Source organism: Papilio machaon, chromosome 25 (genome assembly GCF_912999745.1).
Source record: "Papilio machaon chromosome 25, ilPapMach1.1, whole genome shotgun sequence".
Taxonomy (NCBI): Eukaryota; Metazoa; Arthropoda; class Insecta; order Lepidoptera; family Papilionidae; genus Papilio; species Papilio machaon.
In genome coordinates this window covers 5,320,920-5,390,789 of record NC_060010.1, presented here as the reverse complement: position 1 = coordinate 5,390,789, position 69,870 = coordinate 5,320,920, and the positions used below count along the sequence as shown (strand labels likewise).

Here is a 69,870-nt window from a genome sequence, read left to right as displayed (position 1 = left end):
ACTTCGTCAGCTATTTTTATTCTGATTTGTTTAGGTGTTTTAGAGTTATAAGCTAACAAACATCCATCTAATCTTTTGCATTAACAATGTTAGTATGATCATAGAAAATACATTATGTGAAAATACTTTGTAAAAACAATTACAGAATCTATTATTGGTTTCAGAAAGTTAAATAGCTTTCTATTGTTACTTTATTCTCGGAAACTACGTGACCTTTTGTGTAATATTAAAGTTGGTGACCTTTAGAACAGATTTTTCATCAACAAAAATAACTTACTGCTTTCGTTATTCGATGTTTTATAAACATTAGTTGTTCGTTATAACAATTGAATACTACAAAAGAATAAAAATGTAAAATCAATCAGAATGAAACTGATCATATCTTATATCTTATAAATGCAAAGGTTTAGATGGATGGAGGAATGCATGTTTGTTTGAAGGTATCTCTGGAACGGCTCAACGGATCTTGATGAAATTTGGCACGATTGTAGAACATAGTCTAGATGAACACATAGGCTCCTTGTAAAGTTTTTTTTAATGCCGCGCGGACAGAATCGCGGGCGATAGCTAGTATTTTATAATTTTAGTTCTATTTTCAATGAGGTCTTTTACTTTATTCGTTTACTTATTATTCAAGTCTTGTATTAGAAATAATAAATTCCATTATGTACGTTGTATATCAACAGATTAATTAATAACAGAGGGAACACAGATCTCTGTTCCGGTAGGATCACGTTTGAAACTATTGTCTTATAAATTTCTAATCGGTTGGTATACACTCGTATTACTGACATCTGATTGGATACTAATGTTTTAATTTTATAGTTAAAAACAAATTTAAAAGAAATACAGAAAAGGCACGAGAGCCCGGTGAAAAGGAAAACTTTATTTAGACTATAAGGGTTAGATTTTGCATGACGAATTTGTTCTTACATGCATCACTTACATGAAAACCATTACAATTTTATTGTAAAACTGCACAGTTCTATACTATGAAACGATATGCAGGCAGCAGATGAACATGCCAATGTGTGTAGTCTCCATTACATAAAATGTGAGTTAACGCCTGCCTCAAAAACATAGCAATTTCTAATAACGATATTGTTGCAATTCATTAATAATAGGAATAATGAAATGAGAAAATAAGTGAAATTTTATACAGTAAAGGTGTTTTTCCGCACTTAAAATTCAGATTTTTGAAGAAAGCTTTTTGGATCTGTATAGTGATATTTAGCGCATAGATTACGCTACCCTTACTACGAATAACATTCATACAGGACACGAGCAGGCTATTAGTCACACAAACGGGAATCTCAGCAATATATTAATTTAAACCGTACTCATAGTACATGAGACGTTCATTAAATTTACATTATTGTTCACATAATTACGCACAAATATATGAAGTAAATGATAATTTACAAAATTAAGAAATAAAATAAAAAAAAAAAACGCCTTTTATAGTAAAGGGAATTATTCCCTTTCTGTACGTCTTCTTTTCTGTCTCTCAGGTAGGAAGTATCAACAAGCTTGCAACTTGTTGCGGATGTCTAAATGCAGCGCAGACTTTGCTGTGTTCTAGATATCAGGTGATAATTTACTCATTTATCATCTTGTATTGTAAGGCTCTTCTGCTAATGCAACGAAAATCTTCAAAACCCAACAATAATCGCTCAGTGACTTCCTTACTACAACCTCATAGGAGTTTGTTCACAGACATGCGATGCTGACATTTTGTTCTTTAGGCGAAAACCAGTTGTCCGCAACACGTTTGTCAAGGACGTCTTGACAAAAGTCATTTCAATTTTCAAGATGGCGGAGCAAATTTATGCAGTTGACATTTTCTAAATTCGCATTAGAATTAGTTGCCTTGGAGATCAAAAAAACAAGATTTCAATGCATTCAAGTCTTAAATCCTTTAAAACAAAGCTGTAACGTAAAAACTTTAATATTTTTTTTACAAAACCATGTTGGTTTCAGGTATGTAAATAAAAAAATGTCGAGCTTAAAGCTCGTTCATCGTCGCGTTAGATTGTAAACGCGGCGGAACTTAAGATCAGGAAGGCTTATCTCGACCGAGATTATCCTTTAAGTTACTTAGTACATAATATGTTAGTCAAAATATTACATAATTATTATGTACTATTGGGATAAGATTATTTAACTTTTTAGATTCAGTGGTCAATAACGTAAGGAGAAAAACATTTAAACGCCTAAATTTAGTCCTTTTTCCCTTCCCACTCTTTTCTTATCAGGAAAGATTGGGAAGAGGAAGTGGATTCGTCGGGTAGGCGCTGCATAGGAATGGGATATATTCTTCTTTTTTACATCTCTGCCTCTGTCTATTAGAGGTAACGCATCTGCAATTACGGATGTCTATGGGCGGCGGTCGCCTCGCTATTTCGGCGATATCAGGTGGCCGCTCGCTCGTTTGCCAACTTATGATATAAAAAAAAAACAAAGCGAAAATGGAAAGCACTGATTCTAGGTTAGATTGTGTTTTGTGTCGTAATCTTGGTTACTAAAAGATTTGAAACAAAGTAAATATGTACAAAGTTCATATCAAAATTGGATTCGCTTCACTTTTGAAAATCGGTTAAGAACCTTAAGTTATTAAGCTTAGCAGATAAATTAAATTACTAAAACATAATTACTAAATATATTAAAAATAAGGGTGTTTATTATTCACTTGATATTCAGGCGCAAAAGTAACCCTTGTTAACGTCAACCCTTAAATTGGTATTAAACTTATATAGACAAGCGTTAAGGCGGTTAGAGAGTCTTTCACCTAGACGTAATCCTTTATAAAGCTATTTTCTTTTATATTAAGCTTTAAAGGCTTAATATAACTTTATATATAAATTATTAATATCTTTATATTAAATTTATTTTGAAAATAACTGTAAAAAACTTACACAGTGTTTCGATTACGGTTTAGTTTTAACAAATGTCAACCTTTTTATCGCACGCTGATTTGATATATTAACAGAAATCATGATTATTAAATATAGGCTGAATAGGCTTACAAAATGTGATCTTGATAAATAAATAACATACTCTTTTATAACCACGTTGACGTCCATAATATCAATATGGCGGTTAATGTGTTAAAACACGTGTTTAACTAAACATTGTCTAACAGTATTTTTTTTTTGTTTAATATAGAATTATCACTAGCTTAAAACAATAAACATCATCTTTCAACCGTTCTCAATGTTGTAGTTAATATTTTTGGTAACAATATATTATCGTCTCTTAGTTTTTCCATCGAAAAATTGAGAAAACAATATGTTTCTGTTGGTTGTTTCGGTAACGGAAAGTTCCAGTAATAAACGCAGTTGGACGTCACCCATCCCATACGAAATTACGTTCTTGTTTCAATGTATTTTTCTACTCTATCTCGACATTGATTTATGTATTTGTAAGGAAGATCCTATTTTGTGCTCTTTGGGGATTATTTAAGCCCCAATAAATTAATTCCAACAGAATACAAACGAGTAAATTCGATGGATTTCCCTTGGGTTAAGGAGTCTGGGTTTTATTTTGTTTAACAATTATACAAGCTTAAAAAAAAATAATAAAACAACAGAGTGTGGAGGGGAAGGGAACTCAAATTAGACCCCCTGTAGTGTGGTATTCATCAGAGAAAACATTAAAATACTTCCACTATGAATCTTTTGTGTGGCACCGGTCGAACGGGATATTCAAGCAACTGAGATGTAGCGGGCTCTACCACTATATGTGACATGGCTTCCAAGAATAGGCGAATATCATTCGAAAATCTACTTTAATATAGTGAAGTAGTTACAAATATAATACTCACAGATTTAAAACTACTTCTAATTATTTCGGTGACCCAATTTAAAATTTAAAAACAACTCTAGTCTTCTCATTTACATTTCTCGTACATTTCTCTTAAAGAGGGGCATCATAAAAACCTTGTATTTGATAAGATCTGTTTAAAACATCCACATATCAACACGACAGGGCTCGTCGCAGTCGGAAGTCGAGTAACAGGAAGCTTGCTTATCTCGCTCCCGCTTGTCCCTGTAGTCACAGCCTGGAGTGAGACATAAGCGGTAGCGGGAACTACTTCAGACTACTTGAAACTTATTCAAACATACTGCTATTGTACTTATGATAGACTAGCTGTCGCCCGCGACTCTGTCCGAGTTAAAATGAAAAAGTGGACTGTGGCCTGTGGAATGGAAAGATTCTAAAATGATTCTTAAATCCATATATTTTATTAAATCAGTATTAATTACTGTTTAACGCTGGATTATTTTAAATAAATAAAGTTCAGAATGCATACATCATTTTTGATACCCAAAATTTCACAAAGGATATGATTTTTTTGTCAAATTGTACTTTCATAAAAGCGATTTTCGATACCCTCGCAACTTTGTTGTTTTATTGTTTAATTAAATTATCTTACTTATATTATGAATGCGAATGTTTAGATGGATGGATGGATCAACGGATCTTGATGAAATTTGGCACAGATGTAGAACAGTTCTGTTCAGTTCTGGAAGAACACATAGGATACTTATTACTTTTTTTTTACCCCGCGCGGACAGAATCGCGGGCGACAGCTAGTGAATTATAATGTTAAAAAATAAAAATATAAGTCAAAAGTTCATGACTTGTACCAAACGAAGAAACATTGTTGTGGCGACATGTGCTTATTACCAACTTCAGCGGCAATTTTGTAACGAAATTATTAAGTTGCCAAGTAAACTGACTTAATTTTGAAGTTAAAATGATGAAGCGTAGAATTATGTTAATTTACTCTAAATGTACATCTATATTTTAGAATTCAATTAAATTTTATTTGTAATGATAAATTAATTTAACTCCTGTGACAAATAATTAGCAAATGTTTAAATAAAATGTAAAATAAAATAAATAATGAAAAATTTACCAGGAGCGCGGGGTGTCCTCCTTCCAGGTGGACCGACGACATAATTCGCGCGGCGGGAAGTTGTTGGATGCGGAAGGCGGAGGACCGCGTACTGTGGAAGGCATTTGGAAAGGCCTATGCCCAAAAGTGGGCAGATAAAGGCTGTTGATAATGATGATGAAGATTTGAATAAAACTTCAAACCTTTTCTAAAATTAATGAAAATAAGTAAAAGATCTTCCACATATTGTAGTCACAAATACCTAGCTATAGGAATTTAATAAAAATGTAAGGGCTACCATACACGGACTGCCCAAAGAACTGTACTGATAGCTTCAAACGGACGGCGTTATCATCAGTTAATGTTTGCCAACCATGAACCGCAGATTGCAGTCCCAACAAATGCAACCGACCGTTCCCCGACCAAGAAACAGACCAGTATATGCTGCATCGTACCATAACGTAAAAAATATTATTATACATTTTTTAGGGTAATTGTAATCCATGTTCACAAATGCAATACTTCTAGTTATAACTAACTAACTAACTAAGGTGACGCAGTGACCCAAAGTGGGCCTTGGCCTCCGACAACAAAAGTCTCCACTTTCTCCGATCCCGCGCCGTCCCGACCCAGTCTTGGACCTGTAGGTCCCGAAGATCCCTATCCATCTCATCCATCCAGCGATATCTGGGACGGCCAACTGGACGCCAACCACTCGGTCATCCCATATATGCGCGTTTGACACCACGAACATCATCCATTTTTTCTAAGTGGCCGAGCCAGCGGAGTCGTTGCGCTTTTATCTCACCAAGGATGTTGGGCTCGGCAACCAGTTTCTCGATCTCAGTTTTTTCCTCATGCGCCACGTTCCATCCTCTTTTTGCACTGGCCCTAAAAAGGTCTTTAGGGCCAATACTTCTAGTTATAGACGTAAGAAATATTAGATATCAAGATATCTTTCAGAAGTCCTCAATATATTAGAAATTCAAATGGCCGTCGAGGAAAATACTCCAGTATTATTATGCAAGTCTGTTCCACGAGCAATTTCAATATCATTATTATTCTTAAAATAAACAAAAAAAAACAATCGCAAACAAAATGCACTCAAAAGTTACCTAAAAAAACCAATTTCAAACAAAATGCACTCAAAAGTAACCTAAAAAAACCAATTTCAAACAAAATGCACTCAAAAGTAACATAAAAAAAAATTCAAACAAAATGCACTAAAAAGAAACAAAATAATGTCATGAAAACTCTCTAAACTCTAGTAGTTAGTAGTAGGGGCTCAGTTTTCCGCAACTCCACGACAAGCGCGTATTTTGGGTGTCTCTAAACTCTAAAGAAAGTTCTCTTCTTTCTTGTAACATGTCTATATTGTATAATTATTGTTATTTCGCAGTCGGTGTCGGCCGAAGTAAATATATGAAATTTTATATTTGAGATGTATTAGACATACTTACGTTTATGTCCCTACTTAGGCCGAAACCGACTCCAAAATAACAATAATTATACAATATAGACATGTTACAAGAAAGAAGAGAACTTTCTTTAGAGTTTAGAGACACCCAAAATACGCGCTTGTCGTGGAGTTGCGGAAAACTGAGCCCCTACTACTAACTACTAGAGTTTAGAGAGTTTTCATGACATTATTTTGTTTCTTTTTAGTGCATTTTGTTTGAATTTTTTTTTATGTTACTTTTGAGTGCATTTTGTTTGAAATTGGTTTTTTTAGGTTACTTTTGAGTGCATTTTGTTTGAAATTGGTTTTTTTAGGTAACTTTTGAGTGCATTTTGTTTGCGATTGTTTTTTTTTGAAGTCGGCTATTTTTTTTTCTTAAAATTTTTGTTTTATTTCACAATTTTTAGTGAATTTGAAGTTCAATTACAAATTTCCTTAATACATATAAAGACATAAATAAGACAAATAAAGAAAAGGACTTTCCTATTTGATATGTGTGTACTTCAATTCAAAAACTAATTTAGAATGCAGCAGATAACCACTTATCCTTTAAACAATGAAATAATTATCAAAATCGGTATACAAATTGAAAATTACCGAACTAATACATCGTAGCCTGCCTTTAATTTGGTCCAGCCGCGCGCCGCACTAGCATTTTTCGAATGCGCGTAGTTTTTAATTATTTAATATCTCCCAAACTATTGATCAGAATTACATAGTTTAAAGGCTAACGTAATCTGCATTTAATACTCTAGCCATCAAACATATTTATTTGGATAAGGATTCATATCGAATATAATATAATAGCGCCGTAAGCTTACGACGCTGTTTTTCGTGTGCATTTTAATCGAAGTTTGTTCACAATAACATGGTTTTTGTGAGACATCCATAGATGATAGATATATGCCACCGAAGACGTTTATTTAGCAAATTTAAGGATGTATAATTACTCCATACATCATTTTTATGTAAGTCATATAGTTTGACCTACGTAAGCCCAGAAAGCAAAATTGTGCTTTTCGTGTAGCATTTTTCGTTTCCGCGTAATTTTATTCTTACGATATCTCCTAAACTATTAGACAGAATGATATAGTTTCAATTGCAAATATAATCTACATTAAATTCTCTTGATAATGAACATGTTTATTTACATAAGGGTTAATACTGAACTCGAATAATAGCGTCGGAAATAGGGCATGAATTTAATTGATGTTTCTGAAGATAAAAATGGTTATTGTGAGAAAACTATAAAAGATAGATATATGCTATCGCGGACTTTTATTTAGCACATTTAAAGAGCTACAATTCGCCATACATCATTTTTATGTAGGTCCTATAGTTTAGCCTACGTAAGCGCTGAAAGCAAAAATGTCCCTAATGTTCGCAACAAATTTTGAAGCTATATTCAAAATCTACTAGTCTTCTAGTTATTTAAAAAAAAAAACAAAAAAATGGGACCCACCTGCAAGCACTTCCTTTCGATTAAAATATTTTTCATCAAAATCGGACCACCAGGGGCGGAGTTTCGCGGTAACACACATAAAAAAAAAAAAAAAAAAAAAAAATACAGTCGAATTGATAACCTCCTTCTTTTTGAAGTCGGCTAAAAAAAGAAATTTACTTTCTAACTATGCGGAATACCTGCTTTTTTAGATAAAAAAGGTAAAGCAAATTCAGATGATCAAATACAAATTTATCTTCATGAAATTTTAGTTGCGTTAAAATTAGTTTTTAAAAAATACCTCGTTCATTTGGAAATATGAAATTGTTAAATTTGTTTTATTTAATTTTCAAAATACAGACGATTTTATGAAATAAAATCTAACTGAAAATTACCAGAATCTTTTTGACAAATATCTTCTAAACGGTTTTTTTTTGTTCATTTTGTCGCTTTTTTAATTTTATTCTAGTTAAAGATATATTTCCTGCAATTTTTTTTTAATAATCACAAAATATGATTTTACATCGATTCAGTTGCTCGAAGTCCAGGAACCCAGGACTGGAAAGAGGAAGACCCACTTTGGGTAGCTGCCTCACATAAGTTAGTTATTAAGTTACTTAGATAACTATTGGGTTGTTCGGAAAGTCAGTTTTTATTTCTATTTTCTATGTTTGTTTCTATGTTTAATAATGCCTTTATCAGCTCAAACCGATCTTCCAGGACGTGGTGCATCTTCGTCGAAAATACACGAATCCTAAGTCGAGAAAAAACGATATGACTTTCCGAACGACGTAATATTTAACGGAGCCCCTTAGTTTAGATTTATTAAGAGAAATGTACATAGAACAGTTAAAATATTTTTAATGCGGCTAATATCTTAATTCTAACACCGAAATGTTATAAGCAGAAGAATGTCAAACTCCATACATTGAATACATGAGAAAATGTGTTTTACCCGAATTATTTTATTGGATGAAGTTAAAAAATACGAAATTTGTCTGTTGTGAAAATTCTTCGTGTTTTTATTGGACAATAGTATTTGTGAGCTTTGAAGTGTCAAGTCTTTTGTATGAACCAAAAATATTTATTAAAAAAAAACTGAAATAACCTTAATACTTTGTATTTGTAGGATAGTTCTCTAAAGCTTTCAATCTCTCGAGGATTACAACAATAGACGGGGATAAAGCGGGATAAAGAGGGTTTCGTGCAAAGAAGGTCGACTCTAGACGCCTTGAAGACTGCCTACACGCATTGCTGAGGCATTTCTCAAAGGATACATTTAAATTAGCTGGATTTCACCGCTCAAACAAAACACAATCTACTGCGTTTGTTGCTAAAAAGACTGTACTATATTTACCTTAGATCCTATGTAGTATGGAATTGTAAAATAAATCTGTATTGGAATGAAGTTCCTTGTCGCGCGTTGTGAAAGGGGGCTAGACGGAAAAAATTCTTACGAAAAGTTGTCACGACACTTTTTGCTATAGTAAGTATGTTAACGACGAATGAGCGCTACTTCACCATGGCAACGACGTGACAATATATAACGAAAATTCATAGAAATAAAATGTACTTCTTGTGAAGACTTAAGTTTTTTATTCATAGAATAAACATTGGTTTCTGCACTAATTAATCGAAAGAAACTTCGTTCCATCCGGGTGTCCCTTGACACCTCTCAATTTTTTATTTTATAAGAAGTAGCTTTATGTGCTTCTGGTCATATATGGTTTTGCATATAATTTAAAACTTTATATTATTAAAGTTTTACGTATCAATTTTAACTTCAGATACCATGGTCCAATATATTTTACAATTTTAAAAATAAGTAAAGAATTTAACAGTGCCAATTCGGTTACAAAAAATTGCAGTCAAGGGAAATCTAATCCCGATTGAAATCTCTAAGGATCCGTATCTCAGTAACGCCGAGTGAAACGATTGTGATTGGCCAATTTTACACTATGAATTCAATATTAATAAGTCAATTAAGGTTTGATAGATTAAGGAAGTATGGCAGGTTTAGTCTTCTATTAAAATTAAAATAAATATTTGTATGCTTGGCGCAAGAATTGGAAGAATTTTACTGATATTCCGGGCGAGAGAGTTATTAAAAACCTATACATCTTACTTATTATAAATGCGAATGTTTAGATGGATAGATGTTTGTTTGAAGGTATCTTCGGGACGGCTCAACGGATCTGGATGAAATTTGGATATGTACGTAGTTTGGAAGAACACATAGGCTACTAATTAAGTTTTGTTTTTATTCCGTGTCGACGGAGTCGCGGGTTAGTATAAAAATAAAATGTTATCATTTTTAATTAATATTTTTTTATACATTAAAAAACATTATTTTATTTTTTGAATACTACTAAAATGTGTTAAGTTTAAAATGTTTAAACTTTTTTTATTTTGTTTATTCGTTCATTTTTTTGCTACGAATTACACACGAAATAACAAAAGTTAAGTTATATATCAATGTGAATTACCTCGTCTTAGTAAAGAAGTTTTTGAAAAGTTCCCGCAAGATGTGGACGATAAGGAACGTCGAGCGGCCAGAGTTTACCATCGCTCCTTTCTTTTCAAGCTTTTAGGTTTTTTATAGCAGCAGTAAAGTTTTACTTAAACTAAAGTTTTACTTTTTATCAGACTAACCGTAGCTTTCTGAGATCATTATCTTTGACAAAACTGAGATAACAATATGTCATATGTCAAGAAACTTTTTGGTCTCAGAATCTTGAAGGACAATATGTTTACTTTATTTCTTTTAATTTAACTATTGTATGCCATGCCCCAACCCAAGGGGATGCCCAAGAGTCCCTACCATGGGGAGATTTGGGCACAATTGACATGTTTCAGAAATCTTATAATATAGAAACTAGTTATAATTTGTACACCATTCTTTATAAAACATCTAGACTAATGTATGGAGCATGTTACCTGGGTAATAAATTTTAGTTATATCAATAATTGGATTTTAATAATTTACTGTGTGAAAAAGTGCCCATCTATCCCAAATCTCCCCTAAATCTATTTAAAAAGGGTCCATCTATCCCAAATCTCCTCTACATGTATTTAAATAGTGTCCATCTATCCCCTATCTCACCTACATGTATTTGAAAAAGTGCTTATCTATCCCCTATCTCCCCCACATGTATTTGAAAAAGTGTTTATCTATCCCCTATCTCCCCCACATGTATTTGAAAAAGTGCTTATCTATCCCCTATCTCCCCCACATGTATTTGAAAAAGTGCTTATCTATCCCCTACATGTGTCAAATTTTCGGATATTGAAACAAAACTGATATAAAATAAAGATAGAGACATTAAATCAAACTTCATCACAATTCTCTACGTATTCAAACGTAACTACATTCCACTGCTCTATCACTATTTCTGTTTTTTCCAATAATGATGGAAGTGATGACAATATGTTATTACACAAATTTTTAGACAGTGTAAACCAATGTGAATAAAAGTAATTATCTCAAACTTCCAATATGTTAATACATCTGACAAAGGTTTTGGGATTTTTGTTAAAAGTAGGTATCGCTCTTATATTTACAAACAGAACACATGTTTATATAAACAACCCTTATTAATTTACTGTCCCTTGATTTCCGTTGGATAAATACAAATTTATTACACACTTCTTGTAAAAATAAATGTTTTTTTTCTTTTTTAAACCTTTGAATGTATTGTATTAAAGCTTCAGTACGATATTTTGAAAGCCAGAGAGTAGTTTGTGTCCTAAACAATATAGAAAAAAATGTGTTCCAGTTTCAATGATTTTTTTTTATATCATTAGGTGGCAAACGAGCAAACGGCCACCTGGATTCGCCGCAATAGCCAGGCGACTGTTGCCCATAGACATCCGCAAATGCAGATGCGTTGGCTGCCTTTAATCAACGGAGAAGGGGACGCAAAGAAAGAGGATATTTCTTCTTCCTATGCGTCCCCTCTTCCGCCAAATCCACTTCCCCTTCCCATCCTTTCCTAGTAAGAAAAGAGTGGGAAGGGAAAGAGGACTAAAATTAGGCCTCCAGTACCACACTCATCAGACGAAACGCGGAATTGCTTCCACTTCACGCCTGTTTTCTGTGCGGTTGTGGTATTGCACCGGTCGACCCGGCCAATTCGTGCACCCAACAAATATTGTTGTTGCGGGATCTACCACTGTAAAAAGTTTTTGTTTGTTCTCTTCGAGTATATCACAAATATATAAAATAACATTAAACATTATCTGTAAGGGATAAGAAAAATTTGAAAATCTATATATATATAAAAGAAAGTCGTGTTAGTTACACTATTTATAACTCAAGAACGGCTGAATCCATTTGACTGAAAATTGGTGGGCAGGTAGCTTAAAACCAGGAAACGGACATAGGATAATTTTTACCCCGTTTTCTATTTTTTTATTCCGCGCGGACGGAGTCGCGGGTAAAAGCTAGTTATTAATATGGTAACTTTTTATAGATTTTGTCCCGGATGTATTAAAAACCTTTAAGCTGGAAATTTAAGTGAAAATGTTACCGCAACGTTAAATATAACCATTGTAAGTAGTCGTTCAATCTTCATGGGCTTACAAAGATGGCGTGGATTACGCAAGATGAAAAGGGATCTGCTTGGAAATTAAATTCTCTTAAGTTGAAAGTTAACATGAAAATAGCTTGGTAAAAAACGATGTTATCTTCAAATAAAAGAAAATGGCTATAAAGGTAGAGGAAGACCAAAGAAAGTATGGATAGATTGTGTGAAAGACGATATGCGTAAGAAGGGGGTTTTTTTAATTCATATATGACTGCTGATAGAGATGTATGGAGGAGTAGTACATACTGTGCCGACCCTCTATACGGATAAGGGTATTACCTTCACTTGATGTGTGTTACGAGGATGTAGATGTTTGTTACGAGGTATCTCCAAAACGGCTCAACGGATTCCGCGCGAACGGAGTCGCGGCAACAGTTAGTAAGCTATGTTTCTTACTAGATTTTTTTTTAATTCTCCGCAGTCGAAGGCGCAACTGCTAGTTGATTTGTAAGACGTTATCATATGAACAATCTTTCATGGACAATCCGTTTACCCGACAGGATACAGAGTTAACTATGTTATTATGTTTCTGATTCAGTTGTTAGTAAGCCTATATATGAATGGTCATGTCTACACAGCGTTATTCTCTAACGATGATTTTTCAATACGAAAGAACACTATGTTCTTGAAAATATAGTGACAGTGAAACTAGGACAGCATACTGGTGTAGTGCTGGCTATGTAAATTATATTTTAGCATATTTATAGAAACTAAGATTATAGTATTAAAGTTAATTCTATTTTTTTTTTCAATTTTAAAACAAAAGGGAATTTGATTCGATATTTATCAGATCAATGGGTTGGAAAAATAATTAAATGTATTGAAGCTTTAATTAAAATGTTTTCTAAAGTTTACAGCTTAAAATGAAGGATTGGAGAAATTAGCTTTTTCGACTACATTTATTAAGGAGATTTAAATTCTAATATTAAAAGTCTGTATCTAAAATATATTTACAACCATAGTATTATCTGGAAATCTCAAATATAAATTATTCTATAATCTAAAACCTTAAAACATTTAATTTAAAAATTAAAATATACAATTTAGTCCCTTATTGAGTTATTTTTTTTTCTTAAAAAGGTTATTTTCAACGGTTTAATACTAGTATTTTAAAATAAATATGTTCTAGGTATTTTTTTAGTCCCAAAACTATTATAGTAACTATGTTTTGGCAGACATACATAGATGCTCCAATTTCATTAATTGTACATACATACATATATATAAAATAACTGTATCAAATGTTAGTGTGACTTTGGAGGAATATTTGATTACAACAGAAAATACGTAATGTAATGAAAGATTTCTTGGATTTCAGCAGAATTCAAGGTTGTTCCTTTTCAGTTTCAGACGCCTTTGGGAAATTCAGCCCTTTTTACAACTAACTCTCTAGAGGTTTTGCTTTTCCAGACATCTATCGATATAACCTTTAAAATGTTATTTTAATTGAAAGAAATCTTACGACGTGAAAACCAAACAGATTTAATTAAAGGATAAGCTTTTTGAAAGTATTTTTGTATCAAAACACATGTAAAAAGACGTATTGCTCAACTTGAACAATCCAACCGTGCGGTATTCGCGTAGTTTTCTACCGCGTACCGCCTAGTTGTGGAATGGTCTGTCCTCGGCGGTATTTCCAAACCGCTACGACCTAGGGTCCTTCAAGAAGCCAGCGTATCACCATCTCAAAGGCCGGCAACGCATCTGCGATTCCTCTGGTATTGCAGATGTCCATGGGCGTCGATGAACACCTTGGTGTTCGCGATGCTCGTTTTCCCCCTTCTCTTTTAAGAAACAACATTTTTGAAGAGGTATTTTGACAGTGGAAATAACGGTTAAACACAGTCTCTGTACAAGCTGTTAAAATAGTATTCACGTATTGATATTCAACAAAAATTTAAGAAATAAATTGCACGTACAATGTTGTTGTACTATTTGGTATGCATCACAAAGGAAAAGAGCGGAAATATTTTTTCCCTTATCGGAAAGAGATATTTCATAATATAGTAAACTTATTACTGCTACGTTAAAAACAAATGTAGAATAAAGAAAAAAATGGTTATTGTGAGAAAACTATAAAAGATATATGCTATCCCGGACTTTTATTTAGCACATTTTAAGAGCTACAATTCTTCCATACATCATTTTTATTTAGGTCCTATAGTTAAGCCTACGTAAGCGGTGAAAGCAAAAAAGTCCTAAATTTTCGCAACGCATTTTGGAGTTACCAACCCGCACTTGGCCAGCGTGGTTGACTATGGCCTAGTCACCACTAACTTGGGGTAGGCTCCGAGCCCTTCAGTGGGGACGTATAGTGAGCTGATGATGAATGAAAGAATGAATGAATTTTGGAGTTAAACTCAAAATCTACAAGTTTTTTATTATTTTAAAAAAATAATAAAAAATAGCACTCACCTGCAAGCACTACATTTGGATCTATTTTTTTTTAATCGGAGCACCAGGGCCGGAGTTACGCGTTAACACACATAAAAAAATATACAGCCGAATTGATAACGACCTTATTTTTGAAGTCGGCTAAAAAGTAATAAGTGAAAGAATATCCTCAAATAATTAGTGTATACAAAGTGGACTAGATGGCGCTTCTGGCGTATTAGAACGCAATATAGACATCTTATGTGTTACATTAAGTTCTTTAAATGATTAAAGATTCTGGTATAAGTGCTCTTCATTGTGAGATCTTTATTCACATCGTAAACGTAGCTGCTTCCACCTGGTGAGATCTAACTGCTTACAATTCGTAGATTGACTGACTGTACAACCAACAGTGTAATTTTATACTTAGGTACGTTTTCATTTTTTTTTATTACAAGGTGGCAAACGAGAAAACAGCCACCTGGATTCGCCGCAATAGCGAGGCGACCGTAGCCCATAGACATCCGCAAATGCAGATGCGTTGCCTGCCTTTAGTCAACGGAGAAGGGGACGCACGGAAAGAGGTTATTTCTCCTTCATATGCCTCCCCTCTTCCGCCAAATCCAGTTCCCCTTCCCATCCTTTCCTTATAAGAAAATGGGTGGGAAAGGAAAGAAGACTAAAATTAGGCCTCCGACACCACACTCGTCAGACGAAACGCGGAATGACTTCCACTTCACGCCAGTCTTTTGTGTGGGCGTGGTATTCCGGGTGAGCCGGCCAATTTGTGCAAATGACGTCGTTGTTGCTGGCGTCTACCACTGTAAAATATATAATGTATAAAATATTAATTTAGGTATAGTATAAAATTATATTAAACATCAGCCGAAACAAATCATATCTTTCCCTTTTGGCTCCTAAAGGGTCACGTATTTAATCCCATTTGAGTGTATTGGTTTGTCCTTATCCGCAAACTGTATCCCAAAATATTATATTTATCTGTTATTGCTCAAAGGGATAATAGAAAATGATATCCAAATAATGGATAATCTTTGAATCACGATATCAATATGATATTAAAAAAAGGAAAAGATCATTTTGTATGTTTGTATTTGTACTTCCAAATATTCTTAAGTTAACGTTCCATGAAAAGTCAAAATAAAAACGTTGAATAATGTCTCAGTGCAAGACAAAGTTATGTTAAAAGACAAAAAAAACGTTTCAAGATAGATTAATTCGGAAGATAAAAACCTATTCTTACATATAAAGTAGGAATAGGGCAGGACGCTGTTGAAATTGTAATTGTAACATCAAGAACACGTGAACCAATATCTTTAGGTATCTTTACGTACTTTTATCAATATTACCAGTGCATTTTCAAACTCATTTCGTATGCATTACATAACCAAAGCGTAGGAACGTAGGAGAATGTATAAATATAGTGCTATTCTCGGAATACAAACTTCGACCTCTCAATTTAGACCTAAGAATTTCTAAAAATCCTTTCTTATTTGTTCATGTGCGTAAATTTGTGCAAAATATCAAGTGTCTAGAGATCAGAAAATCCGAAACTTTTGGAACGAAGTTCCTTATCGCGCGTAGTGAAAGGGGGCTAGACGGAAAAAATTCTTACGAAAAGTTATCACGACACTTTTTGCTATAGTAAGTATGTTAACGACGAATGAGCGCTACTTCACCATGGCAACGACGTGACAATATATAACGAAAATTCATAGAAATAAAATGTACTTCTTGTGAAGACTTAAGTTTTTTATTCATAGAATAAACATTGGTTCCTTCACTAATTAATCGAAAGGAACTTCGTTCCATCCGGGTGTCCCTTGACACCTCTCAATTTTTTATTTTATAAGAAGTAGCTTTATGTGCTTCTGGTCATATATGGTTTTGCATATAATTTAAAACTTTATATTATTAAAGTTTTACTTATCAATTTTAACTTCAGATACCATGGTCAATATATTTTACAATTTTAAAAATAAGTAAGGAATGTAACAGTGCCAATTCGGTTACAAAAAATTGCAGTCAAGGGAAATCTAATCCCGATTGAAATCTCTAAGGATCCGTATCTCAGTAACGCCGAGTGAAACTATTGTGATTGGCCAATTTTACACAATGAATTCAATATTAATAAGTCAATTAAGTTTAGATAGATTAAGGACGTATGGCAGGTTAAGATAGTCTTCTGTTTAAATAAAAATAAATATTTGTATGCTTGGCGCAAGAATTGGAAAGATTTTAATGATATGGTAGTTGTTCAGGGCGAGAGAGTAATTAAAAACCTGTTTAGATGGATGGATGTTTGTTTTAAAATATCTCCGGAACGGCTAAAAGGATCTGGATGAAATTTGGCATGGTTATAAAACGTAGTCTGGAAGAACACATAGGCTATTAATTAAGTTTTTTTTTTCATTCCGTGTCACGGGAGTCGCGGGCAACAGTTAGTATAAAAATAAAATGTTATCAGTTTTAATTAATCGTTTTCTTCCTAATACATCAAAAGACATTATTTTATTTTTTGTATACTAAGTAAATAAAACTTTCAATAATCGACTAAAATGTGTTAAGTTTAAAATTTTTAAACTTTTTTTTTTCGTTTATTCGCTCATTTTTTTTTGGCTACGAATTACACGCGAAATAACAAAAGTTAAGTTATATATCAATGTGAATTACCTCGTCTTAGTAAAGAAGTTTTTGAAAAGTTCCCGCAAGATGTGAACGATAAGGAACGTCGAGCGGCCAGAGTTTACCATCGCTCCTTTCTTTTCAAGCTTTTAGGTTTTTTATAGCAGCAGTAAAGTTAACTAAAGTTTTACTTTTTATCAGACTAACCGTAGGTTTCTGAGATGATTATCTTTGACGAAACTGAGATATAAATATGTCATATGTCAAGAAACTTTTTGGTGTCAGAAACCTACAATTAGACTTATCTTTTATACACATCTTGGAAGACAATTTGTTTACTTTTTTTTTAATTTAACTATTTTATGCCATGCCCCAACCCAAGGGGATGCCCAAGAGTCCCTACCATGGGGAGATTTGGGCACAATTGACATGTTTCAGAAATCTTATAATATAGAAACTAGTTATAATTTGTACACCATTCATTATAAAACATCTAGACTAATGTATGGAGCATGTTACCTGGACAATACATTTTAGTTATATCGATAATTGGATTTTAATAATTTACTATGTGAAAAAGTGCCCATCTATCCCAAATCTCCCCTAAATCTATTTAAAAAGGGTCCATCTATCCCCTATCTCACCACATATATTTAAATAGTGTCCATCTATCCCCTATCTCACCTACATGTATTTGAATAAGTGCTCATCTATCCCCTATCTCACCTAGATGTATCTAATTCGGATATTGAAACAAAACTGATATAAAATAAAGCTAGAGACATTAAATCAAACTTCATCACAATTCTCTACGTGTTCAAACGTAACTACATTCCACTGCTCTATCACTATCTCTGTTTTTTCCAATAATGATGAAAGTGATGACAATATGTTATTACACAAGTTTTTAGACAGTGTAAACCAATGTAAATTAAAATAATTATCTCAAAGTTCAATATGTTAGTACATCTGACAAAGGCTTTGGGATTTTTATTAAAAGTAGGTATTACCCTTATATTTACATACAGAACACATGTTTATATAAACAACCCTTATTAATTAACTGTCCCTTGATTTCCGTTAGATAAATACAAATTTATTACACACTTCTTGTAAAAATAAATGTTTCCTTTCTTTTCTAAACCTTTGGATGGATTGTATTAAATCTTCAGAACGATATTCTGAACGCCAGAGAGTAGTTTGTGTCCTAAATAATCTAAAAAATAAAGGAAAAAATGTATTCCAGTTTCAAAGAAAAGTTTTTGTTTGTTCTCTTCGAGTATATCACAAATAGATAAAATAACATTAAACATTATCTGTAAGGGATAAGAAAAATTTGAAAGTTATTAATATAGTAACTTTTTATAGATTTTGTCCCGGATGTATTAAAAACTTTTAAGCTGGAAATTTAATTGAAAATGTTATCGCAACGTTAAATATAACCATTGTAAGTAGTCGTTCAATCTTCATGGGCTTACAAAGATGGCGTGGATTACGCAAGATGAAAAGGGATCTGCTTGGAAATTAAATTCTCTTAAGTTGAAAGTTAACATGAAAATAGTATGGTAAAAAACGATGTTATCTTCAAATAAAAGAAAATGGCTATAAAGGTAGAGGAAGACCAAAGAAAGTGTGGATAGATTGTGTGAAAGAGGATATGCGTAAGAAAGGGGTTTTTTCAATTCATATATGACTGCTGATAGAGATTTATGGAGGAGTAGTACATACTGTGCCGACCCTCTATAGGGATAAGGGTATTACCTTCACTTGATGTGTGTTACGAGGATGTAGATGTTTGTTACGAGGTATCTTCAGAACGGCTCAACGGATTCCGAGCGAACGGAGTCGCGGCGACAGTTAGTAAGCTATGTTTCATACTAGATTTTTTTTTATTTCTGCGCGGTCGAAGGCGCAACTGCTAGTTGATTTGTAAGACATCATAACAACAATCTTTCATAGACAAGCCGTTCACCGGACAGGATACAGAGTTAATGTTATTACGATTCTGATTCAGTTGTTAGTAAGCCTATATGTGAATGGTCATGTTAACACAGCGTTATTCTCTATGATGTTTCTAAGTGAAAGAAAACTACGTTCTTGTAAATGCAATGACAGTGAAAACAGGACAGTATACTGGTGTAGTGCTGGCTATGTAAATTATATTTTAGCATATTTATAGAAACTAAGAATATAGTATTAATGTTAATTCTATTTATTTTCAATTTTAAAACAAAAGGAATTTGATTCGATATTTATCGGATCAATGGATTGGAAAAATAATTAAATGTATTGAAGCTTTAATTAAATGTTTTCTAAAGTTTACAGCTTAAAATGAATGATTGGAGAAATTAGTTTTTTCGAGTACATTTATTAAAGGGTTAAACGACATTTAATTTCTAATATTAAAAGTCTAAAACTAAAAACCTTAAAAAATATAATACAAAAACTAAAATATACTATTGAAATGAGTCGCTTATTTAAGTTATTTTTATTTTCTAAAAAAGGTTATGTTAAACGGTTTAATACTAATATTTTAAAATAAATATGTTCTAGATATTTTTATTAGTGATTTCCAAAATAATTTTGGTACTTATGTTTTGTTAGACATAGATGCTTCAATTTCATTAATTGTACATACATACATATATATAAAATAACTGTATCAAATGTTAGTGTGACTTTGGAGGAATATTTTATTACAACAGAAAATACGTAATGTAATGAAGGATTTCTTGGATTTCAGCAGAATTCGGGGTCTTTCCTTTTCAGTTTCAGACGCCTTTGGGAAATTCAGCCCTTTTTACAACTAAGTCTCTAGAGGTTTTGCTTTCCCAGACATCTATCGATATAACCTTCAAAATGTTATTTTTAATTGAAAGAAATCTTACGACGTGAAAACCAAACCGATTTAATTAAAGGGTAACCTTTTTTAAAGTATTTTTGTATCAAAACACATGTACAAAGAAGTATTGCTCAACTTGAACAATCCAACCGTGCGGTATTCGCGTAGTTTTCTACCGCGTACCGCCTAGTTGTGGAATGGTCTGTCCTCGGCGGTATTTCCAAACCGCTACGACCTAGGGTCCTTCAAGAAGCGAGCGTATCACCATCTCAAAGGCCGGCAACGCATTTGCGATTCCTCTGGTATTGCAGATGTCCATGGGCGTCGATGAACACCTTGGTGTTCGCGATGCTCGTTTTCCCCCTTCTCTTTTAAGAAACAACATTTTTGAAGAGGTATTTTGACAGTGGAAATAACGGTTAAACACAGTCTCTGTACAAGCTGTTAAAATAGTATTCACGTATTGATATTCAACAAAAATTTAAGAAATAAATTGCACGTACAATGTTGTTGTACTATTTGGTATGCATCACAAAGGAAAAGAGCGGAAATATTTTTTCCCTTATCGGAAAGAGATATTTCATAATATAACTTATTACTGCTACGTTAAAAACAAATGTAGAATAAAGAAAAAATGGTTATTGTGAGAAAACTATAAAAGATAGATATATGCTATTACGGACTTTTATTTAGCACATTTAAAGAGCTACAATTCTTAAATACATCATTTTTATGTAGGTCCTATAGTTTAGCCTACGTAAGCGGTGAAAGCAAAAAAGTTCTTAATTTTTGAAACGCATTTTGAAGTTAAACTCAAAATCTACAAGTCTTTTATAAAATATTTTTTTTTTTTAAATAATAAAAAATAGCACTCACCTGCAAGTACTACATTAGGATCTATTTTTTTTAAATCGGAGCACCAGGGCCGGAGTTACGCGTTAACACACATAAAAAAATATACAGTCGAATTGATAACCACCTTATTTTTGAAGTCGGCTAAAAAGTAATAAGTGAAAGAATATCCTCAAATCATTAGTGTATACAAAGTGGACTAAATGGCGCTTCTGGCGTATTAGAACGCAATATAGACATCTTATGTGTTATATTAAGTTCTTTAAATGATTAAAGATTCTGTTATTAGTGCTCTTCATTGTGTGATCTTTATTCACATCGTAAACGTAGCTGCTTCCACCTGGTGAGATCTAAGTGCTTACAATTCGTAGATTGACTTACTGTACAACCAACAGTGTAACTTTATATTTAGGTACGTTTTCATCTAATGTATAAAATTCTCGTGTCACAGTTTTCGTCACCGTACTCCTCCGAAACGGCTTGACCGATTCTCATGAAATTTTGTGAGCATATTCAGTAGGTCTGAGAATCGGCCAACATCTATTTTTCATTTTTTTTAACTGCGCGCGGACGGAGTCGCGGGCGACAGCTAGTTTTTTATATTACAAGGTGACAAACGAGTAAGCGGCCACATGGAGTCGCCGATATGGCGAAGCGACCGCTGCCCATAGACATTCGCGATTGCAGATGAGTTGCCTACCCTCAATCGACGAAGGAGGAGACGCACAAAAAGAGAATATTTAACCTTCCTATGCATCTCCTTCTCCATCAAATCCACCTCCCCTTCCTATCCTATCCTTATTAGAAAAGGGGTGGGAAGGGAAAGAGGACTAAAGTTAGGCCTCCGGTACCATACTCATCAGACGAAACGCGGAATGACTTTCACTTCACGTGTGGTCGTGGTATTTCACCGGGCGAGATTAATTTGTGCAAATGATGTCGTTGTTGCTGGCGTCTACTACTGTAAAATATATAATGTATAAAATATTAATTTAGGTATAATATAAAATTATATTAAATATAAGCTGATACAAATCATATCTTTCCCTTTTGGCTCCTAAAGGGTCACGTATTTAATCCCATTTGAGTGTATTGGTTTGTCCTTATCCGCAAACTGTATCCCAAAATATTATATTTATCTGTTATTGCTCAAAGGGATAATAGAAAATGATATCCAAATAATGGATAATCTTTGAATCACGATATCAATATGATATTAAAAAAAGGAAAAGATCATTTTGTATGTTTGTATTTGTACTTCCAAATATTCTTAAGTTAACGTTCCATGAAAAGTCAAAATAAAAACGTTGAATAATGTCTCAGTGCAAGACAAAGTTATGTTAAAAGATAAAAAAAAAAATGTGATCCGTCACGGGACGCCTGGCAGATGTGAAACATCGTGTGTGTACAATATGCATAAAGGTAATATTATTAAAATAATATATATATATATATATATATATATATTATTTTATTTATATTATATTATATATATATATATATATATATATATATATATATATATATATATTATTATATTTATTAAAATAATATATATATATATATATATATATATATATTATTTTAATAATATTTTTATTTATTCTATGAATAAAAACTTAAATCTTCACAAGAAGTACATTTATTTTCTACAAATTTTCGTTATCTCTTGTCACGTCGTTGCTATGGTGAAGTCGCGCTCAACAACAAACAATATTAACAATATTCTAAAACACGATATTGAAGTTTTTCTAGTAGCTTAATATATATGCAAAGCAACGGTTTAAAATGTTCGAGGTTCCGATCAGTTCAATTATCGGGGTTCCTTCATCCTGTGGAAAGTCCCCGAAGACAAGGACGGGAAGCATCATATTATGGTGGATTCAGGCCGGGTTCGGTATATATGATGTATACCTTAGTATATAGCTTGGCGACCGTCGCCACGGCAAGCGTCGCCAACTCAACGATTCGGTTTACAAGTGATCCTATAGATGTTTCACATCAAAAACGTTTGAACATAGATTATTTTGGAAGATAATAACCTATGCTTACATATAAAGTAGGAATAGGGCAGGTCTTTGTTGAAATTGTAATTGTAACATCAAGAACACGTGAACAAATATCTTTAGGTATCTTTACGTACTTTTATCAATATTACCAGTGCATTTTCAAACTCATTTCGTATGCATTACATAACCAAAGGAACCTACAAAGTTCTGTAAGAGAATGTATAAACATAGTGCTATTCTCGGAATACAAACTTCGACCTCTCAATTTAGAACTAAGAATTACGAAAAATCCTTTCTTATTTGTTTATGTGCGTAAATAAATCTCTGTGCAAAATATCAAGTGTCTACAGATCAGAAAATCCGAAACATTTTTCTAATACCTACAACTGGTTTCGTTGAAATCATCACCTTATAGTTCAACTTGCACTGAGGTCAATTAAAACCCAGGGGGTTCATGTGAACCATTTCGTATATCAATGCTAAAGACATAAGTAGTTTGATTATACAGTTTTAATAAATTTAAAGTATTGAAAAAGTATCGTTAAAACTGGCCATTTCATTTTGACTACAAAGTTTCAACTGGAAAAGTTTTTATGTGGAAATATTCATAAAAGATAAGGAGGTAGGCTTTGTTAAGCTCCATTTCTACCCTACAGTAACGTATATCGTTTGCGACAAAATGAGAAAGTTTCCCCTTATCAGATAATTTTCTCGTAACCCTTACAGAGATTCTAAGAACTAATTAACGTTTATTTTAACACCATAAAGAAAAAATATGATATTCTACTCTGTTTGCTATAGATTTGAAAACTACGGAAGTGATAGACTCATTTATAAATTATTTCAATAGCAGAAATCTCTATCTTAAAAATCTATCTATCTATATATATATAAAAGAAAGTCGTGTTAGTTACACTATTTATAACTCAAGAATGGCTCAATCGATTTGACTGAAAATTGGTGGGCAGGTAGCTTAGAACCAGGAAACGGACATAGGATAACTTTTACCCCGTTTTCTATATTTTATTCCGCGCGGGCCGAGACGCGAGTAAATGCTAGTATGTTATAAATGCGAATGTGAAGGTATCTCCGGAACTACTCAACGGATCTTTATAAAATTTGGCTCAGATGTAGAACATAGACTGGAAGAATACATAGGCTACTTATTATGTTCGTTTTTAACTCCGCGCGGTCGAAGTCGCGGGGGACAACTAGTATGAACATGAACTATATATATTAGGTTTTTAATTTATTTATCCTGGTGGCGTTTAAGACGTGCGAGGAATGAAATGGAGAATAATTCGCCACTACTTTTCATCTTGACGTGTTTTTTATTTACAGCATTTCGTTGGACAAATGAGCTGTCAAAAACTATCCACGTACTGTCCAGTTATTCTTTTTTCTATTACAATATTATTGTGGTATTTTTAACTTACGAAATAAATTACATTATCTCTGAAATGTCAACTTCCATTCCTTAAATATTGGATTAAGTAATAAAACTAAAATACTAATATTTTATATCATTATTTTTGGAATTGACTCGGCCGTGGTCGCAAAATGTGGAAAAGTCGTTTAAAGTAAACGAGTGCAATACTGTCGAGTCATGGCCGGCCACCGCGCACTTCTGTAGAATACGGTGACCAAGGATTTTTAATAACTAGGACAAGTTTATTTTAAAGACAAAATAATACAAATAAAAATTATTGGCATGATAGAATTCTTACTGAAGGATTAAATATATATTTTTATTTTTTTAATCTATATATAAAATTCTCGTGTCACAGTTTTCGTTCCCGTACTCCTCCGAAACGGCTTGACCTATTCTCATGAAATTTTTTGAGCATATTCATTTTTTTTTATCTGCGCGGACGGAGTCGCGGGCGACAGCTAGTAACGTATAAATATTGAGTGTTTATTTATTTAATGATAGGGAAATAAGCTTTCATAGGAAAGTCACTCTAAATGTCTTTTTTATCCTTAAAGCCAATGTTAGTCAGACAAAGAGAGATGTTTGTTATAAGGCATCTTCAGAACGACTTAACCGATCTCGATATCGTATAGATGTAGAACAGTTTGGAAGAACACATAGATCCCGGGAATGTGTCTTGTTACGTAGGATACTGTTTTGCGGGCGGCGCTGGGGTTCTTTTTAAAAAAAAAAACCCAAAAACTTTTCCACACACTTTTTAATTGAAAACTTAGATGGTCTCCGAATCCGGGTTGTCACCTCGAGTCTAGCAATCGACTCAATTATTTGTATAAATTATTTATAAAGAAAGCTATATCTGCTGATGACAGATATTGCAACAGTTATTACAACAATGGAAAACTTCGTCTTCAATATATTGCTGATTAATCGATACGTCCATACTGTGAAGGGTTATAACAATACGTTTGATTCACATATTTACTTGATAAATTCGCAACGGTTCAACTCATCTTATTGAAATTTGGCACAGATATACAACATAGTCAGGTGTAACACATGATATTTAACCCTCATTTAATTCTGCGCAGACGAAGTCGCGGGTAAAAGCTAAAAAACTATATTTTCAGAAAATCTCTTCAACTCTTACTACGTCTCCAAATTCAAGCCTATCTTAAAGTGGGGATAATATTTTCAGAAACATTAAAAAAAGACTAACTTTTTATGACCAGAATTCTCATATTTCAAACATTTATTGGTCACCGTAACGATGTGGCAATAGACAATGCGTTTGCGTTTCGCGGTTCCACAACATTGGTTTATTTGTACAGTATCGCAACCGACAGCGATGAAGTCCGCCATCCCTCGACCCTGACCTTACGCAAATAGATTCAATGTTAGCTATGGACTTTCTTTATTTACTCTTACTAAATAGTATTAACATTACGTTATTTACTCTTGATTACGTATCACAGTTCTTTACAATATCGTTTAGAAGTCTAACAATCGCACTTATAGACATTTAATGGTTAATTTTACAGTGTCCTAAGGTGAGAATTATGTGATTGAATGCGACAGTTACTTCTCTGGTTTTCATTGCTTCTTATGAGACTTATTCCTTTAATGAAAGTGAAAAAATAAAACGATCAAATAATATTTAGTTAAAGTAAATATCGTCTCAAAGAAACATTTTATAGGTCTTAAGATAAAGCGACCTCTGTTGAAAAAGTTAACACCAAAGAAACAAACGTTTACATAAAATAAACTGTAGATTCGTTACTTGTCCTATCTAATGATTTAATCCAGTTGCAATAATCCATAGGGAGCAATTTCATTTGTCGAAAACTCGGTCATTGTACGAAAAGCGGGGACACCCCGCATACGGGCTAACGACTAGTAAAAATGGGTCTCGAATGCAGAATGCGAGCGCCATAGTATAAGTAATCAAGAAATCTCTCGCACCACGCATGTAGTATAACAACCTAGTTATCGACTAACAAAACTGCACCCTTAGTTACATTACAAGCCCCCACAAAGCGTACGCACTTGCGACATAACTTAATGCTTAACTTAGAAGTAAGTTAACAGTCAGTTGGTAGTTCTTGGACAAAATGTGGTGGTTAGTGCTCTGTATTTTAAATGGTGTTTTCAGTGAAAATGTCACAGAGGTTAAAGGTAAGTAGGTTTTATTATAAACTAGCGGTTACCAAAAAAAAAATACTCTAACAAACCTGGAATAAACGTGGACAGTTAGACATAAATTTTAAAATTAAAATTTTCTTTATAACAACGCAAATATGTTATGTTCGCAAAATATTATTTATTTTGATGTTACAAGACATTCCAATTTTATTAATTGTATAGATTGCTACGCTATATGTGGAACCATTGTTATGTTTAGGATGTTATCTGAACAAACGTAGATTATATTCTTTATGTGGACTATTATGCGAATAGTGGACGAGATTTTAAAGTATTATTAAACAATAATTTAAATGTGAAATTAAGATATATGTTTAGTTATTTAATAACATAGTCTTACTCTGAAACTATAGATAGAAATTTAAAAATAACATAAAAAGGTATTTACAAGGTTGTGTAAGTTAAAATGATAATGATGATCACACATCCACTTATTATAACGAAATAATTTTATTTCGTAATGCATTTTCAAAGGATATTTTTAATTTAGTTAACCTAAAAGTCTTTTAATTTAATCTTAAATCGACAAATTTAAATAAACTATAATACCTCTTAGAAAGTGAAATATATAAGGTTTTAAAAATTATATGGATACTAGTTGTCACCTTTGACTATGAGTATAAGTAGCCTATGTGTTCTTCCATACTATAGCCTACAAGTTGAACCATTCTGGAGATACCTTCTAACAAACATCCATACATCCAAACATTGGAATTTATAGAATTATTAAGAAATAAGAAGTAAAATAGACCAATAATAATTATAAAATATGTTTTAAGGAAATTAGAGCGGTGAACAACATTCTAGATCGATTCCTGTTCACGCCGGCTTATATTTCGTAACATTTACTTGCTTAGGATTTCGTGATCACTTACTTTCAAAGAACTTAGTTAACTTGTATATAATAATATTACTTCTTACTGATGTTATAAATGCGTTTGTATGAATTGAAGGATATTTGTTACCTTGTAACTTCAAAACGGCTTTATGAATTTGGATCTTTGGAATAGCAATAGTACGTGTCTGAAACAATGCATAGGATACATTTTATCTTGTGAAAATTGTTAAGTTTTTATGGGTTAGGCGTGTTTTTATTTTCACATACTAAATAATTTAACACAAAATAACTTTTTTCTGCAATTTTCTTTTAAATTCAAACAAAAGACATCTACAGACTCTTGGTCTGTACTCTTTTTTGGACATCCTTAAACTAGATTTCAATAGTGAGTTCCTTTTTACATTTTTTTTTTATTTTTTTAATTTGCTTTATAACTTTTTTTGTCCTTTTGTTAGGCACTTTATACATTTTTTTTCCTGGCTAAATCCCACCACGATCGCTGCATCTAAGTACTGTTAATAATTAACCTGTGTGAAGTACAAAAATAATATAAGCTTTATATATAAGTAGGTAACGAGTATATGTTCTAAGTGGAAATTTAAATGAATGCAATATATGTTCCACATGGATGAGTATCATTTCCACGTTACTATTGCAACTACAGGATGTATATATGTTGTAAAGTATATATCTATCTATATATATATATATATATATAAAAGAAAGTCGTGTTAGTTACACTGTTTATAACTCAAGATCGGTCTAGCTTAGAACTTAGAACTTAGAGCTTAGAACTAGGAGACGGACATAGGAACTTTTTTTTTATCTTATGTGCATTTTTTTTATTCCGCGCCGACGGAGTCGCGGGTAAAATCTAGTTTATAATATATAAGTATGTATATATTTTTTGTGCTATGACCTCTTTCGACAACTTTGCACGCGGCAGTGCCTTTGCTGAAACACGAGAGAACCACTCTATTCTCTAAGTGACTTTCGATTTTCGTAACTTAGTTGTGGACACCATTTTTTCATCTCGACTTTAGCTAAAAACCGAATCAAAGACTTCATAACCATTTTTTTATTTGCTGGTAAAGTAAAATAAATGTGTATAAATATTATATGAACAATTCACAACTTTTCACCGCACATTTTATTTTATTATCAAAAGAAACATTATCCAAATGAGCAACCTTTTTTCATCAAATAAAAAAATATCAATTTAATCTATGGTTTTCGTGTAAGCGAAAATGAATCTTATGTCACACGTGATAGAGATTAAAATTGCTTGGGGAAATAAATCAAAACGGCAATTACGTTTATGTTAGATTGTAGGCGTGTAATATGAGGACTACTCTACGGTTACGGGACTTAAGCACAGAGTAACTTTGAATAGACATTTCAATTATATTTTTTATGTGTAATTACTGATGTCTGATTTTTCTCGTTAGCATTAGATCGATGTAGTTTTCATTAATATTCTTACTGATATTAATTACTAGCTGTCGCCCGCGACTCTGTCCGCGCGGCAATAAAAAAAACTTAATTAGCCGATGTGTTCTCCCAGACTATGTTTTATATCTGTGCTAAATTTCATCAAGATTCGTTGAACCGTTCCGGAGATAACTTCAAACAAATATCCATTCATCCATCTAAACATCCGCATTTGTAATGTTAGTAAAAAGTAAGATAACATTTAATTAATATTCTGATAAATAATATATATAAAAAGTCCTGAAAAAATAATCTATAGACATATTTATATGGACGTAAATTGTGATACATTTTTATTTGACTGCTAGCTGTCGCCCGCGACTCCGTCCGCGCGCAGTTAAAAAAAACTACATAGGGGGGGGGGGGGATATAGATGTTGGCCGATTCTCAGACCTACTCAATATGCTCACAAAATTTCATGAGAATCGGTCAAGCCGTTTCGGAGGAGTTTAACCACAAACACCGCGACACGAGAATTTTATATATAAGACGAGAATCTTATATATTAGATTTTGCGTTAAAATTTCATTAAAAAACTACAACTTTCATCGCTTATCGAGTAATTTTTAAAGTCAAGATATATATTTGTTCCTGTTCGCTCTCTCTGTAGGTATTCTGTACTTAAGTAATAAGAAGTTAGAAGGTAAGAAACCCACGTGCTAAGAAATCTCTTTAACATTGGACTTTGTGAAAGAAAATTATATTTAATATTCTTTGATTAACTTATTTTATTTAATAATATTATTTTTATTAATTCACAAAGACTCATGATGAAGAGATTTCTTAGTACGTAGATGTCTGCTTATGAAAGTTAATCTTAAATTAATATTTTGTAAAGTAAATGAGTGAATTTCCACTGATAAAACATGTACAAAATCATCTCTATTTTGGAGTTTAGACGATTTGATTGTGAAGATAAATGTAAAATCTCTTTTAAATTATCACTGCTTCACAATTCCCGATCAAAAAATTGTAGACAGAGACTGTTTGGTCGTAAGTTTGACGAAATTTTATTTAAAAATATTTTGAATTAATTACAGTATTATTTATTATCAAGTACCAATTTGAATTAAATTTTAAAAACTAATTTATTATTAACTTTACGGCTTTTATATGAAAGGTTAAATAGTGTCGCAATAGTTTAATAGTGTCGTATAATATCTTTGCAGACGAACTGATTGAATACTGGGTTGATAATGAGCTAAGAGTCAGCATACATTTAGTTGAACATATATTTAGTTTGGACATGCCCTTAGAGAATATTTCTTGTTAATATAGCATTATAACTATAATAACTTCTCTTATTGTAGGTAACTTGAAAGTTTTTCAATTGGGTAGCTAGCCCTTCACATAACCTCCAAATTGCCAAAAGGCTATAAGAACATACTTTGAACGGTAAACGCTTCTTGACTGTTAGGTTAAGGTTAAGCTGCATAATAAGATGGTGAAAGTCCTGCGAGAGCTCCAAGCTAAAGAATGAATCGAGATACCGGACCTAACAAAGTGGAAACATTAATTTTCAAGGGTCAAGACTCACTTTTTGTCGGTTCGCCGCTCTATTTACAATAATATCAATTCTCTCTTTCGCAGAAAATGTTACAGAGATCTTCGACTACCATTCCATGCCAGCGCTGTCAGAACTGGATGACTTCGATATTTGCTTGAAGAAACCAGACGCTGTCTACTGCATAGTAGACCTTGAACTTCTGGAAGACGATACACCGCTGTATCAGTTTATAAAGGTAATCAAACAAAACAGTGTTTAGTTATTATCTCCTTGTATTTCTTTATTAATTCTCCTTTTTCCTGACAATTTTAAGAAGATGTGAACTGTAACATGCTTGAATATATGTAGGTTGATTAGTTTCACACACTTTTGATAGAGATAGAGAGAGTGTGACGTCGTAAGAGAACGTCATGTCGTATATTAATACCAAGACGACGAGCTATTTGACATCATTTTTTCTTGTGTATGATTCGAAATTTACCTTATTCCAACCAGTTCTATTTCAACTGTTAGTAATTGTCGCATTGATAAGTCTATTAAAAGGTGGCAAACGAGCAAACGGTCACCTGAATTCGCGAAATAGCGAGGCGACCGTTGCCCATGGATATCCGCAAATGCAGATGCGTTGCCTACCTTTAATCAACGGGGACGCACATAAAGAGGACTTCCCCTTCCCATGCGTCCCCTCTTCCGCCAAATCCACTTCCCCTTCTCATCCTTTCCTAATAAGATTGTGAAGGGAAAGAGGACTAAAATTAGGCCTCCGGCACCACACTCATCAGAGGAGACGCGGAATTACTTCCACTTGACGCCTGTCTTCTGTGTGGTCGTGGTATTTCACCGGGCGAGCCGACCAATTCGTGCAACAGATGTTGTTGTTGCTGGCGTCTATCACTAAGCGGCTCCCTTCCTACACGTCTCTGGGTGTAGTAAATGTGTGGTTTTAATTCTAATATTATCTTTCAGAATTTCTCATCCATATCATACACAAATTATAAACATACGAAGCTGCACCGCGGTGTTTGCGGCTCCCAGCATTGCGGTCTGACTGTCAGCCATGCGAATGTCACGCAATCTACGGCAATTGCATTAAGAGAGTGCTTCAATGCAACCATACATCAGGGATATGGGTTACAGGTACTTGTTGCTCATTAACGCTGATTTTCACTGCCAAAAGACATTTAAATACATATTAAATTATTCAAACTATCGTGAGACATTATCATTAACTAAAATAGGAAGCGGGTAAAACACTCACGTACATTTGTCCGGTGTCGGCACCGACTAGTTTCGAGCCCAGTCGTTGATTGGAATTCGTAATGTATTTTATAAGTAGGTTTTTTTTATATATCACAAGGTGGCAAACGAACAAACGGCCACCCGGATTCGCCCAATAGCGATACGACCGTTGCCCATAGAAATCCGCAAATGCAGATGCGTTTCCTACCGGCGTTACCTACCTACTAACGGAGAAGGGGACGCACAGAAAGAGGATATTTTTCCGTCCTATGCATCCCCTCTTCTGCCAAATCCACTTCCCCTTCCCATTCTTTCCATAAGAAATGGCTGGCAAGGGAAAGAGGACTAAAATTAGGTCTCCAGTACCACACTCATCAGAGGAAACGCGGAATTGTTTGATATATATGTACATTTGTTTACAGGTGGATTCACTATCAGTTCGTTATTGTAAAACACAAGCTGATAGACTACCGATTGATTTCTTGGATTACTTCATAGGAGCCATTTTATTAATACTTTTATTTATCAACCTTGGATGTTCCGCTTACCACTTCTTCTGGCCAGCGGAGAAAGGAAAAGGTGTGTATAGTCGAAGTCGTGCAACGTTACTGTGGATTTCCACTGACAAAATACATGTTTAGAAACTTGTCATCATGCTCGTTCTCATGACAAAACTGAGATGTATTTTATGATTGACATGTTTTAAGATTTTTATTATTTTTTTCTTTCTTAAATCCTGGTTATGATTTTTTAACCACAGGCAATAGATTCATGTTGGCTTTCTGCGTTCAAAAGAATTGGAAGGCTCTAAAACATGGTGGCAGTGCTGATGGTGGTATCTTCAAATGTTTCCAAGCTATGAGGTAATAAAAGATTAACTAATTTTCATACAAATTATAAGATATATACATTTTGTTGTGGAGTTATTTTGTAATTATGTAAAATACCAAAATCCTACACTTCATTCAACAAAAAAAAAACTGGATAAATATACCGTTACGAAAAATTTATTATAATCTGTGTAGGGATTTAGAAATGTTTATTTGAAAATACATAAATATTTTTATTATTTCCTTAAATGTTAAAATTTACCTTTTATCTTAGGATTTTAGTTATGCATAAATTTCTACCAAAAAACTGTCCGTTAACTTGTCAATAATTTCATATCACGCTCACTTTATATTGTACCCTTTTTTACCTTTCCGAAAAAAAGGTAAACAAAAAGGGTTAACCCATCACACTGTCATGTTCAAGTGTTACAACCCACCTAGAATCAATTATTACCCAGCACGTCACCGTAAGAGATTGACGGAAAATTATATTTCACTAGTAGGATTGTAAAATAACAAATGGTAATAATTTTACCTTGGCATATGTATCTCAAATAATGAAAATTAATATTATAAAACTTAACCTACATATATGTAGTACTTAAGCCAATTATAAGTTAATGGCACTTTAAAATAAAGTGTTTAAGTACATAATTTGGAATCGAACATTAATTATTTCATCTTGACTGAAAACTTATAACCTTGGCATATCTCTTCCATAATGTTACATTTAGTTTGTTGGCCATAGACGAATGGGCAGAAGAAACCAATCTAATAATTAGTTAACAAAGTCATCTAATATATAAAATTCTCGTGTCAGTTTTCGTCACCGTACTCCTCCGAAACGGTTTGACCGATTCTCATGAAATTTTGTGAGCATATTCAGTAGGTCTGAGAATCGGCCAACATCTATTTTTCATTTTTTTTTTAACTGCGCGCGGACGGAGTCGCGGGCGACAGCTAGTAACTTATATAGAGATTATGTAACGTAGGCACCGACTACTTTCGAATCTATTTGATGTCCGAGTTGTCTTCTGGAAAGATCCAAAAGTAATCGGTGCCTCAAGTGTAATTCTTAAGTTCAATCTCACAGATTTGTTTCTCGAATTCACTTTGATAGTTTAAAAATTTTAATGACACGAAATGTTTTTTTTTTTTACTTTAAAAGATTATTATCTTTGCAGATTTTATACAATGGTGATGATACTCGGTCTTCACTCTATGATCTTCATAGGCTATGGTTACACAGCCAATCCCGAATTTATTGAACAAGTGAGTAACACTTTACATATAGTAATCAAGAAGATGACTAACAAAGCAGTTCTTTTGATGAACATGTGAAACAGAAGCGTTGCCTACCTTTGAACAGAGGAAAAGATAAACTGAAAAGGTATATTTCCTTTTTCTATTTATCCTCTCCGCCATCATGTCGGATTCTTCCCATCCCTTCTTTGTTAAAATGGCAGGAAGGAAAAGAGGACTAGAATTTGGCCTCCAGCACGCACACTCATCATACCAGACATTCGTGCACTAGATGTTGTTACGAGCTCTATCACGGTCACTGATTTTTAATTTAATTAAATACTTAGTCATATCATACTTGTATTAAGTAATCATCTTAACCATTTTTCTCTTATTCAAATATAAAAAAAAACATCAGAACATTGATAGACATCAGCAACAACATCTGTTTGCAAAAAATGGGCAGGCACGCTCGGTGCAATACCAAGACCACAATTCGTCTGATGGGTGTGTGTTCCGGAGGCCTTATTTTAGTCTTCTTTCTCTTCCCACTCTTTTCTTATGAGTGAAGGATGGGAAGGAAAAGTGGATTTAATGGATGGACACATAGGAAAGTAAAATATTCTATTTCTGTGCATCTCCTCCTTTAATTAAAGATAGGCAACGCATCTACAAATGGGAGCGGTCGTTTCGACATTAGGACAAATTTAGGTGTAAGCTGTTAAGCTTTTTTGCTATAATATATTAAAAAAAATATTTAAAATCCCTCTCTTATCTTTGAAAAAATAGATACCACAATATTTTTCATTACAATAGTCTAGACAATGCAACGGTAACTTAAATTATCCATTTAACAAGATTAGCGCGATACTGCACTAGTTTCAAAGCAATATATTATCATTGCAAAATATTTGCTGCAAACCGGTCGTCGATATATCACATTTATCCCTACAATATTGCAAACAGTAACGCTGTAACTTGTTACATTAGTAAATGATAGTTATTTTTATTATGAACTTTTTTACGTAAACAAGAAATATGATAGTCCTATATTTTACGGAACGTAAACGATTACGCATTTAAAGATGCTGAAAACTGTGTTGAAAAAAGAAATAGATTAATTAAAAGAAATCGATTTGGAAAGATAAATAAAATAAAAAGAAAAGATGCATTATTCCGAAATCGATTACTTACTCCGATGACGCAGGGACCCAAAGTGGGTTTCAATCTTCGACACAAAAGAAAAAAAAATATTTAAATAAAGTAATAATTATATCTATCTTAATATTTATTCACTGTGTAAGTAAATAATCATAGTAATTTAAATCGGATACAAACCAGTTTTAATAAGGTACTAGTTGTCGCCCGCGACTCCGTCAGCTCGGAATTAAAAAAAAAAACTTTATACGCCTATATGTTCTTCCAAGCTATATACTACATCTGTGCTAAATTTCGTCAAGATCGATTGAGCCATCTATCCATCCAAACATTCGTATTTATAATATTAGTAACATTAATTTAACAAATAAATAAATGTTATTTATTACCATTATAAATTATCCGTTTAAATCGTACGTCCGTTTTAATTAATTCATTGAACCGTTGAGAGGCTACCGATTTGCAATTAAATAACGCTGTAACCCAGAGAAGTAGATAGAGAATGGTATTACATTAGTTTTGACCTTTATTGTATAGAGTTAGTTTACTATGTTTTTGACCCAATACATTATCATGAATAAACTTAAAGTAAAAAGCCTCCGAAGACCTTTTTTCGCCTCATTTTTATGCTACGGATTAAGGATCTATAAATTATTTATCTATGCTTTAGCGAAGCGTGGCGTTGATAAGTATGTTTGTTTATTTATCTTTGCGTAGCTATAGTTTTATTACAGTGATAAATACACAATTTGTTATAAATATTACTCATTACGAGTTGCATTACGGATGCATGACACATTGCGTATGCAGTTGCGTGCATTACCCGTGTTACTTTGGTACTTTAAATGAAAATTACTAGTTCGCTACTAGTGCGGTTGTGTTAACCAACGTTTAGGAATCATGTTTAACATTGTGAAATTTGTTGCAATACTTATGTAGGAAAAATACTTACAAGGATAAAGGCGGGTAACATGGAACGTGTTTCTTAGAATAAAGCGTAATATTGGCATCTAGTTTTGGTTTTCATCAGATTTTGTTGTTGAAAAATTAGATCTATGAAGCTATTTTTACATGGTTATTGATGAAAAAATTATAAATTAATTGTTTTAAAAATTAACCTTTGAGCCTTTTTTCTTAAATGTATGTCAAATTGTTAAAGAACTAATATTACCAATATTATAAATGCGAATGTTTATATGGATAGTTGAATGGATGTTTGTTTGAAGGTATCTCCGGAACGGCTAAACGGATCTTGATGAAATTTGGCTTAGAACATAGTCTGGAAGAAGACTACTTATTAAGTTTTTTTGTTAATTCCGCACGTACAGAATCGCGGGCAAAACCTAGTAACATAAAAGTAAAGTTTTTGTTGCCAATAAACCAATGCAAAATCGTATAGTTGTCTGTGTTTTTATCAAAGGAATTAATCGGGATGACAACATATTTTTAATATATACGTTTCATCAATAGAAATCCATCATATTCATTTCTGATGTGATATTCATTTGTTTTGCAGTCGTACGATGACTTCTTCAAATCTCTGCTGTTCAATGCACGTGTCATCGTGCAGATATTCTTTGTGATGGGTGGCTTCCTGATGGCTTATAAGATGTTCTCATATGCAGAGACACATCCTTTCAGTTTTAAAACTATACCAATGGCTATTATCAATAGATGGGTTAGGTAAGCTTTTTAGTAATGTTTATACGATATAAATAAAATTAGTATGTTTTGTAATCAGGACAATTGTTAATGCCGTGTTCTATAATGTTTTTATCGCCATCTAGTTTATTTACAAAGACTTAAATCGTTGTATTTTCCAGACTGATGCCGGCAGTGCTGGTGGTGATGGGCCTAGCGATGACGTGGGTGCCCCATTTAGGCTCGGGGCCGATGTGGGACGCCGTGGTGAAGAGGGAGAGAGATATGTGTCGTAGCAACTGGTGGCAACTTGTTATACTAATGCCTAATCTGTTCCCCTTCGAACATTTATGTATGCCGCAAGCTTGGTAAGTTGCTTTGTTCATTATAACGCAACAGACATTTTTCTTTTATACTAAAGTAGCGGTTCGAATTGGTAACGGCTTCTCACGATTGCATTTTAATTTATTACTAAAATGTAGTATACCAATATTAAGATTAGCCTATGTTAATCTTGGAATAGTTAAAATACCGAAGTGACCGCTGCCCATAGAAATATGCAACAAGCTGAAGAATTCAAAATGTTTGTCTGTCTGCAAGACCGCGTTAAAACTGGTTAATCTCAGAAACGTAGTTGTTGTGTGCAGGTACCTATCTCAGGAGTTACTTAGGCTATTTTATTTTTAATTCCCCGTCGACGAAGTAGCCGGCAACCGCTAGTCTATTATATAAAATTCTCGTGTCACAGTTTTCGTTGCCATATTCCTCCGAAACGGCTTGACCGATTCTCATGAAATTTTGTGAGCATATTCAGTAGGTCTGAGAATCGGCCAACATCTATTTTTCATACCCCCCCCCATTTTTTAACTGCGCGCGGACGGAGTCGCGGGCGACAGCTAGTATAAAATAAAGTTTTCCATCCCCTCGTTAAAACAGTTTCCATTAAACTTTGCACAATACATATCGTGTCAATCTCATTTTAAATGTATTACACCATAACATTATTTCATGGTAAAGTTAAAACCGCTAAACAAACGTACTCAAGTGCGGTTGAGTAACCGGCCAAAGGGGGACATCTTGATATAACAAATATTACATGTAATACGTACATGTAAGTTTGTGTCGGACAAATAATGTTTTTATTTATACTTAATGTCTTTTATGTGACTAAAGAAACCCTTAAGTGTAGATTAATTAAGATAAATCAACATTAAAATACCGCTTCAGTGAAAAATGAGTGTATTACACATTTAAAATACAATTTTTGCGTTTGTTTTGATTCATTTTGCTGAAAATAATTAAAAAAAAAACATAGACCATGAAAAAGGTTTTATATTTTTTTATCGTTTATTTATAATAAGCAAACCACCAATTTTGAGTTTTTTTATATAGATTTATTTTTGAAATTATTTAAACTTTTTGCCTCGTACAGTTGCATTGTGGAATAATCTGTCCTCGGCGGTATTTCCAAACGTACTATTAAGGTTCTTCAAGAAGCTATCATATCTTTTTCTCAAGGGCCGGCAACGTATCTACCTTCCGCTGGTATTGTTGATTCCATGGACGTCGTTGAACACCTCGGTGTTCCCGTTGCTCGATTGACCTCTTATCTTATAAAAGAAACAATTTATTTCGCAAGAAGTTTACCAAACAATGTACATTCAAAGTAGTTTAGTCAATTTATCTATATAAATAGGAAATGGCAAACCAATAAAATAGCTTAACTGTTTAGAATACTAGACTTAATTCAAATAAGTCAGAATGACCGAGTTTTCTTTGCCAATTTCTCGATGCATATTGCGTATCGAGAGATACGTTCCGAACGACGCCGCATGCGGCCATATGCGGCCACATGCGGCCACGTCGACTGCAATTTCATGCAGACTGACCACAAATTGCGCGCATATTCGAGTCGCAGTTGCAATCGTTCACCCGTCTTTAAGTCTATAAAATTGCTTACTATTGCTTTCTATGATACTGAGTCATTCGTTAAGCATCGGATCTAAAGATCGAGGTTCGATCCCCGCCATATATGCACCAATGTGGTTTTCGATTTTAGAATTTTATTATGTACATTTATCCGATGTTCTTACGACGGAAAACGTCGTGATACAACTTGCACTTATAAACCCGTACTGGGCCAGCATGGTTGACTATGGTATAGTCACGCACAAAATGGTCTGAAGATGTGAAATATTAAAGTCACTTTATTCCACTAATCAGAATTACTTACTACATAATAGTTTTATCATAATAACTAACTTTTACCGTAGGCTGTTTAATTACGTGTTATTAAGTTTTTTAATTGTTATTTTTACAATCTTCCTAATCAGTGAATTGCAGTTATTTGCATGATATAAAACCGTAAATTAATTATAATTGGGATAGTAAATTGTAAATATTTATGTATTAATTATTTAGTTGCTACATTATGTAATTTTGCTAAAGTGGTTAATTATTCATTGTTATACGAATAAGTTTACTGGAATTCGTTGGATGCGGAAGGCGGAGGACCGCGTACTGTGAAAGGCATTGGCAAAGGGCTATGCCCAGCAATGGACAGATAAAGACTGTTGATGATGATGATGATGATGATGTGGATAAAGATTATTTAATCTTCTTAACTTGTGTATCAATGATATGAAATTCTAGTCTACTTTATGAATTTATCCATGTTCGACTTTTTAGTGCATTATCCCGTTGCAGTAGCAATGCAGTCATCAATCTTGTTGTACTAACTAATTCGGGCATCCAGGTACCTCGGCACCGACACCCAACTCTTCCTGATGACCCTGGTGGTACTGTTAGTGATCTGGCGCTGGCCGAGGTCCGGAATCCCCGTACTGTCAGGAGTGATGGTTATCAGTCTACTGATACCTTTCCTACAGAGTTACTTCATGGACCTAATGCCGATAAGAGTCAGTATATTCCCAGAGTAAGTAGAAAATCTTATGATCATCCGACTTTCATCTTTTATTTTTCTATTCGTCTTTTTCTATGAATATCCATTGCCAATGACCAATGAAATATCATTCTAAGCCATTAGCTATTTTTGTTGACAGGGAGAACCAGGCAATCGCCTTTTACAATAGAATCTTCTTTGCCTAGAGGCTTCTTTGGCTATCGAATTGTCTCCCTCTTCATTAATGTATCGAAGTCTACAATTATTGTCTAATTGTGGCCATTGAAGACATTGGCCCTTCGTACACAAGAAACTAATATTATAATATAAGGTTTCGTCGCGAGAATCGCGTTGCGCGCGCTCCGTATACACAACGTTGAATAGTCGACGCGATTCTTCTATAATCTATACGCTCAGTAAAGGCATAGCGACTACACGTCAACTATATATATTAGCTTCGCCATCTTGAAAATTATAGCGACTTTTCTCAGGATGTTCTTGACAAACAGATTGCGAGCGACTGGATTTGGCGATGACAGAAATGTCGGCGACCCGCGCTGTGTACGAACCTCAACAAAATTGTATTGCGTAAGCCGCTTAACGACTTAAATCACCGTGTTTCAAAGATTATGTTGTCTTGTGTACGATAGGCCTTTATCTTTGCGTAGTGTTTTTCTGTCCGATATTTAGTATTACTCTAATGTTGTGTTTGCTTTTTAATTCATCATTTTCAGATCGATTCGAGATATTTTTGGCTACAATGATACTTTCTACCACGCTTACGTGTCGGCTCAAGGCAACTGGGCTGGCTATCATCTCGGAGTACTGACAGCTTACTTCTATCATAGAGCTCAAGCGGAAAAGTGGAATTTAAAGGATTCGCTGGTAAGAAGAATAGAGTGAATTAATAAAAATGATTACTCTACTTTGAAAGTAATAAATACAAAATAATATTTACTTGGTTAGCGGCTACATAATATTTATCATCAGCTCACTATACGTCCCCACTGAGGGGCTCGGAGCCTACTACAAGTTAGGGGTGACTAGGCCAAAGTAAACCACGCTGGTCCAGTGCGGGTTGGTTAACTTCACACATATCTTTGAATTTCTTCTCAGATATGTGCAGGTTGCATCACGATGTTTTCCTTCACCGTAAGAACGTCGTATAAATGTACGTATGTAAATCGAGAGTCGAAAAACAGATTGGTACATGGCGGGATTCGAACCCAGGACCTGCAGATTGCAAGTCAAGTGCTTAATCCCTTAGCCACCGACGCTCAACATAATATTAATTATACAGTAATTTAGATTCAGCTGCTGTTAATGAAGAAGTTAAAATTTCGATTTAGCTTAGAACAAAGCAGCTCCAATTTTTTGGTTTAATTCTTCGAAAATTGATCTTCTGATTTGACAGATTAGTTTCTTTTCATATTTAAGTGGTAATTTTAAAATAAAATTGTGTAATAGCTGACTTAGGAGCAACAAGGAATGTTAATGTAAAAGCATAGTTGAAATTTATTTTTTAAGACCTTTTATGTATTTACAGTTTCTGAAGCTATTGTTCGTGACCTCAATCCCCATCGCTATGGGCACAGTACTAATGGGCTGGGATCTCCACCACCGACGCGCGTCTGCTTTCGAGTCTGCTGTATTCAACGCCCTCAACCAGAACTTCTTTGCTCTCGCCATCTGCGTGTTTTTCATTGGCTGTTTCTATAGATGCAATAGTAAGAATCTTTGAGGCTTTGTATGTATGGAGTGAATGTAGCTCTGGATGCACATTGCGGGTGACTGTGATTTCAGTTGTGAGATTTAGCGCAGAGTAACTGCACGAATGCCCGCTTTCATGGAATCAATAAAAATATTCGAAGAGACAACAAAGAGGTCTCTTTGCAAAAACTTATTTTAAATGCTGAAAATTTGTTTATTACCGGCATATTGTAGTTGGTGCACAATTAATTAATGCACTTATTAATATAGAAATAATTAACATTTATAAAAAGTTTTCTAAGCCAAGCAGTAAATTTTTACATTGAACATCAATTTGTAGGCAAGTGTAAGGGATTACACGGAATCCTGGATAACGATAAAAATTGGCAATGAGATCCTTTCTGACTTTCCCTGTATAAAAAGGTAGTATATAGCTAGGGTGTCAACCAAGTGTAGGATATCCAACTTATCTTACGAATTATAACAATTCCTGAAAAATTAAGAAAAATTAATAATTATTTAGTACATCATGTTAATTAGTTTTTAAAGCTAATTTTACCAAGAAAATATGTGGTATATCATATAATCTGTCTGTTATTTCTTCAAATAATAGAAGTAATTAAATAATCTCAATTTATACGAAAAATAATTACCGTAACTTTTTTTTAATTTCTTTTTATATATTTCGAACATAAAATGGAAAATACTGAAATCTATATGGTCACCCTACATTCTAGGTACCTGTATTAGCATTCTTTTACGTGTTCAGTATAACACCGAATAAGGAATTTGGTATATGTTAATTTATACGAGCTTCATGTATTTTGTATCAAAAGTCAAAGAATTGTTTGTTGACAATCTTTCTACTTATTATAATTAGATCTGATTCATCTTCAAATTATGTTGTTTATAAAATAATGGAATAATTTTTAAGATTAAATCCTCTTTCATCATGTATATTATATCAGTGAAATAAAAGACATCTATGTATGCCTAGTGGCACATCTTCATTTCATTCATTTACCCGCTTACCGCAACCTTGACCAGATCATCAGTCTATCTCCCAGGCAGACGTACGACTTGTATATATTTGCAATATTTTTCTAATAAACTCATTTGTTTCAGAAATATACGTGAACTCTGTGGAATGGGGACCGCTGCAGCCGCTTGGCAGACTTTCTTACTGTGCGATGCTGCTCCACGCAACTGTACTCAGGACATACGGCGGCCAAATGAGGAGGTCGTTCTACGCCACAGATTATACTGCTGTAAGACTATCATATTATGTTGGTTGGGTTATATGATCCCATTTGTTGATATAATGGCGAGTTTCTTCTACTCTATGTGGAGTTGCCACAACAGGTTTTCGTCATTCACACCGATTTATTTTACTTCACTTCGTCGTTACTTCGCCTATCCTTATAGACATCTCTCACTTCATCATTTTTGTCACATACTGTTCTTCCTTAAATACGTCTTAAGGTACAATTTAATAAAATATTGGATAATGCTGCTGAATAGCTAGTCTACACTTGTAATATTACAAATGCTAAAGTTTGGATGGATAGATAAATGGATGGATGTTTGTTACTATATCTCCAGAACTGCTCAACGGACGGTAAAATTTGGCATAGATATAGAAAAACTGGAAGAAAAACACATAGGATACTAGTTAAGTAAGTTTTTTATTAATTCTGCGCGGACGGAGTTGCGGGCGACAGATAGTACATAATGTATTGATTTAAAAATTAAAAATACTTGCTTTTTTGACTATGAATTTCAAGGCAATTTTTTTTTCAGATCATGCTTTTCGCTGGTATCGTTTGTACAACCTTCCTCTTCTCTCTACCACTCTATCTCTTCGCGGAAGCCCCAGCCTGTCAACTTCAGAAGATACTCCTCAGTCCCAGAAGACCACAGAAGGAAGAGGATGCCAACGGCAATCAAGTCAAGCCTGGCATCTCTACAGTTTCTGTGTCTACTGTTTCCACGCATATTTAGTTTAGACTACTTCTAGAAAATATTGTTCTTCATATAAAAAAATTCAAGGCGACTCTTAGGTTTTATTGTTCTATAATTGCTTTAATAATAATATTAAGTTACATTGTAACTAGATTTAAGTGAAGTATACTTTATTGCAAATCTAATTAGTCAAATTATCTTTTGATTTTGTAAATTTTTATCGTAGTTTTTGAAATAAACTTTTTTTTATAAAGAAGTTTTTTTATACCTTTAATGAAATTAAAAAAATATTTCTTTTTTGTTCCATTTTTCCTGTTTTTGTTCTAAACAAAATTTTACAATTTCTTTGGACTCTGACTCCTTGATGACCTGAACCATAGTAATAGACTCTTTAGTCTACTACTATTTTTATTGATAGAAATTAAAAAAACATCGATTTTAAACTGAAAGCACTCAGAGAATTTTATCAGAATTAATACTACGAAAGCCTATCATTAGCCCTAAAATTACGAGCACCAAAGTAACCGGAAATCATTTGACAGGGAACATGGTATCAAATATTCCGTCAGTGTTAAGCTTTCGATGACAGTTCGCTAAATGAAAATACCCACATTTTGTCGTGGCTAAGACTAGAATGATAGATGGTCCTGAAGTGACAAAGAAATATTACACTGCTTTAGATTGGCAAAGTTAGCTTCACTTGTTTTGAAATATATTGTTGTCTCTCTTCTATCAAAATGAGTGAGAAGGAGTCGGTATTCTTTATTCAATTGTTTTCATTGTGGAAATGAACGCAGTGTATCGCTGTCATATTCTCAGACAATGTGAAGAATTTTCGTATATTTTATTGTTTATTTTGATAAATCTAGAAATACTCTCTTTGCTAAAATTATAATCAAGTCTCTCGGACACAAAAAACTGTTGCGAAAGCGAACCAGTAGTGAAGCATATTTAATTTTTATATAAACTTACCATTTTTTCCAGGAACCCTTAAAGTATATAGCAATGTTTTTCTAATCCATTTAAATATATTTTACTGATTTCTGATATGATAGATTTCTTTAATTTGTGAACCCTCAACTTATAACGTCGGGACTTACATTGGCACTAGGAGTTTGAGACCACTTTATTAATCCACTGCCTTAGTAGTTATTTATAATATTTACATATTATTGATACTAGGGATGTTAACATTGAGTTAAAAATCGATTTTTCGAAAAATCGATTCAATTTTTGTAAAAAAATAATCGTTCCATAAAATCGTAAAAAAACTTGTAATAATCGATTATTTTTTTTACATCCCTAATTGATACCTTACGACTTACGATACTCTGCCAAATAAAATTACTAATATTATAAATGCGAATGTTAACATGGATGGATGTTTGTTTGAAGGTATCTCTGGAACGGCTCAACGGATCTTGATGAAAGTACAGATGAATACCATAGTCTGGAATAACACATAGACTATTTATAAAGTTTTTTATTTAATTCAGCGCGGACGAGCTCGCGGGCGCAGCTAATAAACAGTAAATACGCTTTCCTTTGGGACAAATTGCATCCAAATATTAGCCGCGTTATATTTGACATAAATAAACTAGTATGTTACCAATCCAAGCATTATCGTGTATCCAAACTCAGTATATGAGTGTCAGTTGTATAATTATAGTTAACGATAACCAATTATTAGAACGTTGTATATAAATTAAGATATTATTTACTTTTACGTTCAGTTTTCATTGTGAAAATTTAACACATTAATATTTTGTAAGGAAAGGTTTTTGTATACGTTTATGTACTTTCGTAATTATTTTATACGTTTTTCGTGTTATATGACGTTAAAGGTTTTATAACTTGTTATAATTTAAATAATTTAAAATAGAATTATTAAAAATCTTTTCAAAAAAAAAATAATGAGTAGTGATTAATAAATATATTGTTTATTTAATTTTGTTAGTTTATTTATTTATCTTTCTTTATTTAAATTTATCAGAATTTATTTTATACGTACCGAAAAATAATATTAACATATAAATTATATGACTCTTTGTTGAAAGTTTTATTGGTATAATATCAGGAAAATATCCTTCTTATAGTTCTGAAGTGATAAGTTTGGTGAACCTTTCAGAAGAAAGTTTCGAAAGGTCCAATATGAAGTGTATAACCAATAAAAATAATATTTGCAATAAACTTGATAAAAAATCTAACGGAAACAGACACCTACTTTAAAAACATATTACAAGTAAGTTATCGTCTAAGTTATTTCACCACCTAAGCTAGTTTTAATGTTAAGAATAAATAAATTGAATTTTCTTCACAAAACATATTCATATTGTAAGAGAGAATATCGACACTGTGTCGGTGTATCGGCGCAACACTAGACCTACAAAAATACTTAAAATACTTACGTTCCCTCACTACAGCTATCTGACACTTGGTTTTGGTAACTTTTAGCGCGACATTCGGTCCAAATTATTTTAACTAAAATTGTCTAAAATTATAGATCGACAAAATTTATCTGACACGGTGGGTATAAGTCAAACTAAATTATAAGCGCCCCCTTACGTTGTTAATAAAGTGTCATAAGATCCTTGTCGTACTGTAGTTGTTTAGTCATACGCGCGACAGCAGCGCCTCTTATCGGAGCAGATAATCTTGAAGCAATATAACGTACAACATAGTTATAGTTATCTATCTATATATATAAAAATGAATTGCTGTTCGTTAGTCTCACTAAAACTCGAGAACGGCTGAACGGATTTATCTTGTCTTAGTCTTGAAATGTTCGTGGAGGTCTAGGGAAAGTTTAAAAGGCGAGAAAAAATTCATATCGCTATTAAGTTTTTTTAACTGCGCGCGGACGGAGTCGCGGGCAACAGCTAGTAACTTATATAAAATACGTAATAACAGTGATTTATAACTGTCGAAACAATGTTAAAAATATATATTGTTATCTCAGATTGTACAAGAAGAATGAGAGAGATAACGATATGGTCTCGTACATGTTTTAGCAGTGTAAACGCACGCTTAAATTTAAACGTAACGAAACACCTTGCACGAGTTATCACTTGGGAACTTTGCCAAGTCACCGCTAACATTATCACGGCAACATACCTTACACTTAACACTACTTGCTTACGTGTTCACAGACCACACAACAGCCTAGATAAAATCAGATTTACCATCCACATTTCGCTAACATGTTACTGTAAAACTACAAATGTTGACAGTTTAGAGTATATCTAGGAATTATAAATGGCAATAAACTAAATATTAAGCGCCTTACCATAAAAAACTTAGACAATGTTTGAATTACATTTTAGGTAACACATATGTCCGATATGTATAAAGCGTCTATGGCTGAGGGGTGAAGCTTCTGCAATCTGCAGGTCCTGGGTTCGAATCCCGCCTTGTACCAATATGTTTTTCGATTTTCGTTTTAAGTTAGTCTTCTTCTCAACCATATGATACCGACTGCTGGGCATAGACCTCCCACAAAGATCGACACGATGATTACCCGCATCCAGGATACTCCCGCAACCTTAACAAGATCATCTGTCCATCTTGCGCCTGCCCACGCTAAATAAAGACAAAAGCCATTCACGATTTAATTAAAATACTTTTTTTAACAAATTAATTGTATAAGACGTTTAAAGAGTTCAGTCACTTCATTCGTATCGAATAAAATTGTAGAGGAGATGCTGTGTATTTGTTACTGCGTAATTAAGAGAAAACTCGATTGCATTTCATTCAGAATTAACAAGCGTATCGAATAATTATTGTACTTTACTATACGCTTCGCTACTTCGAATGAAAGCTTTCAATTCATTCTATTGTTTACATGTTGAATGCAAAGTTGAGCTTTGAAAGCTACAAATAAACAAGGATCATTTTATTTTACAAATTCAAATTAGACAAATTCTATAATCTTTTTCTTATAATATACTAGCTTTTACCCGCGACTCCGTCCGCGCGGAATTAAAAATAGAAAACGGGGTAAAAATTATCCTATGTCCGTTTCCTGGTTCTAAGCTACCTGCCCACCAATTTTTAGTCAAATCGTTTCAGCCGTTCTTGAGTTATAAACAGTGTAACTAACACGACTTTCTTTTATACATATAGACTAGCTGTCGCCCGCGACTCCGTCCGCGCGCAGTTAAAAAAAAAATTAGCAATAAATTAAAATTGCGACTATAATTTGAGATTTAAACTATCCTATCTCTCAAGTTGGATCGAACTGCACAGGGTGTGCGAATTTTATTATAATCGGTTAAGTGGTTTAGGAGTCCATTGAGGACAAACATTGTGCTACGAGATTTATATATATTAAGATATATAAGCATAACATATCTGAGAATAGAAATTTTGCACGTTAATACCATTTCGACATATTTCGAACCTATATTTTCTACATTAAACGATATATATTAAATCGCAAAATCAGGCGAAATAAATTGGAAAACTTAAAAGCTATATTTTCTCAAAGGAAGAAAACCGTAGTGACTAAAGAAAAAGGGGCAATTTAGGCTCCCATTACACGGAGGCGACCGCTTATCTTTTGCGTTAGCGACCGCCTATGCGTTTGTCAATATCCGTTTTACCCCAATTTAGGGGTCGACATTAACAAGGGCAGCATTTTCCGAATCATTGAAGCTTAGTTATTAGGAGAGATTTTCTGCCACTTTTATAATATTTTAATATATTAAATATTTCTTGAATAATTAAGACTTTGATGTAGTATAATATAATAAAAGTTCTGAACAAAAAGACATTTGCATTAAATTTATATCAGGGCCAGAATCGTGAAAAAATAATCGGCTGTGATAAATTTTAGATATGATGCAACATTATCGCATTAACTTTCTCAAAGAACAGATTTTTTTTAATAATACATTCGATGGCAAACGAGCATGCGGCCACCTGAATTGGCCGAAATAGTTGAGCGACCGTTGCCTTTACCTTAATCGACTGAGGAGGGGATGGACAGAAAGAGGATATATCTACTTCGAAGGCGTCCCCTCCTCAAGTCCTTCATTTCACCTTCCCATCCTTTCCTTAGGGCCAGGTGGGACGACCGCCCAGGACGGCATGCAGGCGCCAGATATTATAAAATCATACTTTAGTTTTATGACCTCACAACAGCTTTTTTAATGTGAAAAAAGTTGTTTTAATGTTATGAAACATTTTGAAAACGCTTTATTAAGACATCTTAAGCAATATAAAAAAATATTGGAAGTAAGTTTATTTCGTTAATCTTATACCGGAAGAAAAATAAACGAAATAAGGAAAATTGCCGCAGAAAAAGATATAAAAAAAACACAATTTCCATTTATTAAATGTTTATTTAGTAAGAAAATAGGACACAATTTTTGCAACAATATTTTGATAACTCTAATGTAAATAAACGTAACCTACAATTTTCAATTTCTTTTTCAATTTTTTTCATATTGATCTATGTCTACTGTATAATATAATCAATTTAATATTGTAATATCTGAAATATAATATTAGGTCCTTACATATGAAATTGGCGTTTTTCGTACTGGCCACTTTAATCACGAATTTCTCCTCTTTGGTAAGGAATTCCAAATTCAAATTTGTACAGCTATAGACTCATGTATTTGTGGTTCGATGACCGTCATTCATTTGTTTTTTTCTTCTGTTTTTTTTCTGTTTGCGTCACTCATTTTACAAAATGGAAAACTTAAAATATCGCATTATTTACGAGTACGAGTTCCGCCGTGGCACTAGTGCTGCGGAAACGACTCGAAGGGTGAATGATGTGTATGGCGGTCGTGTTGCAAAAGAAAACACAGTTCGTTTTTGGTTCCAACGTTTTCGTTCTGGAAATTTCGATCTGCAGAACAAGCCCCGTGGACGGCATGAGACTCAAGTTGATAATGAAGAGTTGAAGGCTATTGTGGAAGCGGATCCATCGCAAACCACGTCCGAGTTAGCTGCAGGCTGCGATGTTAGTGATAAAACTGTTTTAATTCACTTGAAGCAAATTGGGAAGATTAAAAAGCTTGAAAGGTGGGTACCTCACGAATTGACTGAAGCAAACCGGCAAACGCGCGTCGACTGTTGCGTTACATTACTAAACCGGCACAATAATGAAGGTATTTTAAACCGAATCATTACCTGTGATGAAAAATGGGTTCTTTACGATAATCGGAAGCGCTCAGCGCAATGGTTGGATCCTGGCCAGCCAGCCAAATCCTGCCCCAAGCGAAAATTAACCCCAAAAAAGTTACTTGTAAGCGTTTGGTGGACTAGTGCCGGTATTGTTCATTACAGTTTTCTCAAATCTGGCCAGACTATTACGGCTGATGTCTATTGTCAGCAATTGCAAACCATGATGGAAAAGCTAACGGCTAAACAACCTAGGCTGGTCAATCGCTCCACGCCACTGCTGCTTCACGACAACGCTAGACCACACACTGCGCAACAGACGGCTACTTAATTAGAAGAGCTTCAATTGGAAAGTCTAAGACATCCTCCGTACTCCCCGGACCTTGCTCCAACAGATTACCATTTTTTTCGAAATTTGGATAACTTCTTGCAAGGGAAAAAATTCAACTCCGATGGGGCAGTCCAAATCGCCTTCAAAGATTTTATTGATTCCCGTCCGACTGGTTTTTTTAGTAAAGGGATCAATGAACTACCTATGAGATGGCAAAAGTGCATAGAAAATAATGGTTCATACTTTGATTAATTAAATATATTCTATAAAAAAATATTCGACTTTTTGTTCCTCCCATACAAAACTCCAATTTCATATGTAAGGACCTAATATTTAAAATTATCTCTATAAATATACTCTGGATAGGTCCCTGCTTGTATATGATAGCTTTTGTTTCATTCCAACTTAAAAACACCAATTGAAGTTACTGTCGGATAATTTTATCATTGTTCTTAGTACGAATTTCTAAAACGACCAATCAGATACAATCAGCGCTAAAATGGCGTAAATCATTTAGGCACAAAATACCACAGCTTATATCCTGTCTAGTGGTATGTAGAGGTCAGATGCCTTTTGTAATAAGATTTAATCTTTCATTAGTAAGAAGGGGATTTTCAGAAAGGGTTACAATATAATCTCTTAGGTATTTAATCAAGCCACTATTAAATGGATCTCATAGTGGATTAAGCTGAACTGTAGAGATTATATTCTGAGGGTTATACTCATTTAAGTATAAATTCAATTACTATATTATATTATCCCAAGTTAATGAAATATCTCGATTGAACGCCGAAGTTAAGTAAACAAAAGAACATCTAATTCCTCCAATACACGAGCCGCCATTGTAATATTTGTTATAATAAAATTATGTATGTCTGTCTTAGAAAAAGTGTTTCATAAGAAGTGTTTGGAATTAAGGGTCTTCGAGTAAAATTTGTAGTTTATGTATTGTTGGAAATATCAAAGTTTTCGGATTGATAACAAATAGTTGAACCATTTTATACTGATGTTTTCCTCTTCTGATTAGACATGGGTTTATTATGAATCAGCTCACGGTTCGCAGGTGTGAAGCAGATCAGTGAACCGGTTCACAGACCAGCTCAATTTGTACCTGCGTTGAAGTATTCGAGCTGCGAACTGCGAGTCATCGGGCAGCTCACGGCTAGTCGGCTTACATCATTATAGTACATCGCGATGAGCCGTTACCTACCAATTTAATTATGAAGTCGCAGCTCAACGGCTCTAGTCTATGTTATGAACCGATGACCTGATGATATGAACCGATTCAGAGCTGATTACACACGTGTACTTCTGATCGTTTTTTGTTTTTTTTCTAGTTAAATTTTCTTTTCCACTATTCGTTAGTTTATGTGAACAATTTCAATGTCTTATTCATAATTAATATAACATATTCTGAAAAATTTATTATTTTCTTATATAAATATTTAAGAGTATGTTATAACAGATAATACATCCATACAATGGGTGTCATGTCTCTGTTTACTAAGGGATTATAAGCATTTACCCGTAAACTTAATTAATACGGACACCGAGGTACGCTACACAATATTAGCTTCGACGATATACGTTGCCTTGTACAAAGGGCTTTAGACTTCTTTTATAAGATTTATTATTCATCATCAGCTTACTATACGTCCTCACTGAGAGGCTCGGAGCCTACCTTAAGTTAGGGGTGACTAGGCCATTTGCATTTCCCCTCATAAAAAAATAAAAAAAAGGGGTGACTAGGTCATAGTCAAACATAGCCCAGTGCGGGTTGACTTCACACATATCATTGAATTTCTTCGCAGATATGTGCAGGTTGCATTACAATGATTTCCTTCACTGTAAGAACGTCGGATATATTTACTTAGTATGTAAAAAAATGCCCGAAGAATTGTAAGCCTTAAGTGCCGGCCATATTGTCCGCAGAACGGACGGCCGATGGGGCCGCAAAGTATTGGTATGGCGGCCACGTATAGGTCGACGCAGCGTGGGCAGGCCTCCCGCAAGATGGACCGATGATCTGGTCAAGGTTGCGGGAGTATCCTGGACGCGGGTTGCACAGGACCGATCATCGTGGCGATCTTTGGGGGAGGCCTATGCCCAGCAGTAGGCGTAACAAGGCTGAATGGATGGATGGATGAATGTAAAAAAATATTTAAAATATACTATGTAATAAATGTATATAAATAGTAGAAATAGCGGTGAACTATTGTGAAATAAAGTTGATAAACTGCCAATAAAACAAAAAATATATTCTTTGTTAGTTACTGCCGCGATGTTTTTTGGCCTACAATAAATATCAGGAAGTTATCGAGTTGACTTTTACGAGGAATATACGTTAGCAGTTTAAAGCATATTAGCCATGGAAATAAACACTATTTATTTAAAAAAAAAAAATCCTGACGTGACATATCTTTCGTTTTTAAAACCAAAATCTCTGTATAAAACATGCTGTCATCCCTGTCATCTTTGATAAAACAGAGATTACAATATTTTTTTAATGGGGATTTTTGTCTTAGAAACCTATGGTTGGTCGATTAATAATGCCACAGATAATGCCATTTAAGAAAGAAAAAAATTTAAATGTTATTCTTTGTTTATTGTGACTTCAGCACTATATTATTTGACTGTCTAACTCTGACTGATCTGACTCGAATAACCCTCTGGTTAACAAGCGTGAGTTGACTTCTTTATTTACTACTAGCTTTTTCCCGCGACTCCGTCCGCGCGGAATAAAAAAAAATAGGAAACGGGGTAAAAATTATCCTATGTCCGTTTCCTGGTTCTAAGCTACCTGCCCACCAATTTCCAGTCAAATCGATTCCGCCGTTCTTGAGTTATAAATGGTGTAACTAACACAACTTTCTTTTATATATATATATATAGATAGTTTAATAAAAACGTTTATCAATAAAAAGTTTTCATTTTTAGAATGTCAGTTTTAAGTCTCAGCAAATAAAGGAGTGTGCTTTAAAATTAATCAACCATTCATAGCTTAATTAAAGAAGGGTGGAATAATTTGCAGCGAAGCCTTTTCTTTAGTCAATGAATAGTAAACGCCTCAACAGCGTTTTACCTAACCCCGGTGACCTGATTTATTAAATCCCATTGAAAATATATATACGATACATAATATATCAAGTGATGATAAATAATTATAATTAGTATCAAACAAGTTTATAGTACCGGGTTCGTATCTATAGGCCACTTTACACTAATGTTTTTTTTATATCATAAAATGGCAAACGGGCAAGTGCCACATGACAGGGGAGGAAAGAGGATATCACCTTCCTATGCGTCCCCTCCACCGTCAAATCCACTTCTCCTTCCTTATAAGAGAAGGATGGGAAAGGAAAGTGGACTTAAATTAGGCCTCAGGAACGCACAAGTATTCGCATGGTATTTCTTGTTGCAATATTTTTTTCCTGTTGTTATTAACTTACTTGTATTTAATTATTATTAGTAGTATTTGTTTCAGATTACCCGCCTATTCTATTTATAGGTTAGCAGTTGCCCGCGATTTCGTCCGTGCGGAATTAAAAAAAATCTAGTAATGAGTACAGACTATGTCACACAGGGATAGTGTAGCTTCCCAACACATAAAGAATTTCTCAAATCGGTTCAGTAGTTTCGGAGCCTATTCAACGAAAACAAGCAAAGAATCAATCGCATATTTCCTCTTAATAACATTAGTAAGAATTTTAAATAATGAGGTTAATAGAGTCAAAAATTCTATAGGGCTTCCGCTAAGGGCTTCTCTTAGCGTAGGTTTCGCATGAGAAATCTACACTAAGGGGCAGAGTGTGGCAGTAAAATAGTGTTTAAGCATACAAAGCACAATAGAAAGTATAAATTTCTTAAGACACTTCAGCCATTGCTCAGGTCAAGTGTAAGTGGCTCATTGTGAGTGTTCTTTAACAATACAAGGTCACAGAGTAAGAGTTTTGTGTGAAAATATAAATATTAGGTCCTTACATATGAAATTGGCGTTTTTCGTACTGGCCACTTTAATCACGAATTTCTCCTCTTTGGTAAGGAATTCCAAATTCAAATTTGTACAGCTATAGACTCATGTACTTGTGGTTCGATGACCGTCATTCATTTGTTTTTTTTCTTCTGTTTTTTTCTGTTTGCGTCACTCATTTTACAAAATGGAAAACTTAAAATATCGCATTATTTACGAGTACGAGTTCCGCCGTGGCACTAGTGCTGCGGAAACGACTCGAAGGGTGAATGATGTGTATGGCGGTCGTGTTGCAAAAGAAAACACAGTTCGTTTTTGGTTCCAACGTTTTCGTTCTGGAAATTTCGATCTGCAGAACAAGCCCCGTGGACGGCCTGAGACTCAAGTTGATAATGAAGAGTTGAAGGCTATTGTGGAAGCGGATCCATCGCAAACCACGTCCGAGTTAGCTGCAGGCTGCGATGTTAGTGATAAAACTGTTTTAATTCACTTGAAGCAAATTGGGAAGATTAAAAAGCTTGAAAGGTGGGTACCTCACGAATTGACTGAAGCAAACCGGCAAACGCGCGTCGACTGTTGCGTTACATTACTAAACCGGCACAATAATGAAGGTATTTTAAACCGAATCATTACCTGTGATGAAAAATGGGTTCTTTACGATAATCGGAAGCGCTCAGCGCAATGGTTGGATCCTGGCCAGCCAGCCAAATCCTGCCCCAAGCGAAAATTAACCCCAAAAAAGTTACTTGTAAGCGTTTGGTGGACTAGTGCCGGTATTGTTCATTACAGTTTTCTCAAATCTGGCCAGACTATTACGGCTGATGTCTATTGTCAGCAATTGCAAACCATGATGGAAAAGCTAGCGGCTAAACAACCTAGGCTGGTCAATCGCTCCACGACACTGCTGCTTCACGACAACGCTAGACCACACACTGCGCAACAGACGGCTACTAAATTAGAAGAGCTTCAATTGGAAAGTCTAAGACATCCTCCGTACTCCCCGGACCTTGCTCCAACAGATTACCATTTTTTTCGAAATTTGGATAACTTCTTGCAAGGGAAAAAATTCAACTCCGATGGGGCAGTCCAAATCGCCTTCAAAGATTTTATTGATTCCCGTCCGACTGGTTTTTTTAGTAAAGGGATCAATGAACTACCTATGAGATGGCAAAAGTGCATAGAAAATAATGGTTCATACTTTGATTAATTAAATATATTATATTAAAAATATTCGACTTTTTGTTCCTCCCATACAAAACGCCAATTTCATATGTAAGGACCTAATATAACACTAACCAGAAATAAAAGCAGTGCAATATATCAACGAATTATGTCGTTTAAGAATTACCTTAAGTAACTCCTGCTGAAAAATAATAGCAACTATTTTATTGTGTTACAGTTGTATGTTGTTTATCACAGGTACATTTTTTTAGTTTTGCGTATGCATAAAAAAAGCGAAGTTCAATTTACAAAAAGCCGTGTGGTAAAATTCTATATGAATTTTTAAATGGATATATAGTTTTATTTGGAAGCGGAACAATTCACTACCAGTGCGAAATATCCGGTCAATTGAACTTCGGTATGCATCGAAAACCGGATTGCGAAACGTCAACAAAAAATATATATATTATTTTTACCAGGATTTAAAAGTGAAATACGAAAAAAAGAACTTTTGTTTTGTCCTTTATGTAAAAAGAATTATTGCTACTGTAAACAGTCACCAGGGACAAAAACAATAATATCTATTTTAATTTATATATTTTTATACATATAATTTTCAAATAACATTTTTCGTAATATAGGAAAAAAAGAAAAACATTTATTACCACACATAAAACATATACAAGGTACAAACTTGATAAAAAAGTGTGGTAAAAGGAATCCAGCTCAGCGCAGCAGGGACAGACTAAACTGTCCCTGCGCAGATTTTCAGCTGGCATTTTTACAAAAAAACGAAACATAGAATTAGAAACTAACATCTAACAAGTATTTATATAGGCTGAGGATAATCTATCTTACTAACATTATAAATGCCAAAGTTTAGATGGATGGATGGACGAATGTCTGGAAGAACATATAGGCCACTGATTAAGTTTTCTTTAATTCCGCGACATGCGAGCGACAGTTACTATTAATGTATTTTTACAAATGCTTGTATTATCAGAATTGTAAAAAAAATATTTTTACTCCTACGAATATTCCAACCTTTCGCCCTTGCATATTATGAGTAACAATCTCGTTAAAAATATAACCTTAAATTAAAGTATGGCAGGGGCGGCCAACATTTGTGGGTATGCTCATGAATGTGTAAAATTTATAAAAGCAACGAGCATTACACACGTTACGCCATGAATTTTTATGGCCGGTAATTAATAAGGGCCTGTGGCTGTTACGATGGGTACGAACTGAAAAAATATTTAAACAAGAATTGCACTGGAAAAAAACAAAGATTTTTCCTGTGTATAAACATTAATTAATAATGTTCAAGAACTATATAAATTTTTAACACACAAGCCGAAAGAGAATAATGAAAAGAGGGCTTAATAGCTTTAATAGATATAATACTCGATGTTTGGTACTCTGGTTGAGTTGGCACATCAGGTACAACAGGTATCTAGTTCCCGACGTGCCAAAAATGCCGATTACATAACTTTACTTAAAAACCCGCTCAAGTGAGAGTCGGGCTCGCGCACTGAGGGTTTCGTACAAACCTTAAGGTATATAAGTAAAATTTTCAGTTTTCGCTTTCCTTTATCTGTTATATAAGACGTGACTTCGTATCAAATTTCAAGATTCTGAGTTCACAAGAAGTATTCTATCCTTCATCAAGAATTAAAAAAAATATCGAATCTCATATTTTATTAGAGATTATGTTCTATATGTGTGCTAAATTTCAATAAGATGTGTTGCGCAGACCCGTTGCGGAGTTATCGAGTAAAAAATATATAAATCAAACGTATCCCACGGGAACAGGACACATTTTCGAGATCATAGGTAGCCTTTGTGTTCTTTCAGACTGCGTCTATATCTATACTAAATTTTAACGAGATCCATGCAGTCGTTATGGAGATACCTTCTAACAAACATACATCCAAACATTCGCAATTTAAGTATAATATTAGTGGAATTTGTTTCGACAATAGTGACAATAGTTTTTCATGTGTATATGTAGATTTTGTGTTTATGGACGTAAGTAATAAGACGAATTCCGAAAGGTAAAAAAATAGGTTTGTTTTTTCAATTTTTCCGATTTGGTTCATAGTTTCTGTTATATCAGTCTGTCAAGCACAATAGATATTCCCGGTGTTAATTAGTAAATGCATTATTAATTTGATCATAATTAAAATGACCTAACTACGACACAAGCGTTCGCAGTACAATCGTAAACAACAGTGCCTCAAAGATATTAGCATATAAATGGCTCAAATTGCACGGAACGGAATGTAAAATGGAAATAATAAGAAATTCGTAGCTGGAAAATAGACTGGGGGCAACGTTGTGGAGTTTAACTCCTTTTGGATTGTTTGCAAAGAGTTATAGGTATTGATATCAATTTAAAATGAACAATTATGATAGTTTAAATATGAAGATAAAATACTTTCAAAATACGCCTGCAAAAAAATCATAGCAATATATATAATTCTAATGTTAACGATTCTAGTTTTCACAGGTACTTTTTATATTTGTCCTTGGAATAAAATTTTATGTTCGCAGGTAAATCACACAATCACCAAAAATATTTAGTCCAATAAATCCTAACTAAATCTAAAACTAACAAAGGTATTCAATTGTGAGTTATTAAAATTAAAATTAAAATTGTGAGTTATTTAAAAATAATTGCTATTAAATTTCACAACGGCCTGGTAACTTAAATTTCTCATTCCCAAACAATATACTCGTTAATTGCAAAGACGAATACTTCAGTCGTTAAACAAATTTCAGTTCGTTGAACGCTTAATCGAATAATCTGGAGTAAACTGTTTCAAAATTAACGCTGACGTCATGTAATACTTAATTAAGAAGACAAGACTATATATTTATATATATTACGAGATTTCGTTAAGTTTGCCATTTCGAGCGTTGATTTACGATGGCTCCAACGCAAATAGTCCTAACACAAAATTAGTAATTATTTTGAAACTGGAAAATTCATTCAAAATTCCATTTTTTTTATCAGTTTCTAAAGAAATGTACTGTGTTGACTAAGATATAATAAAGTATTCTAATTTATTGAGTTTTTTTAATGGACCATGATAATGTTTAATTCAAAAATGCTAGCACAGCAAATATATGAAGGTATTTAAATCTAAAACCTGCTTTAATCAAAATTTAAATTAAATAAATCAAATTGAACTAACCATCCATAACTATTATAGAAACATATTTATACTAGCTGTAGCCTGCAACTCGGTCCGCGCGGATTAAAAAAACGTAATAAGCCTCTGTGTTCCAGACTATGTTCTACATCTGTGCCAAATTTCATCATGATCCGTTGAGCCGTTGCGAAGATATCTTCAAACAAACATCAATCCATCTCAACATTTGCATTTATAATATTACTAAGATTATTTCCCAATAACCGATGTCATTGTGTTGAAGTAAAGGAATTAATAATGCGAAGCGTCAAGATCTCGGTAAGCAACTTTATCGCAACTTGTCCTCAATAAAGTTTCCCGAAGTGGAGATTAGAAATTGCGGCAATGTTTCGTCGCGTTCAAAGTTGCTCGATAAATTTGCGGTTTTATCGCGTCTCGCTAAAGCCTTACCAGTCTTGACATTTCCTCTTTTCAACTTTCCAAACGATTAAAGTATGATTAAAATAAATACATGTCGAATTAAAAGTAACATTAATAAGAAACTTTTGTAAATTTCAGTAGATGTAAAAATCGCGAATTTGGCCTGGGCTTAATTAAAAAACTTTGTTGCATTAAAAATGAGCGCTGAAAACGGGCGATAAATGTGCAGTTTGTATTTGGTAAAAATAACTCGATTACGGATTGGAATGAAATTTGATATGATATACCCTTTATTAGTGGTATCCGGCGCTATGTCAGTTTTCATCAGTTTATTGAAATATTTAACATTAACTAGTAATACGAGTTTGTAATGAATAAAATAAAATAATATTAATGACGTAAAGTACCTGCCACAAAATGTATAGCAATAAAGTGCATTAAATCGACTGTAACACTGTCAAGCGTTAAATTAATAGGCGCTTTTGAATTTCAAAAAGCTGGATAATTGCCAGCATATGAAATCTGAAACTACCTGAGTTGTATGTACTTTAGTTAAAATTATCGAACCATAATATTCTTAACTAAGCTTTTAATATACAGAACTATGAATCACAATTATGAAATTCAAATTAAATAGTTTTTACTCAATGTAGTAAAATAATAAATATAATCCTGTCCTAATAATATAAATCCTAATAGGTCTAAAATTTATGAAATACTAACAGTGTGATTCCATAGTTGAAAAAGATCCGTGTGAATGTGTTTTGGTACAAGCGTCCGTGGCACAGTTGTTAAAACCCTTGGCAGAAGCGGATCGAAATCTACACGTCCAGGTTCGATCCCCATTATGTACTAATATGTATCAATGTGTTTTACGAATTACATACGTACATTTATTTGACGATTTTGCGGTGATTGAAACATCGTGATGCAACCTGGTTATCTTGGAAGATAGATCAGCTCACTATACGTTCCCACCGAGAGGCTTGAAGCCTCCCCAAGTTAGGGGTGACTAGGCCATAGTCAACCACGCTAGCCCAGTGCGGGTTGGTTGACTTCACACATATGTGCAGGTTGCATCACGATATTTTCCTTCACTGTAAGAACGTCGGATAAATGTACATATGTAAATCGAAAATCGAAAAACACATTGGTACATGGCGGGATTCGAACCCAGGACCTGCAGATTGCAAGTCTAGTGCTTAACCCTTGAGACACTCTTGCTCTTGCTCTCTGCGAAGATGTTGAAAGATAATATGTGTATCAACAAACCCGCACTTGGTCAGGGTGATTGACTATGACCGAGTCATACCTCATATGGGTATGTTCCGAGCTCGTCGGTGGGGATATGTTCTAAGAGCTGACTCCGACGTTTTGGAAATAGAATTAGTGTTAATTCCGTTACAGTACTTTGGCCAATCATAGAAGGGTTATACAATATATTTTTTTAATTCAAATCTTACTAATATTATAAACTAGCTTTTACCCGCGACTACGTCCGCGCGGAATAAAAAAAATGCACACAAGATAAAAAAGTTCCTATGTCCATCTCCTAGTTCTAAGCTACCTTCCCATCAATTTTCAGCTAAATCAGTTCGACAGTAACTAACACGACTTTCTTTTATATATATAGATGCGAATGTTTTAATGGATGGATGTTTGTTGGAAGGTATCTCCAAAACGGCTGCATGGATCTCGATGAAATTTTTCATAGATGTAGAACATAGTGTGGACACATAGGCTACTAATTAGGTTTTTTTAATTCCTCGCGGACGGTGACGCGGGCGACAGCTATAATAAGTAAAATAGAAAATGGAAAAGGATTAATTCAAAGTTCTGACGTAATATATTTAATGCCATATAATTAATTTATTCATAATACGTTCTGTTCTAGAATTTGTTATAATTACCAGTATATTAATTCTACAATAATGTTATTAATTAACTTTTATCACAATTTATAACTGCTATAGAAAAATCTAGCGATGTCCACAGCATTTTATCGATATTTTTTGTTTAAATTAAATGATATATTTTTAAGAATTATGGTGAAATTCTAAGAGAAATATGCAAGAGTAAATGTTTATATATTGGCTAAATTAAACTAACATAGTTTTAAATGGTGAAGTAATATTCAGTTCAATATTTATGATTACCAATTCGGGGCGTTGGTGGCTCAGGGGTTACGCACTTAATTTGCAAATTGCAGGTCCTGGGTTCGCATCCGCCATGTAACAATGTGTTTTCGAGTTTCAAATTACATATGTACATCTATCCGATGTTCTTATGGTGAAGAAAAACATCGTTATGCAACCTGCACATATCTGAGAAGAAATTCAAAGATATGTGTGAAGTCAACCCACACTTGGCCTGCGTGGTTTGACTATGACCTAGTCACCTCTATGTTAGGGTAGGCTCCGAGCTCCTCAGTGGGGATATAATAAGCTGATGATGATGAAAACTTTGTAAAATTGTTCTTAATCACGATAATATCCTGTCAACTACCTATTTTTTTTGTCTTTGTAAATATGCATCACTAAGCAAAGCGACATATATAAAAGAAGTTGTTTTACTATCATACCATTATACCTTCAATAAACTATGAACAGTCCTGATAATTTGTATAGGCTATACAAAATGTTGTACAGTTTAACAAAAAAATTAGAAGACCCCAAAACACCATTATTAGGTCCTAATTTAAAAGCACTTCGTTTCTTCGGAGTTTTACTTCCTGATAATTTATTTTCTAAATATATTTTTATTTTCATGAATGTAATGGTATTAATTTTTATAGCCACAGAATATATAGACATTTGGTTTACTCGATCTGAACTAGATCATGTATTAGTTAATTTGAAATCATCAATGTCCAGTACTAGTTACGGTTTTAAAATTATTACAGTGTACCTTTGGCAAACTCGTTGGAAGCAAATCATTGCTTACGTTAATAGAGCAGATGTCGAACAGAGAAAATCATCTGATTCTTTCAATGTTAACATAATAATTAAATTTACAAGATATTGTCGAAGAATTACTTACATTTATTGGATTTTGATTGTCATCACTGGCTTCAGTATTGTTCTTCACCCATTATTTAAATACATCACTACACCTATTTATAGGTTAAATGTTAAGAATGGTACTGAACTTGGATTGGCCGTAGTACCTTCATGGGTTCCATGGGATAAGACAAAATTCTCTGGTTACATAGCTGCGTCTTTATTTCAAAGTTATGCGACTATTTTTGGTATCGGTTGGATATCAGCGTTTGATGCTACTGCTATTGTTATAGTAGTATTCTTTAGAGTTGAAATTGAAGTATTAAGGAACGATTGTGGTTATATTTTTGGAACAGAGGAATCCGCTGTTGATGAAGAAGAAATATATAGACGTATTAAGACTTGCCATAGAAGATACGTTGATTTAATCAAGTAAGTGTAAACCAATAAAGTGTGGAAAGATTAATTTTAAATGTATCCTACGAAATGTGCTACGTTGTATGCTTAGTGCTACGAAGCATGCTACAATATGTACTACGATGTATACTACAATTTATGCTACGATACGAATTTCTATGCAAAAAATTCATTATATAAAATGTAGAAAACTGCAGAGAGATATAAGAAGAGCTATCTCTAATTTTTCTAGTTCTTTGGGTAACATAGATATGAGTTTTAATGTCATAATTTTGTCTTATAGATACACAAGATTGTACAATGCATGTATGTCTCCACTGATGTTACTTTACATGTTTGTATGTACTATAATGCTTTGTGTGACTGCATATCAGTTTACTGTAAGTTATCTTACTTCTTACTAATATTATAAATGCGAATGTTGAATGAATGGATTTTAAGGTATCTCCAGAATGGCTGAACGGATCTTGATGTAATTTGGTACAGATGTAGAACATAGTCTGGAAGAACACATAGGCTACTTATTAAGTTTTTATTTTAATTCCGCACGGACAGAGTCGCGGGCGACACCTAGTTATGTAATATCTTTATAAAATATATAGTTAATTATACTTATTTTACATATTTTTGTTAAATATTCAGGTACTAAGGTAAGTTACTAAGGTAAATCCTCTTTCTTTTAGTTCCTAATAGGAAAAGGGTGGGAAGGGGAAGTGGATTTGGCGGAAGAGGGGACGCATAGGAAGGAGAAATATCCTCTTTCTGTGCGTCCCCTTCTTCGTTGATTAAAGGTAGGTAACGCATCTGCATTTGTGGATATCTATGGGCAACGGTCGCCTCGCTATTTCGGCGAATTCAGGTGGCCGTTTACTCGTTTGCCTCCTTTTGATATATAAAAAAAAAGTTACATTTAATCTTCATTTTCAACGCTTAAATTTTATTAAAGTAAAAAAATATTCTAGAAATAATTTTTATACACATAAATGCATATTAATTTATATACAAATTAATTTAATAAAATAATTTTGTCTTATCGCAAATTTCCATACGAATTGTTTTGTGTCGATAAATAAAATTTATTACAACAGCAGAATTTACACTGCATCGGTTGGATTTTCAGTGTTTCAAATTCCGATGATTTCAAAGGTTATACAGATTTTAAATATGTTAACAATATATTTTTAGCAACTAAAACCAAACTTTGTTTAAAAAAAGAATCACAAGACGGGTTTATTATTTTACTAAATTAAAAATTAACTTATTTTAATGATATTTACAACATTGAGGGGGAAAAATAATCAGCCGTTAATCGATACAATTGTATTGGCACAGTGCACTTTGACACGACCTGTCACTTCAGAAGCCAACCAGCAAATGATCGCTCTCTGAAGTTGACTCCCTTTAATTAGGTGTCAAAGGTGACGTCACACATTTTTTATTTATTGATTTATGTGTAATATATATTTTAAATATGTTAACAATGTATTACATTATAGTCGAACAAAAAAATCATACAAGTTAAAAATTTTTGTTAAGCTTGATGGAACATTTTTTAATGTAATTCAATTTCGATGTTAAACTTCAATGTATTTTTAGGAAGAGTCTAGTGCTTTAAGAGGTTTGATGTTAGGCGAGTATTTATTATTTGGTGTATCACAACTACTGTTTTACTGCTGGCATAGTAATGAAGTGATATTTGCGGTAAGTGTTTAATTTCATTTCATTAACATGTCAGTCATCATTATCATATCAGTCAACATTATCATCATGTCACTCATCATTAACATGTCAGTCAATATTATCATGCCAGTCATCATTCACATGTCAGTCATCATTATTATGTCAGTCATTCTCATCATAGCAGTCGTCATTAACATGTTAGTCATTGTCATCATTTCAGTCATGATTAACATGTCAGTCATCATTATCATGCCAGTCAACATTATCATATCAGTCATCATTAACATGTCAGTCATTATCATCATGTCAATCATCATAATCATGTCAGTCATCATTAACATGTCTGTAATTATCATTAAGTCAGTCACTATCATCATGTCAGTCATCATTAACATGTCTGTAATTATCATTAAGTCAGTCACTATCATCATGTCAGTCATCATTAACAAGTTAGTCTATTAACAAATCAGTTATCATTATTATGTCAGTCATCATTATTATGTCAGTCATCATTATCATGTCAGTCATCATAAACAAGTCAGTTATTATCATTATTTGCCACCATCATCATTATCATCAGAATTTGTCTTCCCACTGCTGGACATAGGCGTTCCCCAATGCGTTGTCATATCAGTCGCTAACAGACGCACAAAGCACTACAACAGACACTAACTGCCGAAATCGAAATTTGAACCTTGAGATCTCACCGAAAATTGTTATAATTTCTTTGTGCAATAAAATGATCTTTAAATTTGTTAAATTTGAATCAGATAGTTAAACAAAACTTTCTTCAGATAGAATATTGATTTTGGCAGTTGTGAAAGTGAGTATTTTTTTTATATTTCATGTCTTTTAAAGTATCAATGTTTTCCAGAGCAAAGATTTAATGCAAGGTCCATACGAGAGTCGTTGGTGGTCAAGTGATGTGTCGAGACAGAAGGAGATCTGTATGCTAATTCATCAGTTTCGAGAGACAATAGTGTTCACAGCCGGACCCTTCACAGATCTAACTCTCGCCACTTTTATTAACGTAAGAGACCAAAATAATGACATAATTTAAAGACGACCACATCTTTGTTGGCAGAGCATCTTCTAAACTTAGTCTTTCTCGTGCCATGCTATGGACTTCTTTATACAACACAATCATTGTCTTACTAATATTATGCATATAAATTCCAAAGTTTGGGTGCATGTTTGATAGAAGGTACCTTCAAAAACATGATGCATGTTCTATGACATTTAGTACTACTCATAGTCTGTTTTCTAAGTTTTGAGAAAGAAGTTGCAGGCAAAATTTAGTACAATTAATAATATTTTCTAGTAATTTTTTTACCAACATACCTTCTCCAATTTTAGTAATTTCATTTGTTACTGTCAGCTTCCAATGACGAAGTATACACAGACAGATATAGTTGTCTCTCTTATTTTCTTTGAAAACAACAGAGACAGCAATGTGTTTAGTAGATAGGTCGGTAGTGACAGTTAAATTATTACTTCGAAATAAATTCAAATTACATTTTTTTACAGATAATTAAAGGAGCTTATAGTTATTACACTATACTTAAGCAGTCGAAGAATCAATAAACAATCTACTAAGATGCATTAAACTTTTTAATCTGTTAAATACATTCTTTTAAAACTAATATGCATTATAGAATATTCACAATAATATAGAGCAGGGATCCCCAAACTATTTTGGACGAGTGACCCCCTTTTACAAAATGTACTATTACCTCAGACCCCCCATGGCTAAATTACCTACTTTTAAGATCAATTATTATTAATATTCATTCTGACTTAGTTCAATAGAAGATAAGCTTTCGTCTAAAAGATTTAATAGAATTGAAAAAAAAAACTAGACTTTTTTTTACACAAGAAATTAAACTAAACCATATTTTATAATGATACATTATGTTAAAATCAGAATATGAAATATAATAATAATATTAAATTAACAAAAAAAAAGTGCAGAAAAATGCACACACAGCAATATTCAAAAGGAAAGTAGGTCGCATTGCTGTATATAAACAGAGAACTCTTTAATCATTCGCGAAGGAAAAAAATATACCCTGCCCATTTATTAAGCTTACAAATTGGCTGACTTATTACATTAGGAAAAGAGAAAAAAGGAATAAGGAAATACGCCTATATTTTTTGCGAAAAAGTGTTATATTAGTATTTACTTATTTTAACAAATTGATTTTTTCTAACCTCTTTAATTTGATTATTTTTTTATTGTTTCATAAAACAGAATTTCAAAATTATTATTAATAGCATGTTCTCAAGATGGCTGAAAATGTTTGCTTTAATATAAAATAATAATAATATTTTTCTATGTTGAATGTTGAATTTTTGTTTGCCGTTTGTGAATATTAAAAATTATTTTGTTTGTTTAGATTTTTAAAAACAAACTTACACAAAAATCGATAATCTTACTAATATTGTATATGATAAAGTTTGGATGGATGGATGTTTATTAGAAGGTATCTCGGAACAGCTCAACGGAACATAATGAAATTTGGCACAGATGTAGAAGTAAGAACATAATCTCGAAGAACACAGACTTACAACAACACTTACATAACACAGACAACTTATTGAGGTTTTTTTTTAATTCCGCGCGGATGTAGCCGCGGGTTATAGCTAGTAATATTCTAAAGTATTCCTAGAGACTAAAGTCAAATTTCTGGCAGACATAATGGTAACCTGTGCTCTAATATCCGAACGCTCTGTAGCAATGCTCTGTGCCCGTACGTGACTGTGTCGAATTGAAACGTGCTCTGTTCACTGCAAAATGAATGCCGACAAATGTGACAACATGTTCCTTGAAACTGAACTGAATCTGAATTTATTTCTAAACTAAAGATTTAAGATAGTTCGTTTTTTATTATATATAATTTTATAGTTTTTATGTCATCATATCTTCATCCCTGTCACTATATTTGAAAGTTTAAATTAGGGATTTTTGTCTCAGAAGTCCACAGTAAGTGCTTTTTATTAAACCAGTGATTGTCAAACTTATTTCTTTCACCGCCCCCTTTGGAAATCAATTATATTTCAGAGCCCCCTAATTTTTATTCAGCCCTAAAACTTAAACACCACAATTTCATTACTTTAATTAATTTCAATGCCCCCATTTTTTGGGCCTCTTATCGCCCCCTCCTAGGTTTCGAACGCCCCCAAGGCGTTATTACCCACTTTGCGAAACACTGTATTAAACGATGAATTTATTTAAATTAAAAATAAAGATTGAAATTTTGACCAATTCCTTTTAAGTATATTTTCTTGCGTAATTAGCTCATACATTGATATTTATAGTCGATCCTGGATAAGCGAGAAAAATCTATGAGCGAGACTCATTGTCAGATGCAGACGGACGACCTCTGTAAGAGACACTCGGATTAGACAAAAACCTGAACTCTAGTTTATGCAGATTCGACGACTGTATACTTTACAATGCCACTTAATATGTAAATTAAAGGCTTAAATCCTTGTGGAATTTCTTTATATCTACTAAAATAAAGTTTCAAATACGAAATGAATGGCAAAATACTCGTAGCTTTCTGTAGCAAACTGCAATCTTAACTTTGTTGGCATAAAATATTTTAACTATTACATATTCTGTTTATATGTAAAGTTTGGTTCGTTGGTTACATAAAGACTGTACTCTTTGAATGTTGTTACAAAAGTAGATGAAGAATGAAGAAAGTATGGATTGTGTAAAAAAGGGTATCACAACGGACAAGTGGCAAAACGTATTGCAAACAAATTTTAACTTGAAGTTTTGAGACATTGTTATTGTATTTGTCCAATTTATAAGTTAAAATTTTGTTGCGATTAAATTTGCCATTTGTCCGTTGCGATTAATTTTTCCATCTGTCCGTTGTGTGTCATATTTAATATTTTATTCTATTTAAGTTTAAAATAAACTTTTTAAAGTTACGGAAGCCTGCACTATCATCTAGTTAATTATAATTAATAATTAGGTCAAAAGGATATTATATATTAGGTCCTTACATATGAAATTGGCGTTTTGTATGGGAGGAACAAAAAGTCAAATATTTTTTAATATAATATATTTAATTAATCAAAGTATGAACCATTATTTTCTATGCACTTTTGCCATCTCATAGGTAGTTCATTGATCCCTTTACTAAAAAAACCAGTCGGACGGGAATCAATAAAATCTTTGAAGGCGATTTGGACTGCCCCATCGGAGTTGAATTTTTTCCCTTGCAAGAAGTTATCCAAATTTCGAAAAAAATGGTAATCTGTTGGAGCAAGGTCCGGGGAGTACGGAGGATGTCTTAGACTTTCCAATTGAAGCTCTTCTAATTTAGTAGCCGTCTGTTGCGCAGTGTGTGGTCTAGCGTTGTCGTGAAGCAGCAGTGGCGTGGAGCGATTGACCAGCCTAGGTTGTTTAGCCGCTAGCTTTTCCATCATGGTTTGCAATCGCTGACAATAGACATCAGCCGTAATAGTCTGGCCAGATTTGAGAAAACTGTAATGAACAATACCGGCACTAGTCCACCAAACGCTTACAAGTAACTTTTTTGGGGTTAATTTTCGCTTGGGGCAGGATTTGGCTGGCTGACCAGGATCCAACCATTGCACTGAGCGCTTCCGATTATCGTAAAGAACCCATTTTTCATCACAAGTAATGATTTGGTTTAAAATACCTTCATTATTGTGCCGGTTTAGTAATGTAACGCAACAGTCGACGCGCGTTTGCCGGTTTGCTTCAGTCAATTCGTGGGGTACCCACCTTTCAAGCTTTTTAATCTTCCCAATTTGCTTCAAGTGAATTAAAACAGTTTTATCACTAACATCGCAGCCTGCAGCTAACTCGGACGTGGTTTGCGATGGATCCGCTTCCACAATAGCCTTCAACTCTTCATTATCAACTTGAGTCTCAGGCCGTCCATGGGGCTTATTCTGCAGATCGATATTTCCAGAACGAACACGTTGGAACCAAAAACGAACTGTGTTTTCTTTTGCAACACGACCGCCATACACATCATTCACCCTTCGAGTCGTTTCCGCAGCACTAGTGCCACGGCGGAACTCGTACTCGTAAATAATGCGATATTTTAAGTTTTCCATTTTGTAAAATGAGTGACGCAAACAGAAAAAAACAGAAGAAAAAAAACAAATGAATGACGGTCAACGAACCACAAATACATGAGTCTATAGCTGTACAAATTTGAATTTGGAATTCCTTACCAAAGAGGAGAAATTCGTGATTAAAGTGGCCAGTACGAAAAACGCCAATTTCATATGTAAGGACCTATTATGTACATATGAAGTTTGCTATTCATTCACTTACGAACCCTTAACTGCTGTATTATTCAACCCCTTTAATGAACCATTGAATGGTAGATTTATTTGAAGACATATAGCTTCGTTCATTCAAGTTAAAAGCCTTTCTTTTACATATACACTTGTACCAAAGATATAAACTATGAATATCTAATACAGAGCACAAAAATGAGGCGAAAAAAATGTTGTAAAAAACATATACATTCTCTCCGAGTTGTCATTTTTAATACAGAATGATATGTCGAATGTAGACTCTCTATTAGACGTCAAACTTGAACGAAACACATTTTTAATAAACTGATTTAATTTAGAAAACAAAACGAAAAAAAAAATCTGACTGACTGAGGCTCTAACAAAAGATATAGCGCCATCTTCTGTGTGTATATTAAAATAAACGTTTTGTTTTTATTTAAACTAAAACACAACTGAACTGATTTCAAAAATTCTTTCGCCATTTTAATGTTACATTATACCTACGTCATAATACTAGCTGTCGCCCGCGACTTCGTCTGCGCAGAATTGAAAAAAAAAAATAATTAGGAACCTATGTGTTCTTCCAGACTATGTTCTACATCTGTGTTAAATTTCATCAATATACGCTGAGCTGTTCCGGAGATACATTCAAACAAACATCCATCCATCTAAACTTTCGCATTTATAATATTAGTAAAATTATAGAAAAAATCATACTTATATTAAGAAGTAAAAGAAGAAGAATTAAAGAAAAATAGAACAGTAGAAAATAATATTTTTCTTTCAACTTGCACTTTCTTAAGAAACCTTAATCTGAAGCTTAATAGCAAAAGTTCCGGTTGAGTTAAAAAAAATCTCTCGGAAAAGCGTCCAGTAATTTAATCTAAAATAGTAGTAGAGGAAGGATGGCTTATACTTTATAAAGAAAATTAGTTCATTTATTACGTAAGTATACTTTATTCTTTAAGTTGAGAGTTCATTGTTCATAACTTTGCCTAACCAACAGAAGTGTAGTGTTTTTCTTTGGTATGTCAGTTACATTGTGAAATAATTAATA

The 69,870-nt window shown here is 33.5% G+C and overlaps 2 protein-coding genes across 2 annotated transcripts; both read left to right on the top strand.

Annotated features, from left to right (window-relative positions):
- Nucleotides 1-26,637: 26,637 nt before the first annotated feature.
- LOC106719200 (regulator of hypoxia-inducible factor 1) lies at nt 26,638-43,331 on the top strand. Its single transcript, XM_045684264.1, has 13 exons — nt 26,638-26,709; nt 30,656-30,807; nt 31,539-31,709; nt 32,234-32,390; nt 32,572-32,674; nt 33,826-33,913; nt 36,558-36,724; nt 36,865-37,050; nt 39,438-39,617; nt 40,319-40,469; nt 41,131-41,311; nt 42,420-42,562; nt 43,095-43,331. Exons 1-13 carry the CDS (start codon nt 26,646-26,648, stop codon nt 43,293-43,295), a joined length of 1,944 nt encoding a protein of 647 aa, XP_045540220.1. The 5' UTR covers nt 26,638-26,645; the 3' UTR covers nt 43,296-43,331.
- A 17,731-nt stretch (nt 43,332-61,062) lies between these two features.
- LOC106719191 (odorant receptor 43a) lies at nt 61,063-65,105 on the top strand. Its single transcript, XM_045684142.1, has 6 exons — nt 61,063-61,163; nt 61,548-61,856; nt 62,125-62,221; nt 63,438-63,542; nt 64,396-64,551; nt 65,049-65,105. The coding sequence occupies exons 1-6, from the start codon at nt 61,063-61,065 to the stop codon at nt 65,103-65,105; spliced, it is 825 nt and encodes a 274-aa protein (XP_045540098.1).
- The last annotated feature ends 4,765 nt before the right edge of the window (nt 65,106-69,870 follow it).

What these genes read in the sequence shown, in the direction of transcription:
- LOC106719191 (XM_045684142.1), top strand. Translation starts at nt 61,063, where the DNA reads ATGTTGTACAGTTTAACAAAAAAATTAGAAGACCCCAAAACACCATTA. An exon ending in GGAGTTTTACTTCCTGATAA is followed by an intron (nt 61,164 to 61,547) that starts TTTATTTTCTAA and finishes ACCTATTTATAG; the next exon opens with GTTAAATGTTAAGAATGGTA. An exon ending in AGATACGTTGATTTAATCAA is followed by an intron (nt 61,857 to 62,124) that starts GTAAGTGTAAAC and finishes TTTGTCTTATAG; the next exon opens with ATACACAAGATTGTACAATG.
- LOC106719200 (XM_045684264.1), top strand. Translation starts at nt 26,646, where the DNA reads ATGTGGTGGTTAGTGCTCTGTATTTTAAATGGTGTTTTCAGTGAAAAT. An exon ending in GCCAGCGGAGAAAGGAAAAG is followed by an intron (nt 32,391 to 32,571) that starts GTGTGTATAGTC and finishes TTTTAACCACAG; the next exon opens with GCAATAGATTCATGTTGGCT. An exon ending in ATTATCAATAGATGGGTTAG is followed by an intron (nt 36,725 to 36,864) that starts GTAAGCTTTTTA and finishes TGTATTTTCCAG; the next exon opens with ACTGATGCCGGCAGTGCTGG.